The 55335-nt window shown below is 40.2% G+C and overlaps 1 protein-coding gene and 1 pseudogene across 1 annotated transcript; both read right to left on the minus strand.

Annotated features, from left to right (window-relative positions):
* Positions 1-16558: 16558 nt before the first annotated feature.
* On the minus strand, positions 16559-45330 carry Slc30a8 (solute carrier family 30 member 8). Its single transcript, XM_010619657.1, is given in 7 exon segments — positions 16559-16716; positions 18044-18178; positions 22525-22630; positions 24300-24432; positions 28324-28477; positions 32520-32666; positions 45138-45330. Coding segments are annotated over 7 exon segments (1026 nt in total).
* Positions 45331-55004: 9674 nt separating this feature from the next.
* Positions 55005-55112, minus strand: LOC117285076 (annotated as a pseudogene).
* Between the last annotated feature and the right edge of the window lie 223 nt (positions 55113-55335).

A 55335-nucleotide genomic window follows, 5' to 3' on the forward strand; every position in this document is an offset into this window, starting at 1 on the left:
GGAATTGAGTTATTTATCCTTAATGGTGGTATTACAGTATTGCATATTTTCTTTGTAGTAAATTTTGAAATGAGAATTAGGTGTCCTCCTCATTTATTTTTATTTTGCAGGACTGACTGTTTTGCTCATTCTTGGCCCCCTACATTTTATAAATTTGAGAATGACTTAGCAATTTCTACAAGAAGTCAGGTAGGATTTTGTTAGGAATCACATTGAACCTGTGAACTGATGTACAAAATACACCATCTAAACAACATTGTTCTCTGACCCATGTGTATAGATGGTGTTTCTATTTATTTAGATCTTTAATTTCTATCAACAGTGCTTTGTCATTTTCAGTATGAGTCTTACCTTTGTTTATTCTTAGGTATGATATTTTATTGCTTTTATGTTATTATAAGTAGAATAAGTTTTATTTTTCAATTGCTCGTTCTCAAAGCATAAAATGTTACTGAGTTTTGTACAGTGATCCATCAGTTGAAGAATTTAATTATTTCCATAATTCTGGTCACAAACTGAATTAGACTAAAACTGAATCAGATTGGAGAAAGCATCAAGCTCATGAACTGAGGTACCATTGTATATCGATCTTGTATATTATAAACTTAGTGAACTTCTTTATTAATTCGAAGAAAGTTTTAATTGATTTCTTAGGACTGCCACATATGAGATCATATCATTTACAAATGGAGATAATTTTAATTCTCCCAAACCTAAGTGTATCTAAAGTCTTTTTCTTGACTAATCACCCTGGCTAGAATGCACAATATAACATGGAACTGAAGCCTTAAAAATGGATATTATTAAATTTTTCCTCTTTTAATAAAATGTGTTCTACCTTTCACCATTAAGTATGTTGGCAGTTATGGGCTCCTAAGATGTATTTTTATTAGATCAAGGAATCTACCTACTACTTCTAGAATGTTGAACTCTCTTTTTTCATGAAAGGAGGTTTTATTTTGTTAAATCTTTTAACAGTGTTGGAAGTAAAAGTCTTTGGATTTAAATTTTTTGATCTGCGTTCTGCTGGACTTTTCTCCTTGCTTTAATTTCTCTCATGTGTCTTCTGCTCAGGTAATCCTGAAATTGTCATTTGCGTATTAGAATCAAATGATCTTCACTATCTTCTAATATGACTGAAAATGAAGTGTGCAGGTTATATTTTAGATTTGCTTAGTAATCTAAAAGAGAATGTGGAAGATGTTGACATTCCAAAGTAAAGCCATTTCAGTTTCTGGTTCAACAGTGGATAATGAAATGCATTAAATCTTAGTTTCTCAGTTTTTAAAGGAATAAATTGAGGCACAATCAAGATTAGCAAATTTCTTGGGATGTTTGGTATTCCCAGAATATCATGTGCATGGTTACATTTACAATTTGATAGCTAATGAACCTTGGAAATACTTGACTACTTACTATTCAACAGCTGAGATTATTCTCTCTGAAGCTGTGGGGCCAACATTAACATCCTTAGCAGTGTAACTGAAATTCTCAAATGAAACTAAATTCACTACTTCTTGGATAGTAGAGTTAGGAGATAATTTGCAAAATTTAGTATTACTTTATCTCCTTTATTATCAGTCTGTTTGTTCCATTTTTCTGCTCATCACCTCGCCTTCTACCTTTACTGAGGAATTTTGCTCCTATGGCTCCAAACATGGGAGTTGAAGGCTTGCCCTCTGAGGAATTTTCCATGTTATCCATGTAGCCATGAGAAACAGGCTGGATGAGAACCATGGAGTACAGTTTTAGAGTCCATGTTTTGAAATGACACAAATCTAGGTTTGAGTCTTGTTATTATCACTTACTACCTTTGGGTGAATGTTTTTCACCTGCAGCATGGAGGCTCTCATACATATATCATAACTTTTGTTGAGTTAAATAAGAAAATACATTTAATTCCTTAGCCCAGTGACTGACACCTTTCCATTCACTATTTTACTACTGGCATTATAAGAATAATATATTGCTATTATGATTATCTCTTATAATAAGGAGAGATTAGGACAACATTCTTTCCTTTCAGCAGCCAGTTCAGTATCTCCTGTTCTGTATCTAGGGCTTTTCGAGTGATCTGCCAGGCTCAAGCTGTTAATGCCATTTTGATTATTTAATATTCACTGAACACTGAGATGGTGCAGTGTTTGTGGTCACATGGGGAGGGCGGGGGCAGCCTCTCTCACTGCAAGTTGTTCAGGGAGCTGGCTGGATGTGTGGCTGAGAAGCACAGGTCCAAACAGACCATCTGGACCCCAGCAATCAGGGCTCCCAGGGAACCTGTGGGGCCTGCAACTAAACCATATTATTTGGCTTTTAATTAACTTAACAGTAAAATCCTCCAAGGCCTCCTATCTAAGATGCTAATTCCTCCTGAAGAATGATGTGCAGGCCCCCACATCAATCAGACTGATGTTTTCTTCTGCTTATACCAGCTGTTTGATGCACTAGAAAATAGACACCCCCCAAATAAAGCAGAACTGTAATCTCAGTAAGCACCTCTGTCAAATCCTTGCTTTAAGAGGTCTGGACACCCTCCCAGGTTTATGGCTTTGACACCTCAATAATAGTTCTTCTGGAATAGCTGCTAAGTTATTTCTCTTGTAATAAAAGTGGAAAGCGTTTTCCAAGCCAACTGTACCTTCTAGAATCACCCAATCCTTGGTCTTCTGCCTTCCTAAAAGTCGTCCGAAGGCAAGGGCATCCTCAATTATGTACAATTCACACAGGGCTTTTGCCTGTGATTTGCCACTTGACCTCCATAACAATGGAAGGAAATAAGAAAGACCAGGGTTCTTTCTCCCATTTTACCTTCGCAGAGACAATGCTCCTGGTGTTGGCCCTGTGTAATTTACACTGACAGATCTGGTTAGGTCGATGCCCTGTTACACTGTGTGTCACCTATTCTATTTTTTTTCAATTTTATTTTTTACTTATTACATGCCTGCAGTATATAATGATTGCATTCCTTGTGGGCAGTTGGTACACGTACATTATGTACATAAATTCTTTCTTCACCCTCTCCTTCCCTCCTCCCTTCATCCTCCTTGCATCTGTTGGTACCCTTTCTATTTGCAAAAGATTGACTTCCCTATTTTCTATTAACAATAGTTATTGTTTATTCTGCTCCTTATACTTGGGATTTCCCATATAAGAGAAATATGTGAAATTTAAGGTTGTACATAGGCACTGTTCCTGATACTTTGCTTGTTTAAAGGCTCAATTAAGGATCCCTAAGCTCACTCTTATATTTTAAAAGTTGACATATTACATGATTTATATTCAATAAACTAATTGGTGATTGCCTAGACACTAGGAGCCATGAGGAGTTCTGGAGAGCAAAAAATGTCAAATAATATAGAGACTCCTGCTTTTAAGGAACCCAACATCCAGTTGGAGTAGTTGAAATTGTAAGTACATGTTCTTGTGGAATGTGATGGGCACCCAGAAAGTATAAAATAACCAGGGAAGAAGGAAGGAATAAACTCTTCTGAGGGTGGAAGTCAGAAAAGCTGTTGGGCCTTAAAAGATGACTTGGAAGAGTTTTAAGGAAGAGATGGGAAAAGAAAGGAAGGGAGATTATTTGGGGGAGGGGAAATTAGCACCTATGTTAGCAGGATATTTAGGAAATGTGATAATACTGAGAGCAGAGAGCACAACGGCAACTGGAAGACGCCATCCTGAGAGCCTGTTGTTATCCCTGTGTTCATGTATGTTTTCAGAGTTTAATTTTCTAAAAGACAGAGACACTTGTAAATAAGCATTGCATAGAAGGACTTGATTATAATGTTAGGTTCCTGCTCTGGACGGAGGCCCTGGGCAGGGAGGCATAGGTAGGACAGCCTGGAGCCAGGTGGACATGAGGCTTGGGTAGACACTGAGAAGCTTTGAAAGGAATAAAAATGAGATATGGCTTTGCTTTTCATCATTTATTTAAACGCAGGTGATGACAGACAGCAGAAAAGCTCCAGTGAGCGCAAGCATTTCAGGGGCACAGGGTGGGACTGACCAGGCACCCGGTGAGCATTGCAGAAATAGTATCTTGTGACTGAAATGTACTATCAACACAGACCAAATATTTTGGCTTCCTGAAACTTGCACTGTAGCTTCCCCACTGACCCCCTTTTAAAATTGAGTTTAATTTATTTAAAAAGAAAGAATAGGCAAAGGATATATATATATATATATATAACAGACAAAGGTGCAAAATGATCATTTTCAGTGTATGCAATAACAAAACTATTTATCTTCAAAGTTGAACTTGCTGAACACTAACCAGGGTAAAATAAATGCTTCTGTCTCCAGAAGGATCAAAATGATTAGTGTTATTTCTCTCACCAGTATTTTCTATTAAGATGTTTTATTTTTTAAATTGGCTTCATTTAGCCTGTCTTGATCATCATTTTAAGCCCCATTGCCCGTCTCCCCCTTTTCTCTCCTCTCTGTCTAGTCCCCTTCCTCATCTCTCAAATTCTACCTCCTAGTTTTTCTCATTCATTCATTCACGCATTCATTTGGTGTCTCGGTCACTTTTCTCATCAGTGCAAAACAGTACCCGAAACCCATACCTTGCAAGAGAGAGGTTTATTTTGCCTTGTGTTTTCAGTCTGCAGTAGTAGGCTGGGTCCAAGGAAAGAAGGTGCAGCAGAGAGTTACAGCAAAGGAAAGGCTGTTTATGGCATTATATCCAGAAATGGGGGGGTAGATAGAGAGGGAGGGAGGGAGGGAGAGGTGGGAAACTGGGGAGGGAGATGCAGTCCTCCAAGTTCATGCACCGCAACGACCCCCTCTTCCAACCAGACCTCACCTAACAGCGAGTCAGCTACAGTATTCTCTCGAAAGCCCTACGTGCGAGTGCGTGAGGCTCCTTGGGGGGCATCTAGACATAAGACGAAACACTTGGCATCTCATAAAAGAGAAGACAAGTGATACTTAGCATTCCGATTCTGGCATCTTTCACTTAATTCTTTTCCTATTTCATTCTTTCTCATGGCTTAATAAGGTTCCATTGTGTATTGATACCACAGTTTCTCTATCTGTTTGTGCGTTGATAGGCATCTAGGCTGTTTCCAGAGCTTAGCTATTGCACAGTACAGTTATAAACATGGGTGTACCTGTGTCCTTTCTCTACATTGTAATTACTTCTTTTGTCACCCCTTTTAAAAAATTCTTTTTCTCCTATAAGCTAACTTTCTTGCCTCCTACTCATATGTATTCATTCCTTTAACTAGTTCTACATTCAATTGAATAAATCTAATTTTTAAGATCCTCTGATGTGAGCCAGAAACCCTCTCGTGGTGCATTTAGATCATTTGGTTCTTCATAGAAGTCGATAAATCTTCCTTTTTGAGCAAAAACCCAGCCTCCCTGGGTGCCATCCATGTGCTCCACAGGTTGAAGCTTTTGAACAAGAATCAGATTCAAATAGAAAGAAGTTTTCTTGCTCTGTCCTTGCTATGTGTTAGCCACATAATTAATAACCCAATGACTACAACAGTTTTGCACCCTCAGTGTCATTATTCTCAAAACTAAACTCTGCTTCATTGTGTGTCTCAAACCAGGAAGGTCCAAAGAAGACTTGGAGTAAATCCACGGCTGGCACTGCCATGCAGGTTCCTGTGTTCACAGGGAACCACATGAAAGCATTATGGTTAAGGTCTTCTAGACAAGAGAGCTCCTCCGGGTAAGGTAATTTACTGAATACTACTTTCTGCTAGAGCTGGGTGTAATTATTCAAAGGCAAATAGAAATTCACAGTTTAGGGAGGAGAACAGGTCGAAACATAACAGACACAACACGAAGCAACAGTATAAGAAGGTAAATGGTCCAGAAGCTGCCTCAAGATTGAAAAATTGGCCCTGGGTGGGAAGTCAGGGAAACATTTCTCGGAGGAAAGCTGCAAGGGTGATAACTGCGGTGTGCTGAGGAGTTAGCATGAGTGGTACACTGTGGTAAATGATTACCTGCAGCTTCGCATTCCCTCTTCATAAACTCCCCAAAGGAAGAATCATTAAGTTTTTTCAACAAAAATAAAGCTGGGGTTCAGGCAGGTTGGCTGGCTAAGAAATACCAGGCTCAGAACACCACTGTGTCAGAGGCATCCAATGAGGCTACGTCAATTATTTTATATTTCATGTCAAAATTTTGGCTGGACACTGAAGGACTGAAACTCAGAAAGAGTGACAGTGGGTGACAGTGAAGTCGGAATTGCAGAAAGTACTTTTTACATTCCCAGGGCCTGGGGAATAAACAGAACTCGGGGCTTGGAGGATGAAGCCCCCATGGGGTGGAAGCCCTACCTCTCTGAGGGGAGGCGCTGAGGGATCCATGCTGATCCTGGACCTAAAACTCTAGGGGCAGCAAGCAGCAAGCTGGTGCTCTTCCAAGGAGCCAGTTCTGGAGTGCGGGGAAAGTGCAGCCCAGAAACACCGTGGCCAAGAGAAGGAGCCGTGCCTCTGGGAGGAAGAAGCTTGCTGAGCTCATGCTCATTGGGAAATCACCAAGCATTTCATCAAGGCATCTGGTCTCCCTCAAGGGTCTCCCAACAAGGAGCACTGAGTCCAGGAGACAGGCAGCTAACACAGTCCCTGCCCCAGCAATCGAGGCCAAGTACAGAGCTGGAAGCTGGGCAGCAACTGTTTAATAATTGGCACAGCCAGGCAATTGCCATTCCTTACTGCCTTTTCACTCTCTGCTCCCCTAGATGACTATTTCACTCTTTTATTTCTTATTTCAAATTCCCAGTGCCTCCTCCTTCATTGTGACACACAGACGATGGCCTTGCTTCCTACTCTACTTGGAAGAATGAAGCAATCGGGAGAGAATGTAGCACTGCCTCCACCCTACCCAGCCATCTAGTGGCAGAACTCTGACACACATGGTAGGTGCTCTGTTCAACGTACAAATGTCAGCTCCAGAGCCAAGCCACTGCTCACGCAAGAGATGCCACAGTTACTAGCTTATTCGTGTACACCAACCCCTGCAGCCAGTCCTTCCTCCCTTCCTGGCAATGTCAGTGAGTGGCCCCCAATAATCCAGGTGTTCCCTGCATTTCTCCAGCCCTCCCACAGTAAGGTAGGGCTGTGTGCCTGGTGCACTTTGAGCAGAGGTGAGAAATGCCACTGTAAATTACAAGAGTAAGGTGCAGTTAAGAGCTAGGATTTCTCTCCTCTTCCCTCTTTCTCTGTTTCCTGGTAGTGCAATTTACAAGATGGCAGAGACTCCTCCCTGCAGAAACCTGAGTGGTTGTGAAGCCAACACAATGACTCTTTTTATAACTGTAGTCCCTACTTCTAAGCCCCTGTAAACAACTGTCTGCTTAGCAGCTTCACTGTTTGCTTGATAACTCAATGTAGATTTGTAACCCTGTCCCACCACGTACATATACTTCCTTGTAACCTTTCCCAGCTCTACTTCTGAGATCCCTCCCAGCACTAGCCTCCCAGGTGGAACACAGACACACAGCACTGCTTGGTATTCGCTACTGTTCAGTGCAGCTGCTGACATCTCAGTAACTGGAGAGGAAAGTGAAGCAAAATATTTCACCAAGTTCTGGAATAAACAGAACTTAGGGGATGTGACTAATTTCATGATTTGATTGCTCTTCAGGAATACCGTTGCAACATATATTTTTCAAGGGACAGCGTAGGTGTGTTTATTTCCCACAGTTGATGCCATGAATAGGAGGTTTAGCAATGCAGCAATTTTAAATCTGTGATACAAATACAGTCTTCTGGCCTAATATCAACTTAGGTGAAGCAGTAGTGTATTCCCTGACCTTGTGCTTGCTATGTAGTTGATCAGTGAATAATAGGCAAATGAATTAAATAAGTGAATAGAAAGTCTCAGTATAAAAGGATTAGAGGTTTTCTTCAAAATCTATCTCTGTGTCTATCTATCTGCATTTATCTATCTGTGACTACTGTTAGTGCAAATGCTTATGCTCAGGCAAAAAGACCTCCATAGCAGAGAGATTAGTGGCAAATTATAGGGCATTTAAAATTCAACCAGATGAGAGAAGGAAGAAGAAGGAAGAGGAATAGGAGGAAAAATACTTGCAGGTCCTCGTCAGCAATGTCAGCAATGCCTCTCACAAAACCGTTTTCTTAGTCACCATGAAAGATTATCTAAGACTATGAAAAATCTGCTTATAGCTTCTTGTTTATGAATTATTGAGACAGGGAAATCTGAACAATCCTTTCCCCAACAAAATGATACAAAGTGTTGGACATGGAAAGGTAGAAACCAATAAGAGGCTCCATGCTTCAGGACTATGAATTTTTCATAGAAAGTGTTGCTCTAAAGACACACCGACGCGGTGAACGGGGGTCGTGGTTTTCTGCTCATGGCTTTGGCTGTGCCTGAGGTAATTTTGGAGAAGAGAATACCATAGTAAAAGCCTCTTATTCATTAATCCCATGTATATTTCAAGTAAAATTCCCTCTTCACCTCTGAAAAATGAAAATGGAAAATGGAAAAGCAGCAAGGCATCACTCTATGAAATCTCTACTGATTCCCACTTGAAGATGCACTTTAACTTCAAAAAAGATTCCAAATTCCCATGTGATCCTAATTCCATTGTCGGGTTAACACACCATGGTTTACAATATCTTCAGGACAATGTGTGTCTTTTGTTTCTCTTCAATACTCCCAAATACTCACCAAGACTACACATGTAGGAAAATAGCACTTGCCGCTACCCACTGCACTGTGTATTATACTCGTATGGTTTTAATGGCTGTAAATAGGGCAATTACGTTTTTTAGCAAATGGGTCCCCCTTTGAAGAAAGGAAATGTTGGGCAATCACATCGATACATTGTCTCCAGGGCTTGAGTGATGTCCCCAGAAGGGGTGCAATTCAGCCAGACCTCTCTCATCACTTTCTGGCCTTTATGGCAGGAGAAGCACAGCTTTTTACAACTTTCAAGGGCCAACGACTCTGACCACCAGCTACCTCCCCCACTGGAGTCTCACATCCACGACCAAGATGATTCAAAAGTGCCCCTGAGGTGAGCCCCTGTCTCCCAGAGCAATCCGTTCCCTAAATGAGGTTCTCTCCTTCCATAAAGAGATTGAGATGAACACGTGTGCTCCCACTGCAGTTCTCACAGGTGTCATGCAAAACATTTTCTGCCATAATTTTGATGATTAAAATATGACAACTTAACCTGCACTCTCTTTTTCCTGATTTTTTGCTAAACAACTTGCATTAACATTCTAAAATAGAATCTAAACAGGTGCCCAGTAACAAAATGACAAACACTAAGTGTGAAATTTGAAAGTTAGGAAACTGAACCACATATGGTCACCTGTTTTTCCCCCCTTCTTCTTCTTCTTTTTTTAACATCCTCCCGCACTGGACTGTTAAGTGGCCTCATCACTGTCAAGCCTAGCAAGACTTGTAAAACTTGGAAAATGGGTATTCAAAGACAACATTTGCTTGGTGCCTTTAATGATTTCTGTAATTAGTCATTTAAACAGATTGCCCTGTGATCCAAAGCCGGGAATGCAGGGAGATGAGCTGAGAAAACCATTTCCTGAAGGCACTTTGGAGGTAATTGTGGAAAATGAAGCTTGTCTACAGAGTTTTCTGGATCATATTTCACTGGATGGGGTGGAGCCGGCCCTGGACATTCTCCAGGAATCTGTAAGACAGATATGCCTGGGAGCGCGGCTTTCTCTTTTTTGACACCAGTGAGCTAAAGGTCTTTGGTGGCTCACAAAATTTAACCCCTATGAAGTGGCCCAAAGTTGTCCCCTGCAATTTAGAACCAGAAGAAGAAAATGCCCCTGGCTAGAATAGGTTCAGGTAGAGTGAGACCCTGGAGATCTCTGAGTTTGTCTTCCTTGAAGTGGACAGTTGTGCTTTTTGTTAATCAATGTACTTTGAGCAGCTAATGCAACTTCTACTTCAAAGACCAAAGTAGAAGTTTTCAGAGACTGTCAGAAAGAGACCAGACTATAGTAATTAATCTGCTGTGGGTGAGCCGTCTTTATCTCAGCAGGTCTCAATTGCTCTGTCTTAAAGAAAGGCTGTTCAGTTCTCACCAATAATTTTGCCATTCTTTTGTGAGAGATGTGTCAATAACTCAAAAGCTCTTAAAAGTTAGGAGGATTCAGAAGTTTATGCTCACAAACGTGAACCCAATCAGTTGCCTCTACTGATAAATAATGGTTACCATGTCCTGTGTGCTGACTACACGCTATATGCACAGGTCTGACCCCATTAAGTTTCCTGATTTATTAAATGCTCATATACCTGACGAGGGAGATTTTACTGCTTAGAAAATGGAGGTCCACTTACATGAGTTGCTCCAGGTCACGGAACTAATAAAGAAAGAGCTAAGATTCAAACCCAGGCGATCTAGCTTGAGAACTGATGCTCAAGGTATAAACATTTTCTTCTTTGTGTCCTTCGGAATGCCCATTTTTCATCTGTAACCAAACATATGAAACACATCAATTTCTTTTATGGGCCTTAACTTCACTATGGAGCTCTCAATAAATCCTAACTGGGTGCTGGATTACGAAGAAGCATATTAACGATGGAGGTGGCAATGAAGTTGACCTGATTTTAGTTCTTAGAAGAATGAAGGATGTTACTCTGAAAGATATGAAAGGTCATTACTGTGCTGATATCTGGGCAAATATGGTGCCTTAAAGTGAAGAATTCCACTGCACTATTCCACTGAGTTCAGTGGTTCCAGGCCAAGAGGAAAGCCACAGGGGATTTAGAGCTTTAAACATGGTGGATGGTGTATCAAGTCCCAAGGTGGCATCTGCTTTTCATCTTAAAATTCTAAAAATCTTCATTATAGACTATCTTGAAATTTACCATCCAGACTTTCAACCCAGCCAACTAAAGACATAGAATTTCAGAAAAATAACAGCTGTGGCTAGAAGCCATGGGACATTTCCTTTCTTGACAAGCTAGTTTGCCTCTCTCATGGCCATGTGACATTCAGTATATTTCTAAAGAAGCAAATCTAACTAATACTTGTTAAAGGAAGCAAAAGCAACTGATCATGTATTTGTCAGGTCACCTGGTCTTCAGGTGCCTGTCCTTCCTGAAATACAGGTAGCAGACCCAGTCAGTGGGCCTTGGAGACAGAAGAAGCGATCGGGCGTGGATTGTCCTATCCATTCTGAGAGCCATGTGGCAGGATACATTAGGAATCACAGCAGCTCTAATCCTGGTTGCCTACACGTGCTCACTGGGGTGGGGACAAGTCTGTCTGTCACCGCTGAGTGGGAAAAGTCATCAGCAGAATGCTAAGTTACATGTCAGCAGCGCTGATTCCTAGACACGGTGCAGATGTGACTCCCTCCATCCAAGTCAGTGTGTGCCTGGCCCTCTAAATTTCAGAGAAATATAAATGTAAGTGAAAAAACACCACAAAGCCCACCTCTAGTATGAGAGCCATTTTTCCAGCAATTATTAATGCCTGCCAAGCTTCCAGCACCATGCTAGAGGCTGATATGACACAAAAAAATCATCTAAGATGTGGATCCTCTTCTCTACAATAATAATTACCATGAAGTCACAAAAATCATATGTCTTCAAAAATCACAGAGTTGACAGGTGCCTTTTGCTGCCTGTGTTTTCCTTTTCAAATAATAATACTAATAAAATAACAGGTGAATGCCAGTCACAGTAGCAGCCACACCTGTAATCCAGCAAGAGGATTGCAAGTTGAAGGTCAATTAGCAAGACCCTGGATCAAAATAAATTGTTAAAGAAAGAGCTGGAGGTGTAGCTCAGCCCAGCAATGAGCCTAGCAACGTAGGGGGCTCTGGGTTCAATGCTCACCAACACGCGCACACACGCACATGCAGGTAAAGGGGCGTGCCTGTGCACCTGTCCTCCCTTTGTCTAGAATGCCCTGTTCTCCATCTTCCTCAGAGAACCATCTTATTTGATCCAAAGCCCAGCGTGGCTGCCACCTCAATGGCATGATCACTGACTGCCCCTCTGGCTATCAATCCTCCCCCCATGTCCTATCACAGGATGCTGCTGTCATTGTCTCGTATGTGTCCGGCTCTGCTCACCGGTGGCCTCCTGTGCTTGAGGTTCTTTGAGGTGCTAGTTCTTCTTCAGAGTCATCCCTGGGTAACAGACAAATACTGAAGTCCAGGTTCTGAACCAGACCCACTGACTCAGGATTTCCCAGATGCTGGCCCAAACATCTTTGTTTTAATTTATTCTCTGCAGGTGGATGAGTTACAAGGAGGGTTTAGAAGCATCCATTGTGTCTGATTCCTCCAACATCAAGCACGATCCCCAGCACAAAGCAGGTGCTCAGATCGGGCTGGTGGGCTGAATTAATCAATTGTATCTGTTTTATTGCTCCTTGAGGGTTATAGTGACACCCACTCAAAGGGTCAATGCAGATGCTTTTGTATTCTCTTCTTGACAATCTCTGACCTTCTTTAGCCATGTTCTTTGGTGTGTTCCAGGGTTTAAGCCTGATACATAGAAATATTTTTCTTTGAACAGTGATTCTATGAAATGGTAATAATAAGTCAATAACTTGCTAATAAATGTTATAATTCAATATTATATTTATATGATTTTATATATTGATTTATATATTATATTTCATATTAATAATGTTATAGTTTAAATGTAGATTGAATTTATTTAAAAATATGACAAAGAAATGAAGATGAATTTTAAAGGGACTCTCTACATAGTCGTGCAGGTGTCCAAATTTAGTTTAGGGGAAAAAAACAACTCAAGAAATTATCTATTCTGAGGTCTGTGACCAAATTTCTAACCATTTGATGGACATTTGCACCCTCAAAGTTAACACATTCACAATGGAACTTCTTATTTCCTCTTGTGAGCAGCTCTTTTTCCTTGTTGGAAATAAAAGTTGAAGTTTAGAGAACTTCACAGTAAGATAGCATCACACAGTCAAGGACTCTCAGTGACAGAGTCCTGGCTTGCTGTCTGCCCTTCCTCCCCGTGGGACACCTGGGAGAAGCAGCCCAAAGAGTAATAACCTAATACCAATCAAAATGCCACTTGATTGACATCTGAGTCAGGATCCAATAACCCAGGGCAATGTCTCCTGGCCTCAAATAGCACTTCTTGGGCTGGAGCCTCAAGTGAGTCCCCCTTCACTTCTTTTCTATTATTTAATCTGGACTCTTAAGAGCAGTCTGTTCAACCTTCCCTACATGAAGAGGAAATGAGGCAGAGGAATGGTTGGGCAGATCCACAGAGAAAGCCTCAGATTAATTTACCTCCTCAACTCTGGGCTCAAAGGCATTGGAAAGAAGAGAACCATGCCTGGGCCTGGCTCTCGGAGACAGAGTCTACCTAGTTCAGTTGTCAAGGGGCTGAGAAAGAACAACATGGCAGCAGGTGTCCCTGAAAGACATTAATTCTGTATAGCACTAAAACTGAGCCCAGGGAAATGGCCTAGTCCCAGACACGCCGTACTGAAAACTGCTTCCACCCTAAGGGAAGTGGGCAGAAGCGGACCCAGCAGAAAAGAAGCAGCCACAATTTACCTCTCCTTACCCTCTGGCTTCTTGGGAAGAGGCAGCCATTCAAGCTCTGAATCCCCATCAGCCAAGCAAACCCATTCTCCTGGGACAGCCTACAGGTTGTGCACGCATGTGCATGTGTGTGTGTGTGTGTGTGTGTGTGTGTGTTTGGTGGGTACAACTAGGAGTGCATCTGGCAGCTAGTGGGTACAAGCTTGGGAAGCAGCTGAACAGCCTGCAAAGCACAGGTTGCTGTTCACAGCAATGAACAACGTGGTCCCAAACAGGAATAGTGCTGAGCTTCAGACCCTTGATTGGAAGCAGGAACACTTGGTGTGCATTCTACTCACCACCCAAAGAACCTGTTCTTCACCTTTATTGTCCCCTGTGATTCTGATAGAAATCCTGTGTGAAAACAGAACCCTCATGTTCAGATGAGGATCAGGTACGGAGAACAAGTTCAAGGTTAGAGGTCTGGAAGGAAGCACAAAGTGATGGAAACCACGTTTTCTGATTCTCCCTCGTGCTCATTCCTCCACCACATTCCTCTTCACCCGCGCCACTCCTCTCTTCTGTAGCATGGTTGCCAATGGTGTGACCAAGCTGTCTGGACGAAGGTCTTTGGGCAGCCTGGCCCTCAACCATTTCAGTTAGTTCAGGTTTTTCCTTTCCTTGGCCAGACTCTTGTGATAAGTGGCAGAACAGCGTGCTACCTGTCCATGACAGACAGGATACACAAGGAAGCACTTCTGGCCCTTTGTTTTTAAATTCAACATTTATTCATCTCATTCTCTTGAAGAAGGTAGACTCGCCTTTGGCTCGCTATCCTAAAATAACAGCTGAATGTCAACACGGATTCCTTAGTCAAAAACAAAAGTGTTCACAAAGGGAGCATAAAAAGGTGAGGATGAAACATCTCGCTCTCGGTGCCTTCCTCACTTGGCTTTGCTTCTCTCTCTGACTTCTGTCCTTCGTACTTTAACTCAATCCTTACTCGATCCTGAGTACCATTTAGCACAAGGGCCTTCCTCGGGTGCTCAGATGCACTAGGTTTTTCAGGTTGTCCACCCGTTTTCTTGCTTCTTCTAGAACACGGTCCTTCTTCCCACAGTTCACCTGGCTAGGACCTTCTTTTGCTTCTCATTTCAATTCATATACTATTTCCTCAGACAGCCTCTTGGTGAGGGAGCCCAATCTAAATCAGTCTCTCTTTATTCGTGTCACTTGGTACACCTGCAGCATATTCTTGAGTGTACTTACCCATGCAATGCTTGTCTCTGCCAAAAAGGAAAAGAGATCCAAGAGAGCAACAGCCATGTCGGCTAGGCTCACTGCTGTCATTTAAAAGGCCTGGTCTTGGTCTCTGTTCTCATGGTTGAAATACAATACCCAGCACCCACAGCTTAAAAGAGGAAAGGTTTGTCTTGGTTCATGGTCTGTACAGACTTCAGTCTACAGTCAGCTGGCTCCAAAAGAGGGCAGCACGGCAGGGGAATAACAGAGGAGAGCTGCTCATCTTGTGGTAACCAGGAAGCAGAGAGAGGGTGAAGGAAGGAACCGAAGGGAGGTACGTCCTTGCAGCCCCCAGCCCCAGAGACCCAACTACTCCAACCAGGCTCCACCTCCCTACAACCCATTTAGCTATAAAAGCATCTGTGGACTATCCACACATGCGCACAGCATCCCATGGTCCAATCAGCTCCCAAAAGTCCCACCGAGGAGCACATGAGACTTTAGAGGACATTGTAGCTCTAAACCGTAACAGGCCTTGCAAAAGCTCATGTTGAAGTTGCATGCCCCCATTCAGTATTTAGAGGCTGGAAATTGAATCTGACTGGTATTTGGGTTGGGAGAGGTTAGGTGAGATGAAGCTGGGTGCTGATCCAAAGAGGTGGTGGCTTTGTAAGAAAAGGACCCAGAAAGCGCAGTCACTCTCACCCTATGGTTTTCTGCACTTTCAGATCTCTATAAAAAGCTCGCACTGGTAAGAAAAACCTCATCAAATGCACCCCCCTGATTTTGAACTACCCAGCTTCAGACCCATGAGCCAAATAAACCTCTCTCCTTTTTAAATTAACCTCTGGGATTCAGTTATAGTGACAGGAAACTAAGATATCAATCAATGCAAAGACCAAAACCACCATTAAAATTTTTAAATGAATAAATTACCTAACCTCTTTGAGATTTATGTACGAATGGTACAATAAAGGAATTAACTCCAACTTCACAAAGTTGTTAGAACAATGAAGCAACATATCTTAATAGCCTAGTAACTGACCATGTGTCAGTGTTCCGTCAATATTGCTAAAGACCCGAGAGATTTAATCTTAATTCTTTGGCTCAATTACTTTCCAGGTGGCCTGGGATGAGTACTGTGCCTCTCTGAACCTCTTCATTTCCTGAATTACTAAGTTATACTCTAGGAAAGCATCCAAAAAGCAGCAATTTCCTAATTTTTCTTTTGCCTGGGATTTTATTCAGGAAAGTAAAATATAAGTCAATAGTGCTCAACACGTAATGACATCCTCTAGGCAAGATTGAGAAAGAGAGTTCCGACCCCATCTACTGAACAGTGATACTGACGGGAGCCAGGAGGCGTTGCTTAAAGGTGGCGGGAGTCACTTTCAGACAGCTCCAGATTCTCTTTCATCCCTGGTGAGGCTTCCCCTGTATTTTGTTTTTTGCATCTTGGGGAAATTTTGTGAGTATTCGTTCCTGCGAGTGATTCTTGGCATGACGTTCTTCACCCACTCACTCATTTTCAGGAGGCAGTACTGGGCAGAGGTGACGCTTGGATTCATGTGCATGTAAAGCACTGTTATTTCAGCCCCAGTTAGGAACAATCCATACATGTGCTCCTGTAATGGAACACAGCTACTGGCGAGTGTGTACTCGGATGGAGCTAAGTGCATCTCCATTCCTGGTGGACAGAGCTAAAGAAAGAAGCACATAATGTGTGTTGCACTGTATCATGACTTTCTCACATTCCTTCTTCTGGCTGCTTATTTTCCATGTTCCAGCCACTGCATAGTCTCGCGCTGTGGCCCATCAAATGCAGGAAGCTGTCAATGTGGCCAAGCTAGTCCCGGGTCTTCACAGAAAAGTCATTCAGGGTCCTGGTCGGCTGGCGACTCCATCTGAATGGTGAGCGAGTGCGGGGTGAAACTCTTGCTGAGGGCTCTGGCCACCGCTCTCTGAACAATCTGGCTGTCCCAGCTGGTCGCTGTTGTAAGGAACCGTGGTGAGATTAGCACTGATCTCCCACAGCAGCACGGCAACGGCTCTGTTGTGGGTCTGGTAGAACGGACACAGGCAGAGCCCTCAGAAACCACGCTGTCTTGACGGTCAGCTTGGTCACACGGATGGGGGGCATCACTGTGGGAACTCTGCCTGTCCGCCCCTTCCTTTAGAGCCCGGCCCTCCTAGGAGCTGAGTGTGGAAGAAGAAAGGATCCTGGGAAGAGCCAAGCCAGAACTACTGTTTCATGCATAGCCCAGCTCACCAGCCCTCAGGGATCTCTGGGTTACAGCCCTTGGATTTAATAAGAATTCATATGAAGGCAAGCGAGAGACCAGGAAGCACTTAGAGTTCCCCGCAGACCCCTCTCAGTGCAGCATCCTTCTTCGCCATCTTTTTTTCCTGTCACAAATGGGATCAGGAGGCTGGAAAGCCCCCTTCACAGTAACCTGACTGTTTACTGCACTCCTGCATCTGTGGTGAAATACTGGTGCACACAACACTGCCGATTCCCTGAAGCCCAGCATGAGCCCCTGGAGAAGCGGATGTCTGAGAAAGCACAGTTCTCAAAGGATGTCCCTGGTGTTCCTGTCCCCTGTCCCCTCTTCTAAGTAACTTCTTCAGTCACTTTTTCCAGCAGCCTAACCTATCATCCTGGGCTTTAGCTCTCTCTTGAGGCAGTGAAAGACCTCCCCTTCCTATTTCTCCCAGCCCTAGGCTATATCACAACCACAATCACCTTCTACTTGGAAAAAGTAGCTTGAAATAGAAACTCAATACCCCAAGAGTTGTCTCACAGGATCACAGAATTCCTAACCATCCAGCAGAGGACCTAGCTTACCCCCTACCAGCACACCTGCTAGTTTGTTATAACTTTTGGGATGGGGCCTGTGTCTCCTTCCTCTTTCTGTCTGCAGTATTAGGCACAGCATGCTACACACAGGAAGTTATCAGTATTTATTCAGATTAATTCATTTCTACTACTTTGACTGATAGGGCACCACACCCGACATGTACAGCTGAATTTCCAAAGTCGGAGACCTTGAAGGCGTGGGCATTTTTCCCTTGTGCTGTCTCTCCATCGCTCCTCTACCTCTCTCCACAGTCAGCCCCAAGGATGTCATCCGTATCCCTGTTGCTATAACAACATTGAAAAGCTGGTTGGTTTTCAAAGGCCCTTGGCAGTGCAAAACACTTCACAGTTGTTTTGACAGGCAGTAGACACTAAGAACAACTCTATAAAGAAAAGAGAAATTACTGATTTTCAGGACAAGGACCATGTCTTGTCCAGGATGTTTACAAAACTCACTGACCCATAACAACTTGAACGGAGAGAGGCACTTGGTTCACTGTTAGAGACCAGATGTGTAGGCTGTGCACAGATGCCACGCCATCGACAGCTAAAATGAGCTCTTTCACATGGTTGCAGTTCAGGCCCTTGGGTACACCTGACAAAAGGAGGAGGGCTGCAGTTACTCAGCTAGAACCAGCTTGTGGAGATGGGGAGATGAGTAGCAGTGTTCTCAGCTAAGCACAGTGTCATTCTCCCCTTTTCTGGCTTCTTGCTATAAACACAGATTTTGTCAAAGGATTTGCCATCAGTCCAAAGTTCACAGGCAGAATCCTGTTAGAATTTACAATGCAATAGCCAACAGCAGCAATTAGGGTATATTAGTAACCTAATTGTGCTTCTCCTAATTATCTTTACATGCACTCTGTAAGCAAAATAAAACAGCAGGGATTTGGTACCAATAAATCCTGGGTTAGCATTCTATATTCTACTACAGAGATTCTGAATTTGCACAAATTATAAAATGTCTCTGATATTCAGCATATTTACAGTAAAATAAGAGCAATAAGAATAAAGTATAGATGGCAGAATTGTTTTGAGGACCAACTCATACAGTATCTGTTCTTTTAAATGATGGTGGTATACAAATGTTGGTTATCCAGTAGGTCCTTTAATGAGCTATGTTAATAGGGAATCCTGACATTGTAAGGCCATTTCATTATTGGGTTTGTAAATTTTCCATTATTTTAGCTACATTAGTCAGCATTCAGTGTCTGGGTCACAGGATTGAATAGCTGGACTGCCACCCCTATTTCTAAAGCAACACTGTGGGTCATGCCACAAGGGGCAGAGACTGATAGCTGATCAGATGCTCTTTGGGGTAGAAGGAACTGGGTGTCTTCAGCCTGGAGAAGAGAAGGCTAATGGATGGGTGATCACATTTTGCAAATATTGCACAGTTTGTAGTATAGAAGATGAGAGAACGTGAAGGTGTAAGGACAGTGGCTCCAGCTACTTCGAGAGGGAAGAGCGGGAAGGGTTAAACCAAAAGCAGCTCAGTGCAAGAGCTCACTTTTACGAGTCCCTGAACAACTCTTCCCAGCATGTTCTTAAGCCTGGTTATGTACATAACATGTCAAAGCTGCCCAAGCACCAGAAAATTTCCAGATCTCTGGCTATGGAGGGCGTGGGCATAAGTACTTTTTAAATACATCCCAGAGGATTGCAATGAATACCCAGAGCCACCTACATAAAGAAATAAGGAATTCTTAGCCCTCATTTTTTAAGATTTAGGAAACTTAACTCATGGGGTTTCCGTCCTCCTTAAGGATAACCCAAGAATTTCTAAAGATAAAGTTTAGTTTCATGTCACTAAACAAAGAGCTGGCCAACATGGTCTTTTACTCTATGAATAGCAAAAGGCTCAGAGTACCAGAAGCAAATTAAAGGAATTCTTTAATAGAGCACATATAAAGTCATGAGTGAAATTGTTATATTTTTAACAATACTAATTAATAATAACAAATCTTTACTGGGCATCTACTCTGTGTAAAGTTTGTGCTAAACATTTAATTTACAGTAATTATTTCATTAAATAGCCCTAAGAACTCTATGGGCTAGTCAATAAAATATAATGCTTCAGATTATAAAAGAATCATAATTTGGTGATAGCCAATGACAAAAGGATGTTAGGAAATAAACATTCAAACATGTTGTTAGTGGGAAAGAAACTAGGAAGTTATCTTTGGTAGAAATGGCAGCATGCTCTCTATTTTACAATGCACATAATTTTTGAAACAGCAATATAGGGCCTAGGAACTACTCCACAGATATATGGGTGTCAAAATACAGATGTCCAATTATTTATATATGTATATGTAATATACAAACACATTACGCCATTGTCATGTCAATGTGTAATTCCATTTTTATAAAAAAAGACACAAGTGCACATACATTACACACACGCACACACACACATATATATATATATGTATTCATAAATATTTTTGGAAAATTTATATCAGTTTATTAATAGGTATAACTTTTAAAGAATGGGACTGAGAATTCAGAGGTGGTAGTGCAGGGAGACTTATATTATTTCATACTTTAGTGTATTGTTTATAAAATGTACTATAAGAATTTCACACTAACCTAACTTTAAAATTATCTTCCAGGAAAGTTACCTGCTAGTTTTGATAATTAGCTAAGATAGCCCAGTCTCTGCACTTTTTCTTAAATAAATAAATTAAGCAGCACAATTACTAGGGAAAGAGCTTCAGGGAAACAGATGGAGAAGAAAATGGTCATCTCAAATTGTGAGCCAATATGTCTCTGGTCGCTCTTTAAATCGATGCTCTCCATGAGAGCTCCACCTTCACACTTGGCTTCCCAGAAAGGAAACAGACACTTCTTAGCCTTGAGAGCTGGACAGCTCCTTCTTGCTCCGTTTGGGAATGAACAGCAGATGTTTGACTCCAGGGTCCATTTCACTGCCACCAATACCACCCCGTACCAAGAATTACAGTGCCCGCCAAGAACGGAGTCCTGATGTGCGCTCAGTAGTGTCACTGAAGGGAACTTTACTCTAAGTCATGTATCATATGGTCAGATGCTCTTAAGAGAAGGAACAGGGCAGGCAGTGTTTGACTGCCTTCTATCCCCTGGAAGCTGTGATGGAAACCTCTGGTTTTGATTGATACTCCCAGAGCCACCATGTAGGGATCCCTTAAGTGATTTGAAAAGATGAGTCCAGTGGTTCTAAAAGAGTGGTCCCTGAACCAGCAATATCAGCATCTTGTTTGAAATTCAGATTCTCACTGTGGACACCCCACCCCTACTATGGCCTAGTGACAGAGAACTGTGGGGCTTGGCCAAGCAATCTGTGTTTTAGCAGACGCTTCAAGTGATTTTGATGCCTCCAAAGTTTGAAAACTGCTGGCTTAGGCTAACAAGGATTTAAGGCAAGTGCTTCATAATATCTGTTTTCTGGATAGATAGAATATAAAATATGGTGTCATCTGTGTTAACTGCAAATGCACAATAGAACGACAAAAAGTCATCTTGCAAATATGGCCAAGTACCTATGTCTCTAGTATACTTCAGTAGAGGGTAAGCATCCCTATCAAAAAATTTTTAAAAAATTTAATTACTTCAAAACTCAAAACTTTTTGAGTGCCAAAATGATCCAAAACAAAATCCAAAATCTGAAATGCTCCAAGACTGGGAATTTCTTGATGTGATGACAAACGTGTAGTTTAGGGTCCATCTCCATAGCCTACTTTATATTTTCCATATTCTGGTCAACCAAAAGAGCGAGCTGAGAAGTTATATTTACTGAGTTCCAATCGAGTTCTATGCCATATCTCTGCTCTAATTCCCTCAGCACCACTGCAAGGTGGATACAGTGCTCCTTCATTTGAGTGGAGAAAGCTGAAGTTGAGAGGAGTTAAGGGTCTGTCTGAGGTCCCTCAGCTAGAAACTTGCATGACTAGAATTTGAAGTGAGGTTTGTCTGAAACAAATAACTTGCTTTTACAGTCACCCAGTGTGGCTCTTGGAGCTGATGCTCCTATAAGGATGTGTCCCAGAAAGAGCACAGAAACCAGCAGTTCTTCTACTACTTTATGCCAAATGGAAAGAAAATCACCAAAATGTAGAATGGGAAGAGAAGAAGCAACCTAAGATCTAGGATATAAAAAAGAATTCCTTAAAAATGAAAGTTATTTCTGTCATCTATTCCTGATTAATTGGAAGATCCAAAGATCCAGACAAGCCAGAAGAACTGTCATGGCTGCACTTTGGTTACAAGGAATAGGGTTAATAAGCATGAGCCCCTACTCTGGGTTAGAGTGAGCCAGAAGACGTTCCTTCTTCACCGAACCTCTCTGTGTGAGAGCGTCAGCCCCTATGCTGTGGTCACGCACAAATTCCCACACTTCTTCTCAGGAGAGCTCACGGTTCTATTTCTGTGCAATTACTCAAATAATCTTTCTCCCATGAGGACAGAGAGAGTCTCTATTTGCTCCTCTCCTCTCTAGCTTCAAGCATACCAGCAAGCAATGAGGTTCACTAAGCACTTCCTGGGAAAACAAAGATAAGGTCACCCTGATGTTCTTGTACCATCAGACACAATTAGGCTCAACTGTTCAGTTACAATGTGCTGGGGAGGCTGATTTTCATTGTCTTTCTTAGGACTTTTCCAGGGATTTTTAGGAATACGTTTACATTTGTCTCCCCACTATGTTGTATTTATTGTTTGTACTTACTGGTTTTACACAGTGGGATGTCATGTAATGGTTGCTAGAGGTACAAAATAGAAACCACATCTATTTATTTATTACCATATAAGTAGAAATCAAATATTTATTCTCACAAAAATTTCTTATCAGTGTAAAGTTTCCCTACAATACAAATTTACAGGGAGCATGCTTTTCAGCCATTCCCTTTTGTGATTACAGAGAAAAAAAAATCATCCTAGGAGTAATAATGAAATCCCTCCTACCTTCCATGAGTAAGATGGTAAAGTCCTTTGAGATCATAACAGTGCTGCTCAAAACAAGGATGGAAAAGACAAATGTGCAAATTGGGTCAGCAATTTTGTAGTATGACTGGAAAATTTGGCAGCTTTGGTTAATTGAAAATGCATACTTCCCATTAAGAAATCTCAACTAAGAAGATGAGTAAACCCCTGTGTTTCCATCCTTTCCTGTTACCCTTATTTTAACTCTCCTGACATTTGGCATCCAACTTAAAGACACTGGCATGAGATCCTTCCTGATGACTTAGTTTTTCTCTTAGTTTTATACTAATGAGTAAAGAGCAGGAGACTGTTGGACACACTCTCGCCATAGCATCAGAACTGAGGTGGTAAGTGCTGTTAAGTGTTCATTCAAGAGGCCTGATTTCACTTCTCTCAACGAATACAAGCACAGAGTGTGTTAATGAACTTATGCACAAAGATGGCCACGCTATGCAATGACTTTTCAGCCTTAATTATACGAGGAGCAAAACAGTATCATTTATTCAGAGCTTGCACCTGTCCAGTGTATAACTCGGCCTTGGTCTTGGCAGACTGAGATCATTTATGTTTTCCCTCTCCAGGATGACACATGCTCAAGACCGGCATCTTCGATGCTTTCCTACAGGTTTAAGTCACGGAGTCATTCTTATCCCTTCCCTCCACCGGAACTGCTAGCTTCAGGGTGAAACACCTGCCGTTCTGCCCTTGATGAAGTTCAATGCCACGGAAAAGTCCACGCCCCAATTCCCCTCAGACACTGATCATTCAACCTAGCACTTGTAAGAACACTAACTTTCCACTAATGTTACAGTTTTCAAGTATTTTTGCCTACATTTGAAGCTTTTAGTGAGCATTTTGCTCAACTGAATCCACATGTGTCATTGCAATAATTTTTACTTACATATTTCCACATTTTAGGAAAAATAGTAAAAAGAATTTCCTGTGATTTGAACAATCATGATGCAAAGAGAAAGATCTAAATACTATTATCTTTTCTTGCCTCCCTTCAGTCTACCTCTGTTAGTTCCAAGTACACTATTACCAGATAGAGATCTCTAGTGAATATTTATTTGTTCAGGGGAAGAGACCCAGCCAGGATTCACTAATGCTTTGCATTAGTATTAGCATCCTTGGGGCAGGGGCTGTCCTGGCTCCTGAGCAATACTGACAGGAGAGTGAAAGCAGGCCCTCTACCCTCTCCCAACCAAGAGCAGGTACAAGATCCAAACCAGGTTGATCAGACTGGACTCCCTGTCCCAGAAAAATGAATCTTCAGCCATGATAAAAAGAACAGGGGAAACATGATTGAATCACATTTGTTTCAGCATGGTGCCTGAGATAGAAATTAGTCTCTGAAAGCTGGATACTGAAGTTTGTCCTTATTTCTATCTTAATTTCTGTCCTGAAATACATTCAGTAAATTTCAGCCGATAAGTGTGGTTTTTGCTGAAGTGAGCCAGACAGATTTTCTGTCGTTTACAACCTAAGAACCCTAAGCTATTCTCAGTGGCACTGCTGTCCATCTTAACACGGCAACACAACAGCTATTTTCTTGAAAGACTGGCAGCCCAATAGTTACAGGGCTCTTAGGAATTTGGGAAAGACTAAGAGTTCAAACTTCGAGTGTCTTTTAACCTTGCAAAGTAGTTTGTACAGCTAACCACCAGCTGTGATATTGATAGTAGTTAGAGAACCAGCTTCTGTGCTACCTAATTCATGTAATTTCTGTGACGGCGGGAAAAGCTAAACACACTCACCTTCAAGTAGATGAGAAGTGCACTGATCAGTACACCAATGCTCTGGAACACAACTCCGAGGACATGCACAAACCCTGCTCTGACACTGGCATTAGCTTGCACTTCCTTGTGATTGTGCAAAAGCACACTTATTCTGAAAGAGAGAACATCGCTCTTCTTGCACAAGTGAGATGAACTCTTTAAAACCTATGCTGCACAATGGAGAAGTTAGCAGTGGCCCCTGGAATCCAAAAGGGCAGGTAGTTAAAATATTTATGTTTTTAAAATGTACTCTTCTGGACTAATGTGTGATCAGAAGTGTACCCTAGAATTTCAGAAATTTCTCACAAGGATGAACTACAAAAATTCACCTCAGTTATTTCATTCATCCACCTAAGGCTACTCTACTTCACATTAAAATTGAGAGGACACAATTGCTTGGGTGAAACTCAAGCATTCCATCATGAAGAGGTAAGACTTATTCATCTGCTAAATGTTAGGCCCTATACTGAGCGCCAAGCTTGGTGGAGTTCAACTAAGCATGAGGGTTCCAAATGTCGAAAGCAGCAGAAAGGGGACAAAACAAAATAAGAAGCAGTCAACCTCATTATCATTGGGGTTTTAACTCTTTCATTTTACTTAATTTTGTAACTTTCCATGAGTATTTGAAAGTGGGATACTTTTCTCATGGCCGATGATAAAAATAATATGCTTAAATATGTATAATTGTATCTCCAGAAACAAATACATTGATGTATCTTTAAATCCCCTGCATGTATACACAGACATGCACAGCATACTGCGAGGTGTGACGTCTGCTGAGATATAGTGGGAGGCACTAAAAATTATGGACCAAATTTTATTTCTCCATAGCTTAAAGATGTACTAGAGCAAAGGTAAAGGAGCTCTGCTTCACCACTGGCTAGCAAAGAGTGTCTTACCTGGGAACTTTTTCCGAATATGTAGGGATTAAAAACTTTTTTAACAGACCCTAAATGTGTTGTTTATCACATCCCACTCTTTTTTGTATGGACTGTTTGATAAATCTCAGACCATCGCCACAAAGTGAAATGACAGCTGTCTCCCAAGATTTGAGCATCCCACAATGCACAATGTGATTGTTCGTGCTTAGGAAGAAATTCACCCTTCACTCGGGGTCAGCACAGTGCCATTCACTGTCTTACTCCGTTTAGAAGGAGGGAAGCATGCTTGGAAACTCATGTAAGGCTTTGTTAAATGCTTGGGCCATAAAAGCAAATGAGTCAATGTGGTCCTCCCCAGAGTAGCTTTGATGATGAGGATGACAGCAGAGCTAACACACACACACACACACACACACACACACACACACACCGCACTTTCTCATCATACTCTGTCTACTAAGAATTGGTGCTATGGATAGTTCCAGTGGAAAAGTCTGAAGCATATAGAGAGATGCAGTGCCTCAGCTGAATCTAAAAGGTCATGCTAGAGTTAAACAGGATGAGAAGAACATTTTAGGCAGAAAAACTTAGTTTGCAACAGCCATATGCTCAGTTTACAACTTTCATCACAGAATCCCTAGGATCCTTCTACTGAACTTTCTGTCTTGGTTTTGGGTCCTCCCCAAAATAGACTTATTCCTGAATTGGAGTTTTGATATCTCTACATTCAGACAACAGAGCACTTGAAACCTGTAATCCCAGTTTTTGGAGGAAACATTCCAGTCACTCAGCACCTTTAGCCAGAAATAACTATCACCTTGCACAGAGAAGCAGCACTTTCAATTCCCTTGTCTAAATATGAAAAGTACTTGCAATGTTAAAGTCAATACAGCAAAAAGAACATTTGGTTCTTATCTGCTTTGAAAGTGAAATTCCATCATCAAGGTCCCAGATTGACCTAGCAGTTGGCTAGGTATAACCTTCATCTTTGATTAGCATCAACACAACCTATGGGCCACTTGACTCCAGGAAATTATTAATATTTTCTTTCTTCCTGCTGCCTTGAGGACATATTGTTCTCCTTATGCAAAGTTGCTGTTATTGACCCCAGTCAGTGAGGTATGTGCCCTGGAACATTTATTTCCTAAAGGTGATAGATTTACATTGATCTGCCCATACTTTTTCTTCCATGGCCGATATGAAATACAGTTACAAGTTAACTGGGAGGAGATAGGATCTAGACTTTGACAGCAGATCAGGCAACATAAGTGTTTAGCTCAAAGACTTCGAGCTGTAGTTCACCAACTGAAAGGTGGGAACTGAAGCATCTAGGAGAAGACTGAATGATCTGAGGACATTTTCTAACTCTCCATGCTCAGCTTGACCTCTAATTCCAGAAACTCCCTTTTGCCTTCTCTTAAGACCCACCCCTGATCAAAGCAACATTTTTCTACTATTATCTGCTTCACTCCCATGTAAAAACTTACATCATTGCAAGTATCAAGCTGGGTCGCGAGTGTTAAGTAGATGACAGCAGTTGATTACCACATTTAAACACTTGGTACCAGTTTTGTTTCAGACTCTGGAGTCTCTTGAATACTGGAATATTTGCATAGATTTCACCAGTTATGCATCCCTAATCTGAAAATCTAAAATGCTCCAATAACCAGAACTTTGAGCATCACTTTGGTGTTCCAAAAATCTGATTTCCAATTTGGGATTTTTAGATTAAGGATGCTCAATCTGTGTATGACTTTCCTCTTATTGGTGTGGCAAATTATCACCTTAAAACCACCCAAACTTATTGTCTAATAGTTCTGTATGTCAGAGGTCTAAAGAAGATTTATAAGACAGTATTCATTCTGGAGGCTCACGGGAGGGATTTAGTTTCTTGGCTTCTGTTTCCACAGGCTGCTTACATTCTATGACTCACTCCATCTTCACCTCCACAGTGTAGCATCTTCTCTCCCCTCTGAACTCCTGCCTCTTCCTTTCCAGACCCTTGTGGCTACACAGGCCCACCTGGAAAATCTATCAGAGCCACCACATTTTAAAATCCTTAATCACATCTGCAAAATTCCTTTGCCGTGGAAGTTCACACATTCGGAAGTTCCAAGGGTTAGGATGTAGAAGCCTTTGGAATGGACCATTATTTTGTCTACCACATTTAATGGTAAGGTGGATAAATGAGTGAAAGATAGACAGAGAGACAGATGGACAGATGATAGATGGATAGATAGATAGGAATCTTAAGTAAGATTGCTGACAATCAGATCATCAAATAGAAAGGAGGAAATTGAATCAAATTCATCAAAGCCTGGGGCTCAATACTATGTTGTCATAAGCAATCAAGTGGTTCACTTTAGAAATAGTGAACCTATATGGTGAGAGTCCTTCAATTGTGACTTCCTGTAGGAGTGATTTAAGAGTACCAAATAAGAGATCAACAGGTGAAAGCCAAAGGGAGAGTTCAGTTAACTCCGTTAAAGAACAACTTTTGTATAGTTACCATGATGCAAAGCTAAAACAGACTATTTAAGTTTCTGTTATTAGTTCTGTTCAAACATATGAAAGTCATGAACATTTTGTGGAGAAATTGCAAAAGAGAAGTCTAAAGTAAAAGCAGGACTGAAACAAATAGAGTTTAAGATCCCTTCCAGCTCAGCTCTCTGGGGACTCTTAACTGCTCATGTAACAAAAGTGGAACAGGAAAAAGACTCGTTATGCATGGAACCAATAACATGCAGTAGCCAGCAGAATGGACAGGAGCTGATGCTGGGTTTGAGGATCTGGATTTAAATCCTGACTTTGGACAACCTACTTGGTAGTGTATTTAAACTCACTAAGGTTCAGTTTCCTAACCTGTGAGGTTCAGGATAGACTTGGTCATATGTATCCAAGGATCCTACTCTATAGTCTCTAGCACACTGGAAGCTTTTGAAAGTGATAACTGGGAGAAGCCAAGGTTTTAAAACCCATTAGTCTAGGGTAATCAGTGTCACTTTTAATCTTAGACACACTTGTCCACTGTGTCAGATCTCCACCATCTTCACAGGAGATTGTAAGTCCTTGCACAGACAGAGCTGGTAAGCCACAGGGCACTCAGCATGAGGGTGACTTACACAACACTGTCCAGTGCTGCACACCCGGAAACGATCATCAGCAGGGTGGCCTGGATGTGGTATTCCGGGTACAGCAGGCGTTCACTGGCCAGGTACATCGGCACTCCGGTCAGCACTCAGATGCAGAGGATGGACAGCAGAGCACTGAGGATCTCTGGGGATTCCAACACACGAGGGATCCCTCAACTGCTGCCTTCACAAAGTCATGATACCCTTTGCTTCTGCAGACTAGTTTGCACAAAGAGATTATGGGTGGATTTAATACTGAGATGAGGGACTTGCATGTTGCATTCATAAAACACCAGTGTCTGAGTTCATTATACTCCACATTACTAAGTAATTTCCAGCTAGATTTTAGAACATATTAATTGCTGCCTGCCCTCACTGTTTTCCTCAGGGATTGTAATTTAAACAGGTGCTAAAATGATCAAAACTTATTAGGAGATGAAATAATGAGACATGACGAGTAAAATGTGTTTAGAAACTCTTAATTTCACCATAAAACAAATTTACGATTTGCCAGTACCAGCACCTTTAGTGGAATAAAATAGCAAAAAAGGAAGGCTTTGGAGGGTACTTGATGGAAATGAGTTCCATTTGCCAGCCCAACAGATTGTAAACACCCAGGCCGAACTTGGACGCTCATCAACACTCTCACTGCCTCTTAAGAGCAACTGCCAGGGAAAGAAGCATCAGGATGGAGACATTTACATTAATATTTGAAGATAAGATAGCGCTCAACCTGCCCTTGGGGGAAAGTACCTTTGCTCAGTTAGAGATCTGTAACACCTCACGGTGATCTTTAACTCAATCTTATAGGTCATTTCTAGAAACCATGGCTGGAGAAACATTTTGTGCATGACTAGGTCAGGCACATTCCACAATGTTCGTATCCCCTTTGAACTAATGCCAGATATTAGTCACCTCTAAAGCAGAGTAATATGTTGTTAGCTAGTGTGCAGCCTTTGTTGCCCACATTTCATTAATGACACACAACTCTCATGATTTTTCCCATATCTTCATGACGCCCATCTTATTAACTACCTCATGTTTCCTACAAATAAATTCATTCTTTCCACTCAGCTTCTTCCTAAACAAAGTTTCCATGAAATTATGAATATGTTGTACTACTTTATTCTCTGATACATATTAAGATGTATAACAAGTGTTCATGTGACACTTAAAAAATCACCTGACTATCCATCCATAGAGCACTGTGTACACTATGGTAAATGCTGGTCCAGATTTTAATGGTGTGAGTTCATATGTCAGATGCATACAGTCTGCTAGTGACTGGCCCAAGTGATTTTACACAAGTAACTTATCTTATCTGAGGCTGATTTTCTTTATCCATAAGAAAGGTATGATAATGGCATATGTGTAAAACAAGTTGGCATATGTTATGAGTTGAATTGTGTGCCCCCAAAATTCATGTGTTGAAGTGCTAACCACCAGTACCTCACATTGTGACCTTGTTTGGAAATAGGGGATCTGCAGTTGTAATCAGTTAAGATGAGGTCATACCGAGACAGAGTGGGCCTCTGATTCTGTCTGTCTGCTACACTTACTCTATGGGAGAATTTGGCCCAGTCGTGCACATGGTGTAAACAGCATGAATTTAAAGCAGAGATCTACAGACCAAGAAACAAGGGTTGGCAGCAAACCACCAGGCTCTAGGAGACAGGCATGGAATAGATTCTCCCTCAGAGACCTCAGAAGGTACTGACCTTGCTGATGCCTTGATCCTGGGCCTCTATTTTCCAAAACTATGAGACGATAAATTTTGAGTTGAGCCATCTGAAGCCATGCCTTCATTAAGGCAATTCCAGGAAATTAACACAACATATAGAAAAACTCAAGACATATTTAATATTTTGTTAGTCTAGCCAGACAATCTGAAACTACATTTGCAGAAGTTTAAGAAGACTAGACAACAATTTCTGGCTAGCTAGAAAAAGGGACTGGGTTTGTAGATGCCAATGACTACATTTCTTCCCCAGGGGAGCCCAAATCAGTGTACATAAGCAGAGCATTGTCCACTCTGAACTCATGACTAGAGAGGTATAGTGGGACAGCAGCTAGGAGCATAAAGCTCAAAAACCCTGTGCAAAGATCAGGAGTCAGGACTAGACACAGGGCAGGAATCAGAAATGAGTTAGATAAAAATACACACAAGGAGTTTTTGACAAGTGCTACCATGATCGCTGAGAAATCTATTAGGCAAGCAAGGACCTTGGGCTGCTGTACCAATGCGGGAGTCTGTTGGGCCCACCTGCATCTATTGTGGTGCTGTTTAATGTAGTAGCCATCAATTGTGTGGCTATCAAAATGGAAATTAAGTAAAATAAAACATATTGCTCAGTTGTGCTAACTACACTCAAAGTTCTCAATGGCCACATGATACTTCACGTTATAAAATATTGTCATTCACAGTAGAAAGTTCTGCTGAACTTTCCTGGTCTCTGAAATGTCAGTTTTCATGGGTTTCCATGGCCAAGATGACAAAGTACAGCAGCCATCTAAACTGAGTCCACCCTGTGTTTGCAAAGAGTCCCACCATTACAAAAAATCTCTGACCAATGGGATCAGAAAAGATCGAGTGCATGGAAACATTTATGCACGCAGATGATGGGTGCTGTGCTAGGCTCCCCCGATCACGCTGTCACTTTCTGTTTATTGTTTCATCTCTCTCTGAATGTCAGAGGGAAGCAGTTAAAAGCACCTGCAATGGTAAAAAGTGTAGTAGGGAACAAGAACTTCCTTCCATTGTGAACGTGAAGCCCTGCAGTCAGCACTGTCAGCCTCTGATCTGCACTCTGTGGCAGGGAGCACCTGTCTGTGGAGGCTGCCTTTGTGGGCTGCCCTTGCTCTGCCCCTGGATCTCACTGACAGTGATTTTCTCAACCTGTGTGGAAACATGGAGCTGTAACTATTGGTTCCCAGGACATGCACAAAGCATTCAGCCGGAAGCTTTTCTAGCTGATACAGGGAACAGCATAGGGGCAGAGAGGCGAAATTGCCCTGCGTATACTGGGAAGCAGGATGAGTTGTAAAAATGAACTCAAGTAAAAATTTCCCCGGGACTAAAACTTTAGCCTGACCTAGCCCCCTTCCTTAACAAGAGGTAGCCATTCTGATTTTCTTCCAAGAAAGGAGAAATTTCCTTTCTTCTTCTTCCTCATCTTCCTCTTTCCTTTATATTTATTTATTTTTGGTGGATGTTTAATTGATGGTTGATTTGTTGATGGTGTCTTCTTGCTTTCTCTGCTGCTATAATAGAATATACCAACTGATTTATGAAACAAGATTTATTTCTCATCATTTTAGAGGCTGGCAGGTCCAAGATCAAGGCCACAGAAGCTGGCAGAGGCCTCTGGGCTGCACCATTATATGGCAGATGAGAGATCGGGATGCACTCACTCTTTTCATCAGCAACTTAATGGCATAAGTCCACTGAGGAGAACAGGGTCCTCATGGCCTAATCATCTCATAGAGCCCCTACCTCTTAGTAGTGTTACAATGACAATTAAATGTAAACGTGAGGAGGGGAGGAGGGGGTGAAGGGAGGGCAGGGACAAGGGGGAAAATGAGAACCAAGACCTGTCATGTAGAGGTACAAGATCCCAATGATGAATGTAACTGTACTGTATCCCTAAAATATACCAATAAACTCAATTAAAGCTGGAAAAAAAAAGAAAGCAAATGTAAACCTGAGCTTTGGAGGCTGCATTTAAATCACAGAAATGCCCAAATGCTGGGGGCGCAGAAGAGCCCAGGTTCTGTCCTGACTCCCGGGGAGGAGTGCTTCAGTCTCTGCAATGCTCTTAGGCCCTCTGAGCCTTATTTTGCAGTAAGGCAGCAGCTTGACCTTTAGTCCTCTCCCCCAGGGATGTAGAGTAATTTAATGAATGTTATCATGGCTGTTCCCACACAATGAAGCCCTGGGGTTGCTGCTAAAGTGATACACATGTCTCTGCTGTCCCACAAGAGAGGAAGTAGCACCATTAATCTGGCAGTCTGCTGCATTAATATTAAGAACACACATTCCCACAAATACATTTATTCTGTCCTTTGCACCAGACATGTGCCCCTAAGGGATGTTTTGGAACAAGGCTTTGCCCTTTACCTTCTGGCTTTATCCTTGGTTTACCTCTGAAGTACTCTCCTGTCATTGTTGCTTAAATGAGGCACTGTACCTGATCGGTGCCACCCAAATGTCAGCCTTTTGGAGGGAGGCCGTGATGATAGCTACAGGGAAAACAGACTGAGCAGGAAACTAGCCAGGACCACTAAGAGATGAGCAGCATCCGTGACGATGGCTAGACTCCCAGCAAGGTACCCATCTAAGGGTGTGAAATAGGACACAGGGATGAGACCACGGAGGTCAGCTTCGTTCACTGGAGGTCAGCCTGCCAGCCACAGTCAATGAAATGCCAGGCTCACATAACTTTAAGAAAGAGAGGATCTGAAAGCTGGTTTAATTTGACAAGAAACCGAGACCCCCCCCCAAAAAAAAAACCAGATAGGATTTCAGCACAGACCAGTGGATTTCAAGAGCTGGGAGGGAAAAGGTATAAGATTCCGAAGTGTGGGACACAAGAAGTTTTTCTAGGGCCGGGGATTTAGCTCAGCGGTTCGGTGGCCTGCCTCGCAAGCGCAAGGACCCAAGTTCAATCCCCGGTACCAAAAAAAAAAAGAAAACGAAGCTTTTCTGTAAACCAGATGCTGCAACATGCCCAACAGATGTGTTATGATTTGTCTTGTGATTTCTACCATAGTCTTTCTTCACCACTTCTTTTTGCTCCACTAATTTATATTGTCCATGTGAGTTCAAGATCTCTGTTATAAATACTGGGGACAGAAAAGAAAAGTGAAGGTGCATTTCCAATGGGTACACGGAGGGCAACAGTAGTCCAATAAAGGGTAAAAATAGACCCCAGCCATGGGAGTCCTGCTTTGCTTTTCCCTCCATTTGGCTTGTTCCTTTTTCATCCCTCCACTCCTCCTCTGAAAAGCCTTCCAGCTTCCAATATAGAAATTAAGGTGAAACTTTGTCCTTTCCGGCCTGACTAGGGCCTGTGTTAAGAGCAATAACCTTTATTGCTCTTCCTACATCTTCCCAGCAGAGAGCTTTCATGGGCTCATGGACTGATTAGTCCTCCCTGCAGTTCTTTATTGCTTTGTGTACTACAAAGCAAGCGACTGTCAGCCGTCGGCCCCTCCATCACCAGACTCACCTTGTCTCACCTAATGATTAAAAAAATTACATAGATGGCTCATAATTGCAATAATCCCCACAGACCGTTGGCTCTAGCTATAGTTAATAACCAGTTTGTCAAAGTTTAATGGTCTGAAGCAAAGCAGTCTTCAAGCTTGTTACTGAGCTGTCAGTGCAAAAATTGGAATGATTCATTAGCCAAAAGGCAACATTTTGCTAACAAATCAGCTGTCCTTCCAATTATCCTCTAATGTTGCTCTATCTGCCAGACTTAGCCCTGATAATAAAGCTGTGTTAATAATGCATTATTTTTTTGCCTGCAGAATGATTACATGCAGAAAAGCAGCATGCTGCCATCTTAGCAATGAATGATGATGATTCTATGTGCTGTGCTGAAATTGTAGTCTAAGCCAAGGACATAAAGGCTTGCAGGCATTCTTCAGCAGGCTCAGCTCAGTCAAAGGGCAACTCAGAAAGAGAAAGGGCTCACTTTGGAAGAAGCGAGTTAAAATGGAGGACCTAAGATTCACTTTGCCACCATCAAAGCCACTCATAAGAATCATCTAGAAACTACAGGAAATTACAGCTGAGTAATACAGAGCCAACTGTTTGCAAGAGATAGTTAGTGACTGCATTTGTGTTTACTTCTGAAAGCATGAGGTGCTGTTGACAATTAACTTAATCATCCAAGGGGTACTTATTGAGCTCTTACTGTGCGTGGCTCCAGGGGCAGAGAACACAAAGATGAACAAATCTCTCTTTAGTGATCTGCCCAATACACACTGCACTGAAAATCCAATAGTGGGTTGGAACCAGAAAGCACTGGGAGCCTTCAGGAACTGTTCACAGATGGGTAGGGATCAGCATGGAGGAAGGAAAAGACAAGAACAGGAAGAGAGAAGGACAGGCACAAAGACACAGAGGCTGGTTGAATGTTATTCTATGGGTTAAAGGAACTCGTTAAGAGTTTGAGCCAAAGTTGTGACATGTTCACATTTGTAACTGAGAGTGGCCTTTACCAGCAATATGGAGGATGAGTCAGAGGGAGGAGAAGCTGGGGGCTAAAATGCAACAGCAATAATGAAAGGAAATTATGATAAAGGCACGAACTAAGGAAGGCAGTAGCACTTATACTTCTGAGACACTTGGCAAGATGTGCAGAACAGTGCTCCTGAAGGAGGCACGAGAGTCACAGCAAAGATTCAGTCCTGCAAACAGACTCTGTCCACGGCCCTTATGGTGAGGTGACCACAGGACCTCACCTCGGAGCCCAGTAACCACTGTCAAGTCCCCGTGATGTGTTCCACAGAGGACAGAGACGTCTGCTCATCTGATGGACGATGCATGTGTGTCACATCACTAGGCTGTACTACTGTGTGCTATTAATTTTCTTTTTAAAAAAAATCTCTACGTTATAGAGAGCACTGTTATTGTACTATGTGTTATGTCAAAAAAATTCGTCATTACCTAGCCATCCTGAAAGCATGAGGTTTTGAGGACAACACTGCACTTTTCATAGCCACGTCTTGACATTTGTTAAGTTTTCAATACCAGGAGCCTCAGAATATCTGTTGTATCAGCCTCCAAGACCAAGGCTGTAGAAAAAAGCAAGTGCCCGTACCAATGAAACACATAATTACCACATCAACAGCCATCTCTTTCTGTTAGGAAAAGAATTTTTTTTTTCACTCTCAGAACATGCTGTCATTTTCCCCAGCCTGCACCCAGCTCTGAGATTCCTCAGGCAGCCTCACAGTTCGATCCTTGGGTAACTCTGACTCCGGGCCCCGTTTCCCCCAGCAGTTGCCAATTTGAGCTTATACAAATATGCCTCTCTGTGGCTTCTCTACACCAGGCATTGTCAGAAGCAGCAGAAACAGCCCCACTCAGCAGCTCCAAGGTCCATGCAGAGCAGGCTGGTGAGGCTCACACACTTCTTTCCTTAGTCCTCCTCTCTCTGCTGTGTAGCACACTTTGGGGCATTTCTCCCCGTAAACACAGCTCAGTCCGATTCTCTAGCTGGACCTCAACCCTCCACAACCTGACTCTCAATGACCATTCTGGTTGCATCTTCCACTGACTTTAAGTAGGCTCTTTCATTTCATAAATGCCCAAACTAGCTTAAACAGCAGTAAGATTAAAATGTATTGCCTCACACTAGGAGAACAAACCTGGGCGCCACTGGATCAGCTGTTCTAAGGCTCAGAACACGCCAGGACCCTCCTCTTTCTCACCATTGCTACTAATGGTCCTCTTGAGGATAGGCTTCCTTTCCTTCCGTGGGAAAGGTGGTGGTCTAGAAGCTCCACGCCTGAATCATTTCAGCTTACTACTTGTAGAGAAAAGAGAGAATTTATTCAACATAAAGATTTAGAGACCCTGTTCAGCACTGCCTAGCTCTCTCTGAGTCCTGCTTCAGGGAGCCAGGATCAGAAGTGCAACCAGAGCAAGAGTAGGACGGAGCTTGCTGAACAGGAACTGTCAGCCCACTACAAACACTGACTCCTGAACTTCTAAAACTCTGTTTCAGACGGATCCATGAGAAATCTTTCCAGTTAATGTCTGATGTTTTGTACCTGTCCAGGAGCAGCAGTGAATAGTGTGCTGTTTATTGGGGCAGTTCCACCCGAACTGCCCTCTGTATTCATCCTTGAAGGCCAAAGACCTCCCATATCACTCAAAGTGGCATGCTAATATTACAGAGTCTGCCAAAAAATGTACACATCGGGAAAAGAGAAATTTGCACAAATATGTTAATACTAAATTGATAGTCACATCATGAGATCAACACAAGTCATGTTTGGCCTCTACAATTACAAGAGGCACTCGAAGTGGTGGCTGTGACCTTCCAAACATTTATTAGTGCGGTGAACTGCTGCAGTGTGCATGCATATTTCTGGCAGATTCCATAGTTGCTTTCTCTGACAGTGTCGAGAGGGACCTTGGGGAGTGGGGAGCTGTGGACTAGAATCTTCAATGATGGCCAGGATTTTGATGATTGTGAAAGGAGGACAGGGATTTTTTCCATTCCCACAAATAAAGCAGAGACCGTAGGGACTCTGAACTACAATGATTATTTCGCAGAGGATGAATAAATACATTTGGCTGGTACGGGGTAGCCATGCAGGGACAGGGTAAGAAAAAAAATATTAAGAACGTGGCAGTTAGATTGCAGAATTCCTGGAAAATCAAAATAAAACATTTTCATTTTGTCCTGCATGCTCGACCTTCTTAATGTATCGATCTGTCTTTAGCTGGGGTGGTCACGTGTGAATCTAGCAGAATAAGGTTTTGAACCCATCAAACGAGCTCCCTTGGCAAACTCTTCTGTGCTTACCACGGTGAGAAACACAGGAAGAACCGCTGAACTAGGCAAAGAGAGCCGCTGGATAATTTTGAACGTGATGAGAGCAGTGTTTTAGGAAACTCAACTGAATGTCGATACGATTCAAAGTCGAAAGGCTTGAGAGTCAGCACCCACTTCACTCCTCTACTGAGGGTATCACTTTTGACTCTGAGCAAAAGTCAAATCAGAGCTCCTATACCCTAATTCATAGGAATGAGAGGAAAAGGAGGAAGCTGATCTCCTAACTCCAAGTCACCAGCTGTCCATCTCCATTCTAAAAAGAGAAGACATTTTGATGTATTTTAGTAGTACATGTTTGCAATGCCTAATGATTACATTTGTTGGGGGGTTGTGCATGCACGTAGCACACTTTCATTCTTTTCTGTTCCCTTTCTTTCCTATCGCTCCTTACTCCTTCCAACTCTTGATCCCTTTTCCATTTTAAAAAGTTCTATCTAGTATTTCCAGTTTTTTCTTTGAGTCCCTCTTTTTTAAAAAAATCTTTTTTTACCTCCATTCCCTCTATACTCAACTAATTTGGTATGCAAGAAATGTCTCTCGACACAACAAAGGCCACTTATGACAAACGTGCAGCTCTGTACTAACACAGGAAAGGTAGAAAGCTTGTCTTCAAAGATCAAGAAGAAAACAAAGAGAGCCGAGGATTTAGTTCAGTGGTTCTGCTGCCTGAGTCACAAGCACAAGGTCCTGAGTTCCATCCCTGGTACCCACCCCCCAAAAAAGAGAGAGAGGAAAAAAAGAAAACAAAGGTATTCTTGCTTTCCATTTTCTGCTCAACACAATCCTGGCAGTCTTAAGCAGAGAAAATAGTCAAGAGAAAGAAACTAAAGGTTTTCTAATTGGCAAAAAGTTAAATTGTCCTTAAGCCATAAGAAAATCTGTTATATCTAATCCTTAAAATCTCATGAAAGTTTAAGGAGAGAAAATAAACATATAATAGTAAAAGAGTACAGTAATAAATGCAATATAGCAACTAGCCAAAAAATGAAATTAGAAGAAAATTTCATTTAAAATTTCTACAAGATAAAATGAGGTAGGAATAAATTTTACAAAGGAGGAAAAGACATATACATTGAAAACTAAAAGCTTAATGAAAGAAATTTGAAAAGACACAAATAAAAGTTCATGAATTATACTAACTCATATTTTTAAAATATCTATGCTACCCAAAACAACCTACAGAGTCAGTGCAAATTTTATCAGAAATCCATTTACTTTTTAGTTCTTAGTCTTTTATCGGAAGGGCTACTGACTAAAATTTTTTTCCCACTCTGGGTTATCTCTTTACTCTGTTGGTGATTTCTTTTGTGGTGCAAATACTTTTTAATAAGATGATATTCCAGTCATTGATTCTTTGCACTGTCTCCTGTGTGGTCTGAGTTTTGTTCATGAACTCATTGCTTACCTCGATGTCCTCAAGAGCTCTTACCTACTCTCTCCTCAGAATTATTTAGTGCTTATCTTTTAATATTTAGACCTTTGATGCACTTTGACTTTAGTGCACAGTGAGAAACGTGGGTCTAGTTTTAATCTTTGGCATGTAGAAAGCCAATTTTTCCAGTACAACTTATTTAAGAGGCTATCATTCCTCCAGTGAATTTATTTGGCCCCTTTGTCAAAGATAAGGTGGCTGAGTATGTTTGGTGTTGTTTCTACCCCTTCTAGTCTGTTCCATTGATCCTCAGGTCTGTTTTGCTGTTGTTGTTGTTTGTTTTTGCAGTACCATGCTGTTTTTATCACTGTGGCTCTAAAGTATAATTTCAAGTCAGGATTATGATGCCCCTTAACTTGTCTTTTTTGCTCAGAATTGTTTTTGCTATTCTAGGTTTCTTCTGGTTCCAAATAAATTTTAGGAATGTTTTCTCCATTTCTGTGAGATATGCTAATGGTGACTTGATTGAGATTGCATTAAATCTGTCTAACAATTTTGGAAATGTGGCCATTTTCACTATGTTGGTTCTCCCTACCCAAGAGAGGGCAATATCTTCCCATCTTCTGATATCCTCTTCAATCTCCTTTTCAAGAATACTGTGAATTTCTATGTATAGGTCCTTTATTTCCTTAATTAGATTGATTCCTAAATATTTCCTTTTTTCAGTGCTATCATGAAAGGTGCTGTTTTCCTTGTTCTTTTTCAGTTATTTTGTTATTTATGTACAGGAATGCTATTGATTTTTGAGTGTTGATTTTGTATCTACCTATGATACTCTATTTGGTTATTAAATCTTGTAGTTTTTTGGTAGAGGTTTTAGGGTCTTCTATGTACAGCATCATGTCATCTGTAATTTCTTCCTTTCCTATCTTTATTCCTTTTGTTTCTTTTTCTTCACTAACTGTTCTGGTTAATGTTTCCAGAACTATGTTAATAGGAGTGCTGATAGTGGACATCCTTGTCTGGTTCCTGATTTTATCCCTCAGATATATCTAGAACATAAGAACATATAAAGAATTGAAAAAGTCTGACCCCCCAAATTTAAAGACCCAATCCAAAGATGGGATATGAAATGAACAGACAGTTTTCAGATGAAGAAGTAGAAACAGCAAACAAATACATGAAAAAAATGTTCAACATCACTGGTCATACAGGAGATACAAATTAAAACAACACTAAAATTCCACCTCACTTTGGAAAGAATGGATATCATCAAGAAATCAACCAACAAAAAATGCTGGCCAGGCTGTGGGGAAAAAGGAACCCTTCTCCACTGTGGGTGATAGTACAGACTGGTGCAACTATTGTGGAAATCAATGTGGAGATTCCTCAAAAAAAGCTAGGATCTGAAGTCCCATTGACCCAGTTCTTCCCTTGCTGGGTATCTTCCCAAAAGAACTAAAAGCATCCTACTACAATGAAAATGTGCACTCATGTTTACAGTGGCACAATCTGTAATAGCTAAATCTTGGAAACAACCCAAATGTCCATCAATCGATGAATGGATAAAAAAGGTGTGTTTTTTTATACAATGGAGTACTACTCAGCCATAAAAAGATAAACTTGAGGAAAGGCAGGGACAAGGGGAAAAAATGAGAACCAAGACCTGTCATGTAAAGGTACAAGATCCTACTGATGAATGTAACTGTACTGTATATATAGATTGCACCAATAAACTCAATGAGAGAAAAAAGATAAACTAGAGATTATTTATAGCTAAATGGATGCAACTTGAGACTATACTCTTAAGTGAAATAAATGAGACACATATGTATAATGTCTCTCTAATAACTTGAGGAAGCAGGGACAAGGGGAAAAAATGAGAACCAAGACCTGTCATGTAAAGGTACAAGATCCTACTGATGAATGTAACTGTACTGTATACCTAGATTGCACCAATAAACTCAATGAGAGAAAAAAGATAAACTAGAGATTATTTATAGCTAAATGGATGCAACTTGAGACTATACTCTTAAGTGAAATAAATGAGACACATATGTATAATGTCTCTCTAATGTGGGAAACTGAAAGGGTAAATAAAAACTAAAAGGTATAATAGATAAATAGGAAGAAACTGTTCAAAAGGAAAGAGAAACTGTGAGAGGAGGAGGGGAAAGATGAAAAATTGATAAAAGAAGGAAAAAATGAAGACAAAGCATTTTGTAAATGAATGGAGGTTAAAGGGAGGGAAGTGGAATGGAAGAAAAGAGGAATCAAAGTCTATCACGCATAGGTACAAACTCACTTCGAAGAATGGAATCATTATACATATATTTAAATGGTACCAATAAAATTAATTTTAAAATCTTTAAAAATTCAATTACATTCTTCACAGAAATGGAAAAAAATTGTAAATTTTGTATAATATCACAAAATACTCCAAATAGCCAAAGCAATATTGAGAAAATAGAATAAATCTGGAGATATCACACAATTTGACATCAAAATACACTACAAAGTTATGCCCAAACCACTACAGGATTGAAACAGCATGACATTGGCATAAAACCAGATATATAGACCAATGAAACAGAATAGAGATCCTAGAAATAAATTGATGCATCTATGGTCAGTCGATTTCAGACAGAAGCCAACACACATGAAAAAAGGGCAGTATCTTCAATAAACTGTTTTGGAAAAACTGGATTATCCACAAGCAACAGGCTAAAATTTGACACTTAGACAACATACCAATGTCAAATCAAAATGGTTTAAAGACTTAAATGTAACACCCAAATTTCTACTACTGGGAGAAAGGCTCCCTGACATTGGCATGGATAACGATTATTTTTAAATGGGACCTCAAGTGCACAGAAAACAAAAGTGAAAATTGGGTATATATTCAAACTAAGGTAAATTTGCCTTCCTAACAACCAGAAAATGTAAATTCAAACCACAGTGTCAATATACCAAGCAGTATCTACCTTCCTGTATCCATCCCAACATTTTTCACAATAATGAAACTATGGAATCAATTTGTGCCCATGAGTGAATGATTAAATAAAAAATTGTGATACAATGGAATGCAACTCGGTCATAAAAAATAATGATGCTCTAACATTTGCATCAACTTGGATAAATGTGGATGACAAGTTAAGTGACCTAGACAAGCACAGAGAGAAAAACTGTACCCAATCTCACCTGATGTAGAAGCGAAAAATGCTGACTCAGAGCTCCCAGAGCACCACCTTTCCAAACCACAGTCCAAGTGGCTTCTTTTTTTTTTTTTCCAGTTTTTTTTAAGTTTATTGGTACAATCTAGGTATACAATACAGTTACATTCTTCATTGGGATCTTGTACCTTTACATAATAGGTCTTAATTCTCATTTTTTCCCCTTGTCCCTGCTCTCCCTTCACCCCATCCTCCCCTCCCCATTTACAAACACTTTATTTCCATTTTTTTCAGTTTCTCGTATTTTTTTGCTCTCCCTTATTACCTTTCCCCCACCTTTCCCAGTTTCCCCACACCTTTAGCCCTTTACTTCCTATTTCACATTATTAATTATTTCATTACGATCCTGTGTACTATTATAGTTTTCCACACCAGAGAAACTATTCGGTATTTCAGTTAAAGAAATCTCTGTATGAACATTAAAAATAGGGAATCCTAAAATATAACTAAAAAGGAAAGTAAAAGAGAAAAGGCAATGATGTAAAATTAAAATAATCCTTAATTCTGAAGATGAAAATGGTCCCTTAACATATTTAAATTGCTTCTTGCTCTTGTGATCTTACCTTATTCTTTTTTTTCATTATTTAGAGAATACTTTTTAGTTTCTGTAATCAAACCCACGTAGATATGACCTTACATATTTAGTATAATGCGTTACCCCTGTACAAATGGAAAAATAAAAATAAAAAAATTAACATTTCTAGGCCAATATGGCTTCTTTTATTAAACTTACATTTTGCAAATCTTTTATATGAGAAACTGAATACTGTCCATAATCTTAGCAATTATATACTGCACACATATCAGTGGACCCACGAGGGGATTTTTCTAGATTGGAACTGCATAACTCCATCAAGCTATTGTGGCATTTCATTCAAAAGACTTACCTTTGCTTTAGAATTTGTGTGTTATTGGTTAATTTTGTGTGTTTTGATTAGAAGGTTGTGTTTCAATCTGGAAGTTGATTTAGACTAGATTTATATAAGTACTTTTCTGGTTTTCAAAAGTTATAGAAGTTTAAATTTGACTGCATACACCAGTGGAATTCATAGCTAAAATAAACCAGCTAACTCCAGCTGATAGATATTATAATGGAAAAAAGTAGCTTGCCAGAGTCTATTTTCCTCTGTTAATAATTTAGCCATCTTCTTGCATGAGAGACAGAAAAGGAGGGCACCAAAATACTGGTAACAGAGTATGACAGGTAACAGTGGTAGCAGATAGGTAGTAGCTTTTAGTTCTCTCTATCTACCAGGAAACCTCCACTGTTCTTTTTTTATATTTGAGGAAAAAATAAAGCAATAGTGCATTCCAAAATCTTTGAACTGAGTAAATTCAGAGGTGAGGCTATCATGCTCCATCGTATGACAATAAATTTGAAAATTTCAGTAAGATGAGTGACTTTGGGAAAACATAAATGGTCAAGATGTTCTCAAGAAATAGAAATTTTGAGTGCATTCGTGAGTGAGGAAAAAATTAAAACATATATCAAGGACATATGTATAAAAATGTTTCTAAAGCCAGGATGTTCTCTCAAAGGAAAAGATAATTATAATGTTGCATAACTGTTTGACTTTTTATTAAGAGAAAGTTTTTAAACCTAAGCTTTCCATTTTAGCATGCATAATTCAGAGTCAAAAACCTGTAAAAACAGCATCAAGAGGGAAAAACATAGTGAAAATAAATTATAAATAAAATTAGTGTTCTCAGATTAATTTATAATTAGATTGGGAGAGAACTGAATGAAATGATTCTCATATTTAATTAAGATAGGAAACAGGAATAAAATCTTTTGTTTTCTGTTAAGTAAAAAATAATGAGGAAACAACAGACATTAAAACTATGAGCTCACATTAAAATGTATGCTACTGACAAAAAATAGGAACATGATTAATGAACTACCTTAGAAATAGACTTTACTATTTATAAAAGTTTGATAATTTAAAATGTCAAATATCATTGGGGGAAATAACTATGCATAAGTGCTGCTTAAAGTTTTGTTAGATATTTAGAAAATCAATTTTCAATCCTTAGAACATAAAATATATCTAACTTTATATTGTTTAAAATTAAAAGCAAATGTTTAAACAATGCCCCAAAAGACATTTACCATCTCAGTAGATGAAGAAAGATTATAAGCACCAAAACAGTAAAAAAGTAGTAAACTCAGTTCAAAAGCTTTATACAGATACCTAGATCAAATTTAAAATTTATCAAAGTCAAAACAATCTACAAATAAAGAAATTGTAAACATATAACTGATACAATAAAAATTGAACACCCTAACTATATAAAGAGCTTCCAGAGATCAATATAGAGAATTACAGAATTCTCTAAAAGACAAATGAACAACAGATATTAAGAACTGAGTGTGTATGCTCAATATGTATCCATTTTCCTATGAATGAATATAATTTCTCATTCTTCATGGCTAAGTAGTATTCCATTTTATAGAACGGGAGGAGGGGTGAAGGGAGGGCAGGGACAAGGGAAAAAAGTGAGAACCAAGACCTGTCATGTAAAGGTACAAGATCTCAATGATGAATGTAACTGTACTGTATACCTAAAATGTACCAGCAAACTCATTTAAAAAAAAAAAACTGAGCTTAGTAGTGAAATCCTGTAATCCCTGCATTTAGGGAGGCTGAGATAGAAGGGTCATAAGTTCAAGCCCTACTTGGGGAACTTAGTGGTATGCTGTCTGAAAAAAAAAGGAGGGGGTAAAATATAGTTCAGTGGTAGAGTGCCTCCAGGCTGATCCCCAGATATATATATATGTATATATATATGAATGTGTGTGTGTGTGTGTGTGTGTACATATGTGGGGGGGTAAGGAGGAGATACATAATAGAAGGAAATATACTACATTAATAACTAACAACTATGCAAAAATACTCTTAAAGAGCAATAATTAGAGAAATGAATATTAGAGTGCACATTCATCCTTGCATTAACACAGATTTTTTAGAAGATTAATGTAAATTCTAATAGAGATTTGGAGAGAGAATTCTTAGACAGAACTGGAAGTCATTTAAATCATTTTAAGTTTTATGAACAATGATATGATTCAAGAAGTAAAAAAAAAAAAATCATGTCCTTCAACCAATTATTTCCACCTTTAGAAATCTCTTTGAAGGGATTAAGTAGAAAAGCAGGCCGAGATTTATTCATGACTCTTTCATTGCTGTATTGGTCCACAGGCGGGAAAAACTCTGAATTTCTAACAATGGAGAAATGGTTATGTAAATTACAGTGAAGCATTTTATAGAATATTGCTCAGGCATACAAATGTTTTCGAACAGTAGTTGATAATATAGTCAAAGCATTCAATATGCTCTCAATTATGTAAAAAAAAACCCATGAAGCACACATAGAAAATATATTATACAAAATACTCCATAATGTTATTGGAATTTATGGCTCGAGTGTGGGTTCGTAATGAATTTGGTTTTGTTTTCTTCTGTTTTCCAACTTATCTACACTGAGCATATTGTTACTTTATTCCTACAGAAAATATTGAATCCTACTTTAAAAGAATTTAGGTAACCCTCCCATAGTGGTGCACAGTTTCCTTTGATTGCTTTTTCAGTCAGAGGAGTCTCCCGGGCCTTACTCATCCACGACCTCGACGATCAGGAAGAGGAGGCATAGGGCTGAACCAGCGCCCAGTCTCCACATGGTGTGCATGTGCTCTTTCGCCTCCGTCCTCTGTGGTCTCGGGTTTGCAGTGGCAGTGATCGATGCTGCCTGGCTCCAGCTCCCCTGGCCTCGCTCTAGGACCCTGATCTTTACTTGCAGGGTTCTGTTGAAGTTCCATACTGAGGATGAATTTGGCAAAAGTAAAAAGTGAACATGGCTGCAAGTAGACACCTACCTCAGTGACAGCCCACTCATTCTCAGGACCACTATTAGAACTCTTGCCAAGTACTTAGAAGTTGTAACACACAGCTTCCCCTGGCGAAGGGATGTGCAAACAATGTACCATTAAAATTTTTTACTTTTAGTTAGCCAAGCTCTTATCCAGTCAATAGAAACCAAACAATTAAGTTATTAAAGAAAAGGAGAAACAAAGCAGATACACTTTAATGTGAGTCTTTCTTAGATATTTCCCTGAGAAAAGATTTTCACACTGTGTTAACAAACAATACAAAATAATCAGGGACATTGTAAAATATGTGTGCATAACCTGGACAGTACACAGGGACACATCAAACTCATTACAATGATAGCACTTTTCCCTCTGACTCATTCTGACTCATAAGGCATAATCTAAAGCCATTTATAGAATCTTAGAATTTCACAAGTGAAAGCACAGTAGATAACCTTTCAGTCCAGCTGCATAGTTTCTGAGCTGAAATAACTGAGGTTCAGAGAAGTTAAGTAGTTGCCAGGAAATTATAGGCAGGGAATCCCAATCCATTCTCCTACTGCAGCATACCCTATACCAGGACCAGTGCACTCAAAGCCAATTTTAACTGCTCCAGGTATCAGTGTCCATGGGTCTTGAACTAGTAATATTTAAAATATTTTAATAAATTTATTTGAAAATATTAATGACATTCTTATAATTAGGAACTTTGCATTTCTGGCTCTGGAAAGTAAAAAGAGAAAGAAAAAGTAATAAATTAACTTCCACTGGAGAAGTTATTTCATTTGGCTTATCACCATCTGGAATTACATGTCTGATGGTTTGGGTGAATTAATGATTTTTATGGTGACTCTAATAATCATCATATTTGTATTCTTCTGAAAAACATATATTTATTTATACAGAAAAGCACAAATCACAGAGAAAAATTATTGGTAAGCATATCTCCAAGACCCAAATATTACTGACATTTTATTACATGACTTTGTGATATACAAATATATATTTAACATAATTAAGGTCTATCATGATAATTTGAGTTCTAAGTATGGAAAACAAAGCTTTTGTTGGAATAATTAGTGAGAATTATTGGTCTGTAGCTGAAAACATACAGATAAATCTAAGCTTCAGGAATGGTTTGATTGGTAATCCAGTTCTATTTTCCTGTTTTTCTCAAGTGTATCTTAAGTTAAAGCTGGTCTTCTTCATGACAGTGAGATGATGGCCAAGGTAAACAGGCTACATGATTGCTTTTTCATATATAGAGAGATAAAGTATTCCTTCTCACAACTGCTAAGCAAAGCCTGAAGGTGCATGCTAGTTTGGCCAAATAAGAACCAACCACAATCATCAGATGAATACAAATGAACTAACTGACATAGGCCTTGTTATATTGACAGAGAGTAATCTAAAAACCTACAAAATGTTAGGAAAATGATTTCTGTTGTCTCTAACAGCAATTTCCTTTACTTAGTCTAAGATTAACAGGAGGCATTGACCATGAAATGGGACAATTTCCTTTCCAAAAATGTGCTCATGCAAGCTGCCTATAAGTCATATTCTTATAATTAATATTTGCCCAATATATTGTTATTTGCTGAAAATATAAAATGGAAATTACCTGGTCAAAGTGTCTAAGGATTTTGCTGTGCATAACCCAATTGGCTCTCACATGATGGTATCAAGGATAGCACTGAGGGTTTTGAGCAGATCAAAATAATCTCTGTTGTACTGAGAGCCATTTGGCAGGCAGCAGAGTGCTTACATCTGTAAATGAGTAGACTTTACAATGCAACAAACACAGTGTTCAGTGAAAACCAATCCAGAGGAGCCTGAGTTCTGATATGGAGGCAGGGAGAGCTGTACTCTCCTTGTGTAAAGAGGCAGCAGGAGGGAGGTGAGGCCACCATTATTCTGGCCCTGTGCACCTGAGTGCTCTCACCAGAAATTTGGCTCTATATTTTTCACCAGGCTGTGGCTGGAGAAAAGCAGGTCCTAGGTGACCAGGAGAACTTAACATGGAAGAGCTTAAAGGTCAAATCCAGTAGGAATTCCACCAACAAAGCCATGCCTAGGTTACACCAAAGGGGATTATGAAAGACCTGGCTAATTTTCTCACTGGAGTCCTGTTTCCCAGTTCTAGACTCTCACAGTAAGAATGTGCTTTGACCTTGGATTCCTTCTGAAAGCACTGGGCCAGAATCTAGTAATAAACTTCAGAGGACCCATGAAATTGGAAGCAGTGTGTTTTGTGTGTCTATGTGCGCATGTTTTACGGGGAAAGCAAGAGCCCACCATCTTCACTGGTCTTCAAAATGGAACTGTGATGCCAAAAGAACTTAAAAGCAACGTCAAAATGTATTCCTCATCATTTCATCAGAGCAAAGTGGTCTAAGGTCTCTAGATGTAGAACAGGCTCCTGATCTGAAAGTGATATAAATTCCAAGAAGTATATTTTAAGAAGAAGGCTAAGAAGCAAAGGCTGGGATGCATCTAAAAGTGGAATGAGGCACCCAGGCAAGGCTGGGGAAAGAACCTCAGCACTCCTCTGGTGTCTCCAATCCTGGAGACTGGCATGATGTTCATTTTTATTCAGACTTGTTGGGATGCATCACTTTGAGGTGAACATAGCAAGCCTTTATTATGAGGAGGATCTGCTGGGCTACCTCCCAAAAAAGGAGGAAAAGCAACATGGCAGAACAGTGCAAAAGCTTTTTAAAAATATGTCATCCCACTGTGCCGCCATCACTCCAGCAAGGAAGATGAGACCTGGGATGCTGTGCTGAGATCCCTTCTCCCTCCAGCCTTCTTGGGCCCAGTCAGCAAGACTGGGTGGCAACAACCTCCCCTGCCTGCACCACCATCAGCTCCAGTAGGGAAGGTGGCCATGTGGGCACCCCTGAAACACCCCCCCATCCTCACACCCCTGACTCTGCTCTCAGATCTCCTGCTTGTGCCAGTCCTTGTTTCCACTCTGCAGAGGCATAGGTAGTCATAGAGGGTATTTTTCTGAGCTCCCAACTTTGAAAGTCTTTGAAGAAAGGGAAGAGGGAACTGGTGGTGAAACTGTGGGGAGTTCAACCCCACAGGAGGTCAGGGACTCAATTTGGGCCTTGCAGCCCAAAATCAGTCTGAATCTCAAGGGTCTGCCATCTGCTAAATGAGATCAAAGGACTTAGTTCTGCACATGGCTGTGCACATTGTATATTATGACAGCAGAGATATAGTCTGAAAGAGGCCCTTCAAATTCAATTTTTTCTTTCTTTTCCTCACTCCACTCTGCAAATTCTTTCTTTTTTCTGTCCTCTTTCTCCAACACAAAATCTTGCTCCACCATATTATCGCTTGTCTCCATTTCTGTTCCTGCTCCTGCCCTCAGATTTCTTCCTTTATCATTTTGTCTTTTTTCTTTATGTTCTTTTCTTCTATCATTTTACCTCACTCAAGGGTCAATAGTTTCAAAGTAAAGTGAGCCCCTTTTACTGTTAAGTGGTTACATTCTTGTCCTTATTCTTTCACTCTGTCTTTCCCTTATGAATTTAACAATTTCATAAAGATTATATGGTCATTCTATGTCCTCTGGTTTTACCCAAAACCTTCGCCAATCCTTTTTCTTATCTACTCCTCTCATCCTAACTCTGTCTAAGTCCCCATCCTAAATGGTAAAGATGTTATATTGAAGAGTTTATTCACTGCAAACATATTTTGGACTGTTTCATGATTTTAATCTAATTCATATGGTTTAAAGGTGATAGATTAATGACTACCACAAATGGTCAATTTGTAAGTTGTGCTTGAACCTTTTGTGTTGCTGATTGTATCAATTGGGCTAAAGGATTGTGATTGATTTAATTAGTTGTCTTCTCTGATATTAAGAAAATGAGACTGTCTGGGAGTCATTAGAGACTCAAAAGCTACAGCACAGCTATATCAGGAAGATTTAAGTAACAACCCAGAAATTAAACCAAGAACAACCCAACAACAAAAACAAAAATTGGAAAACACTTAAGCAAGACACAAAGAAAGACTTCTGGTTCAAAAATGGCAAATAAGGATGAAAAATCTGATGGTGAACTAGCAGGACACCCTGAATTCATAGCACAGGAATTAACAAAACAGATCAATCAGGCTCTAGAAAATTCAAAACAGAAATAATTTCCCAGATAACCATAGAGATGGTGAGCAAAATGAAAGACATGATTTGAGACTCTAGAACAGAAACTGAGAAAAAAATAGATGAGCTCAGGACCATGATAGAAGCTATGTAGGCACAGCATAAGAAAGAAATGGAAATAATTAATGGCCAACATAGGAAAGAAATGGAATCCGTAAAACAGATTCAAAGAGATATCCAGATTAAAAACTCTATTGAAAGTGTTTGCAGCAAAATAAAAGAAGGCAAAGATAGAATCTCAGATATAGAAGATAGAATTGCACTCAGTGACCATGAAAAGAGAGGTCTCTTAAAATCAGTAAGGGATCATGAGAAATCAATCCAACAACTCCAAGATGATACAAAGAAGAACAACATAAGACTGATAGGAATCCATGAAGTACCAGGAGAAAATCCAAATGACTTATAAAAGCTGTTCACAGAATTAATGACAGAAAACTAAAATTTGACATACAGATAAGTGAGGCATACAGAACTCCAACTAGCCATGAACAAAAAAATCAAACCCTACACCTAGACATATAATAATCAAGATCCCAGAAACCCAACAGAAAAACAAAACACTACAAGCAGTAAGAGAAAAGAAACAAATCACATGCAAAGGAAAAGCCCATCAGAATCACAGCAGACTTTTCAACACAAACCCTCAGGTCAAGGAGAGCCTGGAGTGAGGTATTCCAAGTCCTAAAAGAAAACAACCTCCAACCTAGACCAATGTATCCTGCAAAACTCTCTTTCAAAATGGATGGGGAAATAAGATACTTCCGTGACAGAGAACACTTGAAAAACTTCATGAATACCAAACCAGCACTACAATGAATTTTAAACAATTCCTAGAAAAAGACAATGAAGGTCACAACACCATGAGGTCCAACAGAGCAAATCAAATAATCAAGGCAAGAAACTAAAAGAAGAGACAAAAAATTAAAAAGAATCAACAAAAGGGCAACAACATGACAATAAGTCAGTACATATCAGTTATAACCATCAGTGTCAATGGCCTAGATTCACCAATCAAGAGAAATAGACTGGCAGAATGGAATAAGAAGCAAAAGCCAAGAATAGGTTGTATACAAGAAACACATCTAGTGGAAAAAGAAGCCCATAGACTGAAAGTGAAAGGATAGAAAACAATTCTCCATGTGACAGGTGCCCAGAAAAAGCAGGGGTAGCAATCTTATTCTCAGACAAAGTAAATTTCAAACCAAAACTAATTGAGACAAAGAAGGTCACTACATCCTTGTAAGGTAACAATTCAAGAGGAAGAGATGACAATCATAAACATATATGCACCAAATATTACTGCCCCCAACTATATAAAAGAAATATTAAGAAACATGAAAAACCAAATATGCATTAATGCATTGTATGGGGGAATTTAAATATCCCACTATCACAAATAGACAGAATCATCTAGGCAAAAAAATCAACAACAAAATAAAATACTAGAACTGAACCAAGCTTTTGAACATATGGACTTAACAGATGTCTACAGAGTGTTCCACCCTACAAAATCACAATATACATTCTGATGGTATCAGAATATACATTCTGCATGGTACTGGCTGCACATGGGTCATTCTCCAAGATAGACCACATACTAGCTCATAGAACAGGTTTGAATAAATGCAAAGGAATCAAAGTTATCCCATGTATATTATCAGATCACAGTGCAATCAAGCTGGAGATCAATAGCATAAGAAATCATAGGAACTTCACAGACACATGGAAATTGAACAACTTAACAATCAATGGGTCACAGAGGAAATTAAAGAAGAAATTAGACAGTTTTTACAAATAAATGATAATGTCAATACAACATACAGTAATCTATGGGACACAATGAAAGCAGTTCTACCTGGAAAATTCATAGTATTGAATGCCCACACTTGGAAAACAGAGGAAGCTCAAATGAACAACCTAACGATAAATCTCAGACCTCTAGAAAAACAAGAGCAAGAAACACTCAAAGCCAGTACAAGAGAGGAAATTATAAAGATTAGATCAGGAATAAATGCAATGGAAACTAAGAAAATGATACAAAAAATAAATGAATCAAAGAGTTGGTTTTTTGAAAGAATAAATAAAATTGATAAACCCTTAGCTAACCTTATCAAAAAAAAAGGAAAGAAAAGGCTCAGATCCATGCAATTAGGAATGAAAAAGGTGAAGTCACAACAGATCCAACAGAAATCCAGAGGATAGTCAATACATACTATGAGAACCTGTACTCTAATAAAATGGAAAGACAGACGAAATGGACAGATTTCTAGAGACTTATGAATTACCAATGTTGAACGAAGAAGATAAAAACATTTTAAACACCCCAATTACAATCAGTGAATTTGAAAATGTAATTAAAAGTTTACAACAAAGAAAAGCCCAGGTCCTGATGGATTCACTGACGAATTTTACAAGACATACAGAGAAGAACTGCTGCCATTACTCTTTAAACTTTTCAATGAAATTGAAAGGGAAGCTATACTTCCAAATTCATTCCTTTAAGCAAGTATCACTTTGATTCCCAAACCAGGGAAAGATGCAACTAAAAAAGAGAACTACAGGCCAATCTCCTTAATGAATATAGATGCAAAAATCCTTAATAAGATGCGAGCAAACAGAATACAGAGGATCATCAAGAAGATCATACAACCTGACCAAGTCAGATTTATACCAGGGATGCAAGGATGGTTCAGCATACGTAAGTCAATAAATGACTTTGGATAGTCTTTGGATAGTCTCTTTAATAAATAGTATTGGGAAAACTGGATTTCAACCTGCCAAAGATTAAAACTAGACCCTTATCTTTCACCATGCACTAAACTAAAATTGAAGTGAATTAAAGATCTAAATATTAAAAAAGAAACACTAAACTTGCTGGAAGATAAGTTAGGCAGAACTCTTGAAGACACTGGCATAGGAAAAGACTTTATGAACAAATCCTCAGTAGCACAGGAACTAGCAGAAAGTATCAATAACTGGGATCTCATCTTATTAAAAAGCTTCTGCACTGCAACAGAAAACATCAACAGAACTAAAAGACAACCTACAATGTGGGAAAAATTATTACCAGCTGCTCCTCAGACAAAGGACTATTATCTAGAACATATAAAGAACTCAAAACAATCAGCCCCCCAAATATAAAGACCCAGTTCAAAAATGGGCATCTGAAATGAACAGATGTTTCTCAGACAAAGAAATAAAAACAGCAGGTAAATATATGTAAAAATGCTCCACATCATTGGTCATTTGAGAGATGCAGATGAAAACAACACTGAGATTCCACCTCACCCCACAAAGAATGGCTGCTATCAAGAAATCACACAATAACAAATGTTGGCGGGGCTGTGGGGAGAAAGGAACCCTTCTCCATTGTTGGTGGGAGTGCAGACTGGTGCAGCCACTATGGAAATCAATATGGAGATACCTCAAAGAGCTGGGACTAGAGCTTCCATTTGACCCAGCCATCCCTCTGCTGGGTATCTTTCCAAAAGAATGAAAAGAATCATATCACAGTGATTTATGCACACCTCTGTTTATAGCAGCACAATTTGTAATAGATAAAACTTGGAAAGAGCCCTTTAGCCCATCAGTTGGAAACTGGATAAAGAAGGTGTGGTTTTTCTATAAAATGGAATACTACTCAGCCATAAAGAATGAGAAAGTAGACTCATTCATAGAAAAATGGATACATTTTGAGGATATACTCCTAAGTGAAATAAATAAGTCACACATGTGTAAATACCGAATAGTTTCTCTGGTGTGAAAAGCTATAATAGTACATAAGATCCTAATGAGATCATTGACAATGTGAAATAGGAAGAAAGGGCTAAAGTTGTAGAGAAAGTGGGAGGAGTAGGGGAAAGCTAATAAGGGAAAAGAAAAAAATATGAGAAAATGGAAATAAAATGTTTGTAAATAGGGAGGGGAGGAGGGGGTGAAGGGAGGGCAGGGACAAGGGGAAAAACTGAGAACCAAGACCTGTCATGTAAAGGTACAAGATCCCAATGATGAATGTAACTGTACTGCATACCTAAAATGTACAAATAAACTCAATAAAAATATTTAAAACATATTAATAACAGAATGAGAATTTTCTATTAATGGGTAAATCCCAATAGACTGATGTGCATTCAAATGTGGTTAAAACTTTGAAGAGCAAACATAATGGGCCTAATAATATCAAAAAGAATAACAGGAGAAGCTGAAAAAATAGAGAAATATTACAACATTTTACACATATAGCCTAGAAATTTAGGGTCATTTGTTAAAATGGGATTTAGAAAATAGGACTTTCTGTTTTATCATCATAAAAAGCTTTTGTTTTTTGTTTTCACTTGGTGGTAGAGGTTAAGTCTTTATTCCTACTGTATCTCCAGAATGGAACTGGTAGTAATTTCATTGTTTCCCCGCCTTCTCTCCTGTTGACTACTTGTGACCTGACTACATGTTTTCACACTCAGACCCCACGCAGTCTCAGAACCACAAGTCACCACATATTCTGTTAGAAGAGGGGATGAGGGCATTGGTGTCTCCAGGCGTTTCCAACACTTCATGCATTCATTCACCAACAAATATCTGCTACATGCGCAGGAGGTGCCTGCCCTCTCGGAGGTGCTGACCTACTGTGTTCTCCAAGGCCAAGGTCCTCATGTAAGGAGTTTCTGTCCTCAAGAAGGAGACAAGCTGTAACTGAAGCAGTAGGAGCAGAGGCTGTGCTGTGCGATGGACAGGGACAAGAAGAGAGAAGAGGAAGACGCGACTTTTCAGTTAATTCCGATCTATTTTTCACCCCTGAGGCAGCACTGTTGTGGCGGCTAAGTCAAGATGGCCCGAGTGATCAAAGACCACCACAAGCAGGGGCGTTTCGGTGTAGCAGCACAAAGGCAAGAAAAGTATTCTCTGGCTGAGGAGCTTATTTTGAACAAGCTGAAAAAACTAAATTGACAGCTCCTGTGGCCTAAAGGAAGAAAGAGAAGAGGTCCAAAAAGTAGGCAAGAGTCAGATCCCCAAGAACGCTGGGTGCCATTGTACAGAGCGGAATTTTATTCAAAATCTAAAGGGAGGAAATTGGAAAGTTTTGAGCAGGGAAGTAACGTTTTATGGTTCACATTTCTCCCGGGATCCCGGTAGGGGCTTCCCAGAGCAGGAGGATGCAGAGACACGAAACAGGAAGCCCCATCTTCACGAGGCAGATGCAGTGAGAATGAAATGAAATAACTATGAAAATAGAAAGGAGCGGCAGATCTGAGGAATATCCAGGAAGGAGCAGCAGCAGGATGTGCTAATCAACAGCGTCAGTGGAAGGGGGAAGAGGAAGGCAGGACTCTGGGGAGAGTGATCAGGACTAGGAGGCCCATTTTCTGAGGCACATCCATGTGTATGGCAACGCAATGCAGAGACACATTTTTAGCTTATTCTGCCGTTTTCATGAACCACATTGCATTATTATCGTTGCTCTCCAGAAATAATAAAGTGAGAAATAATACTGGAGACTTTATTGAACTGATAAGAACAGATACTACACTTGATCTTAGCCGAAAGGCTGAGAAGTGATGAGATAGATATTTTATAACAAATCTTGAATCATCAAAAAGAAACCTTTTGTTTTCTCATCTCATGTGAATGAATCATGTCAGATGTGGACTTCTGTGAATGCCTTCTAGCATAATGTCTCTGAGTTTTAAGGTCCATCCACGCTGTAGCATGTACCATTCATATCAGTATTTCATTTTTATTTCCAAAGAATGTGTCACTGTGTGTGTGTGTATATATATATA

Source organism: Fukomys damarensis, unplaced genomic scaffold (genome assembly GCF_012274545.1).
Source record: "Fukomys damarensis isolate Sample0158 unplaced genomic scaffold, DMR_v1.0_HiC HiC_scaffold_5, whole genome shotgun sequence".
NCBI classification, from domain to species: Eukaryota; Metazoa; Chordata; class Mammalia; order Rodentia; family Bathyergidae; genus Fukomys; species Fukomys damarensis.